Source organism: Brassica napus, chromosome C3, assembly GCF_020379485.1.
Source record: "Brassica napus cultivar Da-Ae chromosome C3, Da-Ae, whole genome shotgun sequence".
Classification (NCBI taxonomy): domain Eukaryota; kingdom Viridiplantae; phylum Streptophyta; class Magnoliopsida; order Brassicales; family Brassicaceae; genus Brassica; species Brassica napus.
The window spans coordinates 1,157,586-1,220,734 of NC_063446.1; the positions used below are offsets into that span (position 1 = coordinate 1,157,586).

At 37.4% G+C, this 63,149-nt stretch overlaps 10 protein-coding genes and 1 non-coding gene across 16 annotated transcripts; 4 read left to right on the plus strand and 7 right to left on the minus strand.

Annotated features, from left to right (window-relative positions):
* The first annotated feature begins 15,584 nt into the window (after positions 1-15,584).
* Positions 15,585-18,586, plus strand: LOC106382974 (jasmonate-induced oxygenase 2-like). The gene is made up of 3 exons (XM_013823074.3): positions 15,585-16,397; positions 16,748-17,078; positions 18,260-18,586. Exons 1-3 carry the CDS (start codon positions 15,859-15,861, stop codon positions 18,506-18,508), a joined length of 1,119 nt encoding a protein of 372 aa, XP_013678528.2. The 5' UTR covers positions 15,585-15,858; the 3' UTR covers positions 18,509-18,586.
* Positions 18,587-20,387: 1,801 nt separating this feature from the next.
* LOC106383166 (PHD finger protein ALFIN-LIKE 7-like) lies at positions 20,388-22,272 on the minus strand. Its single transcript, XM_022698073.2, has 4 exons — positions 21,948-22,272; positions 21,806-21,838; positions 21,481-21,706; positions 20,388-21,377 (listed from the first exon to the last, which is right to left on the minus strand). Exons 1-4 carry the CDS (start codon positions 22,117-22,119, stop codon positions 21,263-21,265), a joined length of 546 nt encoding a protein of 181 aa, XP_022553794.1. The 5' UTR covers positions 22,120-22,272; the 3' UTR covers positions 20,388-21,262.
* Positions 22,273-22,411: 139 nt separating this feature from the next.
* On the minus strand, positions 22,412-24,320 carry LOC106382973 (signal recognition particle receptor subunit beta-like). The gene is made up of 7 exons (XM_013823073.2): positions 24,236-24,320; positions 23,902-24,049; positions 23,550-23,632; positions 23,333-23,419; positions 23,117-23,265; positions 22,897-23,028; positions 22,412-22,800 (listed from the first exon to the last, which is right to left on the minus strand). Exons 2-7 carry the CDS (start codon positions 24,014-24,016, stop codon positions 22,611-22,613), a joined length of 756 nt encoding a protein of 251 aa, XP_013678527.1. The 5' UTR covers positions 24,017-24,049; positions 24,236-24,320; the 3' UTR covers positions 22,412-22,610.
* Positions 24,321-24,904: 584 nt separating this feature from the next.
* Positions 24,905-28,051, minus strand: LOC106386485 (cytochrome P450 90A1-like). 2 transcript variants are annotated; one of them, XM_022698524.2, is made up of 8 exons: positions 27,453-28,051; positions 26,997-27,146; positions 26,661-26,909; positions 25,828-25,914; positions 25,667-25,745; positions 25,429-25,547; positions 25,214-25,344; positions 24,905-25,110 (listed from the first exon to the last, which is right to left on the minus strand). In XM_022698524.2, exons 1-8 carry the CDS (start codon positions 27,978-27,980, stop codon positions 25,002-25,004), a joined length of 1,452 nt encoding a protein of 483 aa, XP_022554245.1. In that variant the 5' UTR covers positions 27,981-28,051; the 3' UTR covers positions 24,905-25,001. The 2 variants fall into 2 exon arrangements, with proteins under 2 accessions (XP_022554245.1, XP_013681777.1); XM_013826323.3 differs by having other exon boundaries at positions 25,441-25,547; positions 27,453-28,012.
* A 1,153-nt stretch (positions 28,052-29,204) lies between these two features.
* On the minus strand, positions 29,205-32,153 carry LOC106382970 (anthranilate synthase alpha subunit 1, chloroplastic). 2 transcript variants are annotated; one of them, XM_013823071.3, is made up of 8 exons: positions 31,868-32,153; positions 31,353-31,537; positions 31,082-31,277; positions 30,746-30,897; positions 30,545-30,660; positions 30,207-30,453; positions 29,835-30,125; positions 29,205-29,764 (listed from the first exon to the last, which is right to left on the minus strand). In XM_013823071.3, the coding sequence occupies exons 1-8, from the start codon at positions 32,052-32,054 to the stop codon at positions 29,354-29,356; spliced, it is 1,785 nt and encodes a 594-aa protein (XP_013678525.1). In that variant the 5' UTR covers positions 32,055-32,153; the 3' UTR covers positions 29,205-29,353. The 2 variants fall into 2 exon arrangements, with proteins under 2 accessions (XP_013678525.1, XP_013678524.1); XM_013823070.3 differs by having other exon boundaries at positions 29,835-30,453.
* A 478-nt stretch (positions 32,154-32,631) lies between these two features.
* On the minus strand, positions 32,632-35,497 carry LOC106382969 (probable zinc metalloprotease EGY2, chloroplastic). Its single transcript, XM_048751811.1, has 12 exons — positions 35,204-35,497; positions 35,068-35,131; positions 34,853-34,993; positions 34,616-34,666; positions 34,434-34,544; positions 34,263-34,337; positions 34,078-34,183; positions 33,897-33,990; positions 33,663-33,816; positions 33,348-33,555; positions 33,104-33,264; positions 32,632-33,017 (listed from the first exon to the last, which is right to left on the minus strand). Exons 1-12 carry the CDS (start codon positions 35,368-35,370, stop codon positions 32,763-32,765), a joined length of 1,587 nt encoding a protein of 528 aa, XP_048607768.1. The 5' UTR covers positions 35,371-35,497; the 3' UTR covers positions 32,632-32,762.
* A 464-nt stretch (positions 35,498-35,961) lies between these two features.
* LOC125584037 (syntaxin-31-like) lies at positions 35,962-38,297 on the minus strand. The gene is made up of 6 exons (XM_048751812.1): positions 37,917-38,297; positions 37,064-37,314; positions 36,711-36,856; positions 36,586-36,630; positions 36,314-36,511; positions 35,962-36,233 (listed from the first exon to the last, which is right to left on the minus strand). The coding sequence occupies exons 1-6, from the start codon at positions 38,140-38,142 to the stop codon at positions 36,074-36,076; spliced, it is 1,026 nt and encodes a 341-aa protein (XP_048607769.1). The 5' UTR covers positions 38,143-38,297; the 3' UTR covers positions 35,962-36,073.
* A 392-nt stretch (positions 38,298-38,689) lies between these two features.
* LOC106382967 (26S proteasome non-ATPase regulatory subunit 7 homolog A) lies at positions 38,690-41,252 on the plus strand. Its single transcript, XM_013823067.3, has 10 exons — positions 38,690-39,021; positions 39,264-39,356; positions 39,444-39,525; positions 39,698-39,794; positions 39,887-39,962; positions 40,059-40,117; positions 40,294-40,416; positions 40,506-40,563; positions 40,658-40,743; positions 40,861-41,252. Exons 1-10 carry the CDS (start codon positions 38,835-38,837, stop codon positions 40,924-40,926), a joined length of 927 nt encoding a protein of 308 aa, XP_013678521.2. The 5' UTR covers positions 38,690-38,834; the 3' UTR covers positions 40,927-41,252.
* A 196-nt stretch (positions 41,253-41,448) lies between these two features.
* TRNAR-CCU lies at positions 41,449-41,521 on the plus strand. Its single transcript has one exon. It is a non-coding gene; the product is annotated as a tRNA-Arg (tRNA).
* Positions 41,522-43,321: 1,800 nt separating this feature from the next.
* Positions 43,322-45,594, minus strand: LOC106382966 (probable sugar phosphate/phosphate translocator At5g05820). Its single transcript, XM_013823066.3, has 4 exons — positions 45,052-45,594; positions 44,332-44,435; positions 44,031-44,259; positions 43,322-43,893 (listed from the first exon to the last, which is right to left on the minus strand). Exons 1-4 carry the CDS (start codon positions 45,490-45,492, stop codon positions 43,747-43,749), a joined length of 921 nt encoding a protein of 306 aa, XP_013678520.1. The 5' UTR covers positions 45,493-45,594; the 3' UTR covers positions 43,322-43,746.
* Positions 45,595-46,312: 718 nt separating this feature from the next.
* LOC106382964 (UDP-glycosyltransferase 76C4) lies at positions 46,313-57,523 on the plus strand. 4 transcript variants are annotated; one of them, XM_048751813.1, is made up of 5 exons: positions 46,313-47,887; positions 47,984-48,219; positions 48,432-48,489; positions 54,758-55,254; positions 55,910-57,523. In XM_048751813.1, the coding sequence occupies exons 4-5, from the start codon at positions 54,774-54,776 to the stop codon at positions 56,800-56,802; spliced, it is 1,374 nt and encodes a 457-aa protein (XP_048607770.1). In that variant the 5' UTR covers positions 46,313-47,887; positions 47,984-48,219; positions 48,432-48,489; positions 54,758-54,773; the 3' UTR covers positions 56,803-57,523. The 4 variants fall into 4 exon arrangements, 3 of the variants coding, with proteins under 3 accessions (XP_048607770.1, XP_048607771.1, XP_022554247.1); XM_048751814.1 differs by lacking the exon at positions 47,984-48,219 and having other exon boundaries at positions 46,314-47,887; XR_007321047.1 differs by lacking the exons at positions 54,758-55,254; positions 55,910-57,523 and adding an exon at positions 49,159-49,405 and having other exon boundaries at positions 46,321-47,887.
* The last annotated feature ends 5,626 nt before the right edge of the window (positions 57,524-63,149 follow it).

Below are 63,149 nucleotides of genomic sequence, written 5' to 3' on the forward strand. Positions count from 1 at the left end.
GTACGATTCAAGTCCACATGCAAGCAATTGTGTGCTCTTTTAAATGACAAGAGATTCATCTACAAACATTTGGATCTCTCCCGGGAAGGACTCATCCGAGTCCATGATCGTAAGTCGTGTCAATTCATCAATCTTGAGACCGTATCCCTTTCAAGTCTACAAGGTCCATCTTATATTTATTCAATGACTCATTGCGACGGATTATTGCTATGTGAATTTAAATCCGATGATAAAGATAGAAAGTTTGCAGTTTGGAATCCGTTTTTGAGTCGAGTCAAGTGGATCAAACCCTTGAGTTCTTACAGCGAGTATTGGGATATATGCGGTTTTGGATACGACAATGTATCCCGAGACAACTACAAGATCTTGAGGTTTTGTAAAATGTCAGGATGTGAAGAGGTTGAGATATATGATTTCAAAACTCAACTCTGGAGAAGTGTTGATTACTCTTGTGCGTATTATTGGTGTCCATCGTGTGACAAAGCTGTGTCTATGGATGGAAACATGTATTGGTTTTCTGATAGAAAAAATACTAATAAATCCATACCTGACTTCTTCATCCAGTGTTTTGATTTCTCCAAAGAGATATTCGAAGAAACATGCTGTCTTCCTTTTGTAAATCGTGATGATGATTGGCTTTTATCAGGTTCCAGAGGAGATAGTCTTTCTTTGTTATCAAAAGATAAATATGGGAAGATTCAGTTGTGGGTAACAAACAATCTGACTGATGAGATTGCCTCGTGGAGCAAGTATTTTAATGTGACTCCCCCATATCTCACGATAATATTCCATGGGTATTTCAATACGACGCTCTTCATCCGCAAGACCAATAGGATCATGTTATGGTCAAGGAAGAAGATGTCCAAAATAAAGATATATACGTCAACGTTTACGAAATAGGTGAGGGTGTGGTCGAGAAACAAGTTGAGACAGGACGACATCGACGGTGTGATCAGGCTTCCTTTCGTAGTCGTTGCTGTGTTTTTGTTCCAAGTTTGGTTCCGGTTCCAGAGTAAGAGGACGCTTCTGAGGGTTGCCCGATCTTTCATGCATGTTGTTAACTTATTATGTTCATCTAATTCTATCAGACACACTTCCTTTGGTGGTGTTACTTTCATTGAATAGTAAACCTTAAAACAAAGCTGGAAATATTGTAGTCTCTGATTTCTTTTTAACTTTAAATTAGCGAAGTAAAAAAAAACTAATACAAAATATGAAACTGGAGCCATGTTTGGTTCTTGTTAAATCATTTAATTATGTTATGTCCATATGAGGTTGCGATCATACTTAACACATAAGTGACGTATCTATTACTCTTGAAAGATCCATCTCATCGGCATATAGTCATATACTTATAACAAAAATGAAGTATCTATTTACTCTTTGCATGATTCATCTTCAAAATTATTTTTCTGTATTTTGGTAACTTAAACTACTAGAGTTTTCTACTTGAAGTTAAAAAAATTCGGTTCACATAGATTCTCTGTTTTCTCTTATAGTAATCTCATGGTTAGATTATCATCAGAATAATGAAACAAAACGGAAAGTGCGAACTCGTCGAGTATTTATACCAGAGACTCAACCAATGAGATAAAATACAAATTAATAAACAATAATCACATATTTAAGTAAATAGACACTTCCAAAGAAAAAAGGAAAAACCCTAAGATTTTGGTTTTCCACAATAAATAGGATGACGACATAAAGGACAAGAGCTTTTGCTCCAAATCCACTGGAAAAGACAAACTTTATGAAACACATTGGAACAATCATGTAACTCTATAGATTCCTCGTCCACGTCGGACAGATCCTCAAAGCAGATACTACATTCCTTGACCGGTTCATTAATCGACTTGGGGATACTAGTTCTCCAGCCTTTACTTTCTTCCATCAAGTGCAACTCGCATCTTCCGCATTAGCTTTGAGCTCAAATGTTCTGTAACGACCCGACCGTCCACAGCTAATGGGCCACCCACGCCCGCTCTCTCGGTCTGTGGGCCTATTCCGTTTCAGCGATCGGTCCGTTAATTTTTCTAAAGGCTCGAAATCATTGTTTACTGAATCTGCAATCACCATCCGACTTTTTCCCGTGCTTTGGCCTCACTCGCACGCTATCGTGGATCTCAAGGGTTCTATGGTTTGTTTAGGGTTCTATGGTTTGTTTATATAGCGTTGTTTAGGTTCTCTAGCTAGCGTCTCATCTAAGCAAGTTAATTTCATTTCTCCTTTTTCTTATCGGAGAGATTAACAACGTCCAGAAAAATGGAACTAGATAAATTGGATACAAGGGAATCCCGAAACAGATAATGCTTGCCATCACGGTTTGGTGGATCAGCAATTATTAGGCCCATTAAGAAAAGGAAAACTTAAGGCACAAAATGAAAAGGGGAGGAAGATCGGCGGAGAGACGGTCGTACGGCCGAAGAGATGAGAGAGTGGCGGTAAAGGGGAGGCAACTATCAACTTTTGGATTAGGTATAAGTATAACTGAACCGAATCTGATTATTGAATTTCTTTTTGGTTTTTCTCAAACCGGAGAAGATACTATTTATTAGGTTTCTCTTTCTACTAATTCTACATTTACGAAAACTATCTGATAAATTTTAATTGCTCTTTTTATTTAAAAATTCATATTAATATATTAAGGAACATAATATGACAAAATGTAAGTACATAAGATGATTTGATTAAGTTCATTTAATAACAGATTTCCGGATAATGTATAATTTGTTTTAATCATATAATATTGTTGTTCCGTCCACTTTTGGAGTTATGTTTCGTGTTGCCTCTTGATAAGCACTAGACTACTAGTATTTTGAATTTTAATCAACGAATTGCAAGTTGGGAAAACAAACAAACAAACAATTTTAATACATGTTTTTTAATTAACAATACATGTTATTGTTGTTTTTTTGTTATAAAATATCAAAGTGTGAACGCTTTGTTATTCGAGGGCACATGATAAGACTTGCGAATGCAACATTTACCGACATCTCTAGCAACACGGCGGTTCGTTACATCAAAGTGAGCCTATCTCTACCACAACTTGTCTCCCTCTATTTTAAGCACGTGATAAATGTGATTGTATCTCAAACGTACCAAACTATTCAGTTTCCGCTATCTTTTAAAATGTATATGTAGAAGTTGACGAACAGCTAAACAACACCAAATCTTTTTTGGAAAATTATATTTAATTGTAAACTCATTCGTTCGTTGTTGTTAGGCGCAAACTCATCTCTTTAACCTTCTTTTAGGCTTGCAACCTCATCTTTTTCACATAACATAACTCTCTTTTGGCTTCTCCTTCGACCTTATTTGTTTAGTTATGCTTTATACTTTTTCGGTTCCGTTCATGATAAATCAATCAATATCTAACTATGGAGTATTTAAAATTAATAGTAATTTTGGTGCTGTACCACTTTAATCATTCTACCACTTTCGAAATAATTTTTTTTATTGAGCAACGTTATAAAATTTCTAAAATGTTTCTCTACCATTGAAAAACTTGTTCGATGTGGCGGACTTGTGTGCAAGGGTTAGAGAGTACGGAATACGGATTAAACAGCAACATTCCTAAATGTTAATTTAAGTCTCACGATGAATTATGATTGTTCTGATGAATAACTTTTCATATAAATGAGGCACATATGTATGCACTCAACCATCTCCAACCCTACTTCAATTTTCACTTTTCTGTTTCATTCTAAAGTGAAATTTGCTTCAATCTTATTTTATTTTTTACTTAAAAATGAAGCAGTAAACAGTATTGCTTCAGATTTGAAGATCTACTGTGCATATCTTCAATTTTTTAAGATGAACTTTTATATTGTGAACTGGTCCTTAAATTTTACTTATTCTTATATTTTGCCAAAATAAATTATATACGTTAATATTATCCAATCAATTTCAAAATTTTGATTATTATTTTCATCTAATCAGATGTTTATATCGAAGATCATATGAACATTCATTTTTACGAACTTTCAACTGGATTAAAAAGAATCAAAAATAAATAATCTCATCTTTTACTTCTAAACACTTTTGTTAATCACTTATATAAAAAATATATATATGTGCTTTTTTACAAACTATGATATTTTATGTTTGTTTATTCATGTTATGTTATAAATTTATTATATGATAATGTTTAATGTATATTAAATAATAATTGTGTTGGATACAAAATAGTTAGGTAAAATTAATAAATATGAAAAAGTATAAGGATTGATTAGTAATTAATGATAAAGTAGAGATGAAATATATTTGGAATATTTCAAAAAAGAAATGAAGCAAACCATTAGAATAACTGTTCTTTCATTTTTTACTTCATTCCGAAGAAAATTTTCGAAGATAAAAATGAATCCAATTCTAATGCTCTCAATTTACCACATTTCGAAAGGTTTAACATTTTTATATGATGTAGCATGAATGTCGGGGAGTGAACAAAATACACATCTTCCGACCAATAGCGAATGACAGATGAGACATAATAAGGTTAACCAACCTATCCGACCCCGTCAACATGTGATAAAATCTCAAAGCTCCATACAATATAAAATCTCAAAGCTCCATTCAACTGGGTGGCATTAGAAGTTAAGTTCCCCGATGGGTATGTTTCGAATCTCTCTAGATGTGTTGAAAAGGGTCAAAAGTTCCCCGGGATGAAGAGTCATGATTGTCATGTATTTATGCAACGACTACTGCCCTTTGCATTTGCGGAGCTACTTCCAACAAATGTACATGAAGCACTTGCAGATACGTAGTGTATTATATCACAATAATTTACAAAATAATATATGACTAACAATGTGTTTAATTTTTTTTGAATATAAAAGGCATTGGAGCATTTTTCAGGGATCTGAGCACACGCACTCTTAAAGAAGAAGTTGTGGAACAGCTTCAGGAGAACATTCCCATCTTATTGTGCAACTTGGAGAAGATATTTCCTCCCGGATTTTTTGACGTCATGGAGCATCTAGCTGTCCACCTCCCATATGAGGCATTGCTTCGTGGACCTGTACATTACGGATGGATGTATCAGTATGAGCGAGCCATGAAATATTTGAAGGGAAAAGCAAAGAACCTCGCCAAAGTTGAAGGTTCTATAATTGCTGGAAGTTTGACGGAAGAAGTTTCTCACTTCACATCGTACTACTTTGCGTCAAAAGTACGTACACGGAGAAGAGCTCCAAGAAGATATGATGATGGTGGTGTTGCGCCAACATATGCAGTTGCTGGTGTTCCAGACATCTTTAGCCAGATTGGGCGACTCGGTGGGAAGTCTAAAGAGGTTTGGTGGTCGAGTGAAGAAGACGCTCATAGTGCACACACCTATATTCTACTCAATTGCGAAGATCCATTGATGTGTTATTTTGAAAGGTAACATATATTGACACTTCGAAACACATATAAGTATAATTAATTGTATAATTGCGAGAGATTCATTCCTATAAAATGTGATTTTACAGCCTATTTGTTTCTCAAGTCGAAGAAACATTTCCTGGTATATCCACAAGTGACGTAGACAAAAGGAAAGATCAACACTTCATTAAGTGGTTGCGGAATCAGGTATTAACTAAAACGTTTTTTTCATACATTATCTGTATTTCATTAACATTCTCTTTATTTTTGCAGGTTGATTATGACGACGACGATGCAGATTATCCTAAGTGGTTACACGAAGTAATTCAATCTCCACTTGTAAAGGTCACCACATCACAGATGTATTTCACACGAGGCTATACTTTTCATACATATGACTATGGTAGACAGCGGGCGACCAGTAACTATGGAATATGTGTGAAAGGGGAAACAGATTTCTACGGGATCTTGACGGAGATTATTGAAGTCGAATTTCCAGGGATACTGAAGCTGAAATGCGTCCTCTTCAAATGTGAATGGTTCGACCCCGTCATCAACAGAGGTGTTCGGTCTAACAAATTCGGTGTAGTTGATGTCAACGGTGGACGAAGGTACAACGGTTGATTATGACGACGACGATGCAGATTATCCTAAGTGGTTACACGAAGTAATTCAATCTCCACTTGTAAAGGTCACCACATCACAGATGTATTTCACACGAAGATACAACGGTTGATTATGACGACGACGATGCAGATTATCCTAAGTGGTTACACGAAGTAATTCAATCTCCACTTGTAAAGGTCACCACATCACAGATGTATTTCACACGAGGCTATACTTTTCATACATATGACTATGGTAGACAGCGGGCGACCAATAACTATGGAATATGTGTGAAAGGGGAAACAAATTTCTACGGGATCTTGACGGAGATTATTGAAGTCGAATTTCCAGGGATACTGAAGCTGAAATGCGTCCTCTTCAAATGTGAATGGTTCGACCCCGTCATCAACAGAGGTGTTCGGTCTAACAAATTCGGTGTAGTTGATGTCAACGGTGGACGAAGGTACAACAAATTCGAGCCTTTCATGAGTTCATCTTAGCTTCACAAGCAGACCAAGTTAGCTTCCTTCCATACCCTCAGATGAGAGATTCAGGTATAAATTGGTTAGCAGTGATCAAAGTTACACCTCGAGGACGAATCATCAGTGGAGAAGAACCACCATTGCAAGAAGAACAGATAAATGAAGTTGAGGAACCTGAACAAGAAATTGATGACATCCTTCTCATTGATCCGCATAATCACGAGTACGAAGATCTTACGATGATGCCACAGACGAAGCTGTTGAAGACGAGTTTAATGAAAATGATGATGTTTCTAGTGATGACGAGAATGTCGATGTATCCGATTGATGTATTTGTTTTATGAATAAGATGAGGGAGTTTGTTTTATGAATAAAATAATGTGGGGTTTGTTTTATGAATAAGGTAATGCCGGGAGTTTGTTTTATGAATAAGCAAATGTGGGAATTGTGGTTTAGAATGGAAATAAAGATGGGGTTTGGAGTATATGAAGTAGAAAATAAGGAATATGGGGTTTGGGGTTTCGGATTCAAGGGATTTAAATATAACACTCGTTAATTCCACGTAACAAAAAATCGTCGTAAAGGACTCGTAGGTCAACGAGGAAATAACGAGGAAATATAAAAATACAAAACGCGGGACTCGTTAATTCCACGTAGGACAAAATCGTCGTAAATACCACGTACGATGAATTCATCGTAAAAACCACGTAGGATGAAATCGTCGTAAATACAACGTAAGACAACGAGGAAATAACGACGAAACCTAAAAATAAAGATGGGGTTTGGAATATATGAAGTAGAAAATAAGGAATATGGGGTTTGGGGGTTTGGGGTTTGAGGTTTCGGGTTTCGGGTTTGGGGTTTGGGGTTTCGGGTTTCGGGTTTCGGGTTTAGGGGTTCGGGGTTTGGGGTTTGGGGTTCGGGGTTTAGGGATTCAGAGTTTTGGGTTTCGGGTTTAGGGGTTCGGGTTTCGGGTTTTAGATTTCGGGTTTCGGGTTTCGGGTTTGGGGTTTCGAGTTTGGGGTTTCGGGTTAAGGGGTTCGGGGTTTCGGGTTTTGGATTTCGGGTTTCGGGTTTCGTGTTTCGGGTTTGGGGTTCTAGGGATTTAACCATAACACTCGTTAAAAATAACGACGAAACTTAAAATTAAATATAGGGTTTGAAATATATGAAGTAGAAAATTAAAGATGGGGGTTTGGGTTTCGGGTTTCGGGTTTGGGCTTTCGGGTTTCGGGTTTGGGGGTTGGGGTTTGGGGTTTCGGGTATGAGGTTTCGGGTTTCGGGTTTCGGGGTTGGGGTTTTGGGTTTCGGGTTTGGTTAATTCCACGTAGGATGAAATCGTCGTAAATACCACGTAAGCATAAATCGTCGTAAAGACCACGTAACCAGAAATCGTCGTAAAGACCACGTAAAAAGATTTAAACATAAAACACGTTAATTCCACGTAAGCATAAATCGTCGTAAATACCTCGTAGTGTAAAAACTAGAAAAAAGGGAAAAGGATCAAAATACCAGAATAACATGTGGCAAGGCTTCCAGCAATTATAATACGTAAGTCTCTCCCACATGAATTCTAATATCTTATCATTTTCCTATTTTTTTCAAATATTTATAATTTGAATATGATTTTGCTGAGGAATGTGATTTCAGATAGGTGTGTGATTTGGGAGTTTATGTGTGGTTTGAGAATGAGAGTTGTGGGTATATTTATAGGAAAGCAAGCCTCGTTAATTCCACGTAGGCAAAATCGTCGTTAATACCTCGTAAACAAAAACACGGGCATTTGTGATTCCTCGCAATTTTCTCGTTAAAAAAAACACGGGCCTATGTAACTGCTCGCTATTTCGTCGTAAACTTACGACGAATTTGCGACGATATGTAATCTTATATATACACCCGAGCGCTCACTCTTTCTTTCCTCTCTACTTCCTCTCTACTTCCTCTCCATTTCGTAGCAATGGTAAGCCTCTCTGATTCCTCTCTAATATGGTTAGTTTAGGATAGATTAGGTGGTTAGTATAGGGAATTTAGATAGGTTTGCGGATTTTATGTTATTTAGTGTTGATTCGGTGGATAATGTTGGGAAATATATTGTTGATGTTAATTTTAAAAATTTCATTTTTTCTCAGTTTCGAAAAGGAAGACTTACTGCCCATTACAGAAAGATCTTCGGTGAGCCGGGTAGTCGTTTAGACCCGGCCTCTTCTTCCGCTCCCAGTTCTTCGGGCCAGGAGACTATCCCCGAGACTCAGTACACTCAGAGAGTCTCTGGGTCTACTTCTTCTAGTGCACCATCGGCTCCTCATGTGCCTCCTCCGATGTCTCCTCCTGTGCCTCCTCCGATGGCACCTCCGATGGTCGCCGATATTCATCCTGATTTGATGGTGCCTCTGAGTGCTCCTTACTCGCAGTACACTGTAGAGGACATTCTCAGTCTGCCAGGCAGAGAAGGTTTACCAGTCATCGACCCAGACCGACCGGACGGAACATTGTGGTATGTTGCATTAATTTTTTTTTAATTCATTTAAATTTCTTTTATAACATTAAAAAATAATTTATATTTTAAATTTGTATTTTCCAGGTGGGGGGTTGACGGATGTCTTGCATCGGACGTAACCGACACGATCAAGGGTTACTTCTCCATGACACATCCAAACTGGAGTAAGACGCCTCACTACGTCAGAAAGACGTGGTTCAAAATTTACGCTGTAAGTTTCTATTAATTAATTATATATTTTTTAATTTTTTCATGATTTATATATATACTTTCTAAAAAACTAATTGTTAATTTATTTTTTCCAACAGCAAAAATATAATTGGGCCTTGGGGATCACTGAGAGGGTGAAGAAGAAGTTTAACGCGAAAGCGAAAGTTCGCTTGTTGGACACGGTCTCCAACTGGAAGGGTGACTGGATCGTGAAGGGGTATGAGCGTGGCAAACCCGCTGAGCTCACCACGGATGTGTGGGATGGCCTCATCCGTTATTGGCGCCTTCCTGATTCCATTAGAATCGCCCAGTCTTGCTCTAACTCCCGTAACACGGTCGATGAGCACGGGAACGGGCCGATGCTTCACACTACGGGCCAAAAACCCCACGCCGGTGTCCGTTTGGAAATGGTAGTTAAATATTTTATTAAATAATTTTTTTAATACATATATTAATTTATTCTAACTTTCTTAACTGTTTTTTAGGCCAAAGAGACGGGACATCTCCCGTCTCTTATGGAACTTTACGAGAGGACCCACAAGAACAAGGCGGGCGTATTTGTAGATGGCAAGTCCGAGCAAATCTACAACGACGTAGTTGCTAGGGTTGAAAACCGCCAGACTCAGCTGACCCAGCAGTCTACCGACGGAGTACCCGTCACCTTATCCACACTTGAAGTGGATAAGATTTACGAGGAGGTAAATTTTCAAAAAAATTAATTTTTAATTATTCATTTAATTTAACTTTAAATTTTTACTTACAATATTTATTTTTTGTTTTTAAGGTTGTCCCTAAAAAAAAGGGACGGACGTTGGGTATTGGTTCCGTCAACGATGTTCCGAGAGCGACATCGTCTTATGGTCAGCGACAGGATGATGAAGTCACGGAGCTGCGTAGAGAGTCCGCTCAGCTGCGTAACGAGTTGACCGCGACAAAATCTCGTATGGGTGGAGTCGAGGGCTTCTTGGACGTTATTGCGGCCACAAATCCGGAATGGGAGTCCATGTTGAGGAACATGCGACAACAACATCCCATTCAAGGCGAGTCATCCGACGTACATAACGAGGCGGATGTTACGAGGAGGAGTGATGAATTCTACCGGGCGATGAACGACCCTTAGTTTTTTTTTTGGTTGTTGTATTATATAAATTCAAAACTTATTTATATATAAAATATTTTCATATTGATTTATTTTTATTTTGAATTTTAATTTATTATTAAATTAAATAATTTTAATTATTTTTTAATTATATTTTTAAATTCTGTAAAATAATAAAAACGAAGTAAATTCGTAGCCAATGTACGACCTCTTTACGTGGAAACCTTACGAGGAAATGACGAGAAACATTTAACGAGTATTTTACGAGGAATCATTTACGAGGAAATAACGAGGAAAAGTTTACGACCATTTTACGAGGAAATCATTTCGTGGTTGTTACGTGTATTTTGTGAGGAAACTCTTTCAAGATATTTACGTGTAGGTTACGAGGAACTATTTTCGAGGTATTTACGAGGAATTATAGCGACGTCCTTACGTGGAATATTGACGTGGTCTTTACGACGAATCGTCCTACTTCGTCTTTACGACGAAATATATTCCTCGCTAAGTTAAGACGAATTAGCGAGGAAATATGTGTTACGACAGACGTGTAACGAGCAAACGCGTTTCCTCCCTAATTCGTCGTAAAGCCTCTTTTACGACGAATTAGCGAGGAAAACCGTCCTCGTTAAGATTATGTTTTCTTGTAGTGATTGGTTCCACCTACGGAAGACATGAACATCTTGAGTAATAGATGGGTGCACACAGTGAAGCTGAACCCTGATGGTGCTGTCAAGAAGCTTCGTTCTAGACTGGTAGCAAAAGGATGTGCACAATAAGAGGGCTTGGATTACCTGGAGACATTCAGTCCGGTGGTGTGCACTGCAACTATATGGTTAATGCTGAATATTGCTACAACCAAAGCCTGGACAATCAAACAATTAGACGTTTCTAGTGCATTTCTTCATGGAGAACTGCAAGAGCCAGTGTATATGAAGCAACCAACAGGGTTTGTAGATCCTGAGAAACCAGATTATGTGTGTAAACTCACCAAAGCGTTATATGGTCTCAAGCAGGCGCCAAGAGCGTGGTTTGATACCTTCAGTAACTATCTGCTTGACTTTGATTTTGTGTGCAGCACGTCTGATCCATCTCTATTTACTTACAATCTACATGACAGATTCATGGTGCTTCTACTCTATGTCGATGATATTCTTCTCACGGGTAGTGAAGAGAGTCTTCTTGAAGAGTTGGTGAAATCTTTGTCTAATCGTTTCTCTATGAAAGACATGGGAAGACCTTCATATTTTTTGGGCATAGAGATGGAGACGCACTCAGAGGGTCAGTATCTGCATCAACAAGCCTATGTAAACGAGATACTCCATGCGGCATCAATGACTGACTGTAATCCAATGCCTACTCCTCTGCCTCAGCGTTGTTGAAGCGAATACTCAGATACTTGAAGGGAACACTGAGGTATGACCTGCACATCAAGAAGAATGACAATATGACACTCATGGCGTATTGTGACAGTGACTATGGAGGCTGTCAGGAGACGAAGAGATTCACTACAGGTTTTTGTACAATACTAGGATCCAATCTTGTCTCTTGGTCAGCCAAAAGACAGTACTCGGTGTCTCGTTCATCCACGGAGGCTGAATATAGAGCCTTGGCAGAAACAGCTCAGGAAGTGACTTGGATATCTCAACTGTTGCGTGATCTAAACATCTCTCAAGACTCTGCCACGTTGATGCTTTGTGATAACCTCTCGGCTGTTTATCTTACCACGAACTCTGCTCTGCATAAGAAATCGAAGCACTTTGATCGAGACTGGCATTATATAAGAGAACAAGTGGCTCCGGGCTTGATTGAAACACAACATATTCCAGCTGAGCTTCAGATAGCAGACATCTTTACCAAAGCGTTACCGAGAAAAACGTTTATAAGCTTGAGAAGCAAACATGGCATTGAAGAAATTCCCACGCAAAGTTTGAGTGGGGATGTTAGTGTAAAGGCCCAGAAGGCCCAGCACATTACGAATGAGGAAGTTCATCTTCATCAACGATCATCTTCATTACGAATGGTTTTGTCGTCTTGTAGAACAGAGGAGCTCGGTATGGTCTCAACACAGCTGCGCCTTATCCACAACTCCTTTGCTCCTCTCTTAACGTCTAGTGTTAGCTAGCACGTACCTTTATCTTTACAGCTGTTAGTCTTTGTATCTAGATCCTTCTTGAGTCTTTTATATTGACTCGGATCTCTTTCTTTGAAGGTTAACGAAAGTAAAGCATTATCAGAAAACCCTAAAGCTTAGTAACATTTGCAAATAAAACTTGTTTAAGCTGTGAAAGTTTTTATCTCAAAGGAAACGAAACTTTAGGTTTGATCTCGAGTCGACTAGGTATAATGCTATTTTACAATATTGGTTACAAAGTTGGTTTGGTCTAATATTAATCACTTTAACTAAACTGAAGAGCGATCGTCAAAACCTAAAACCCATGTAGTTATGGATCGAATTTTAAATTTAGCATGGAGTCATGGACTGGACTAAAAACCATGTATCTGTGAAGTTTCTTAAAGAGGATATATCATCCAAGAATTCTACAAGACTTTTATTCAGCGTTTTATCTTTTAAAAGCATTACATCATTGATGACATCATCCTACATATAGATTAATAGCGCACGTGGTATTATATTAAACAATATAAGTTTTTTCAATAATATTAGTTTTCTAATATTTTTTTTATTTTTTTCATCAGTTTTCTAAGATAAATTTCTTAAATAGTTTTTTTTTTAGTTATCTGTTCTCTAAATAGTCCATAAAATTCTAAATGTTTAAAATAAGTTTTATCGAAGGGATAAAAGATAATTTTACGTATTTATAATCTTAGTTAATTATTTATTAAATATATAAAAAATAAATATTAAACATTTGTAAATAATAAAATCAAAAATATTTTCAAAATTTTTCCCTGAATTCATGATGTGTAAACAGACTTCTTGAATGTAACTTGAATAAATATTTAAGAAGTTCTTTCTAAATGTGTATGACATATTTTTGTATAAATTAATACTCGATAAATTAATGATTTCTATAAATTAATAAATTTTACCGGTCCCAACGTGGATCGGCTTAAAATTTGACATAAATAGATAAAATAATAACAAAATATTTTTTAGAAAATTCTATGTAAATATATGGGCCATTAAAATTAAAAATTAAAAATTTATATGTATACATATTTTATATAAGTAAGAACCTATTATTATATTTTTTTTGTTTTATATTCACAATATAATTATCTTTACATTTTTTTAACACTTAATATATTTTTGATGAGATTTAGTAATATTATATCTAAAACCACATTTAATTCCATACAATATATATTATATACACCAAATAATATAATCTAATTAGTATAAATGTCAAAATTATAAAAAGAATAATTAATGTTTATACACTAAAATCAAATACTTTTCTTATCTTACAATAAATATATTTTAAAATAAAAAAAATCTAAATAAAGAAACTTTTATAAATTAATATCTCTATAAATTAATAAATTTCAAAGTCCCAACATTATAATTTATAGAGGTTCTACAGTATATATGCATATTTAATAGAATATTAGTTAATATATAATATATTGAATGTCTTCCGAAAACTTTGGGTGCAATCATACCAGCACTAATGCACCATATCCCATCAGAATAGTTCTGCAGTTAAATTTATTTCAAAAAAAAAAATGTCTTCCGAAAATTTTAGGAAGATGTTATATACATTAAAAAATATCTAACTGAATATGCATATAATTCAAATTTAGTGAATATATATTCATGAAAATCTTTAATATTTAAGAATTTATTTTAAATGCACATTTATGAAAAACAATTCTAAATCTTATGAAGATATTATACATATGTATCAATATATTTCTTAATTTAGGAAGATATTATACTTATTCAAGAAAGTTTTCTTAAACTCAAATTTAGAAAGATATCATATACTATAGTTAATACATATTCATATACTATAGAAAGATATCAAATTTAGAAAGATATCATATAATTCAAGTTTAGTAAATTTATATTCATGAAAATCTTCTATATTTAAGAATGTATTTTAAATACACATTTATGAAAAATTCTAAATCTTATGAATATATTTCTTACTTTAGGAAGATATTATACTTATTCAAGAAATTTTTTTTAAACTCAAATTTTGAAAGATATCATATACATTAAGGATATACATTAAGGAAAGATATCATACACATTTTAAAAGTTTTTGCATCTACAGTGGAAAGGCATAAAGTATCTAAATACTTATAATAATTGTTAGAAAAGGAAAACAATTCACATTAGAATTTGTAATCTAATATTTTGTATCAGTCACATCTGAAATTTAGATACGATATAACGTAGGTCAATGACAAATAAGACAAACAATAAACAATTGTATTTTATCAAGAGAAAAAAACACAAATTATTGTACGAATTATAGATAATGAGATTTGTTTATGGCTCTTAAATCATGATTGATGACAGAACTGGTTAGATATATACTGTAAACTTTAGAAAACTTTAGTTTCTATCGACCATCCCCGTAATTCTTGATTGAGAAATTCCAGATAGTTTTTTTTTAAGCTTTTGTCACAAAAATAACATTTGTTGAAGAAAATAACCAAAATAAATTTTATTAAAGGGTAAAAATGTATTTTACCCTAGAATGAACTAATATATACTTAAGGTTTAAAGTTAAGGGTGAAGTTTTATGGATAGAGTTTCAAATTTTAAAAAGTAAAAAATAAATATAAAAATTTTCAAAATAAAATAAGCTATTTTGACAATTTTTTCTTTCTTGAAAAGTATTTTTGTAACGAAAACTTAAAATAAGCTATTTGAGAGAATTGATCTTCTCCATTTTATGTCCATCCCCATTTCTTTATCACAAAGATAATTATCATTTCTATAAAATAACCATATCACACACATTAAAAATATATCTATATTATATATTATACAATTAAAAATATCAAATTTTTTAAAATATCTATTAGAAATTTATTCATTAAAAATAAATATATTACATATTAATTTTTATAATAATTTTAAATAGCATATTCATACTGCTCTATCAATCATTCTATTAAACAGTTTAGCAAAAGCATACAGCTCCTGAAGCATACTGCTACTGCTAATGCTAGTGCTTTACCAATCAAGGCCTTAGTCTTTTTTTTTTTTATAACCGAATGTCCTAACCCCACCGAAGTAGTCCAGACTAGATCGAATCGACCAAGAACCAGCGAACTGGTCACCATTGTCAACATTAATTTAGTCATCTAATAAAGGTAAATATATTTACAAAAAGATTGCCATAAACTGAAAGTAATTCATAGTTTCACTTGTCGACATGATATATTTTTGTCCTTGTGTTCCAAAAAAATAATAATAATAATTTTAACACGTTTCATGAATAAAGAAAGAGAGATTGCTTTCATCTTCTTGAGCCGATTTCTGGATTCTCCTCCACCACAATTTACCTTCTTATAAACTCCTTCCACCGATCATTTTTTATTATTTATTTATCACAAATCCTCTTCTCTCTAAAACTTCTCACATAGAGTAAGAGCAATATCAATACATAAAAACAAAGAATATGACCAAGAACAAGAAGGAAGTGAATATCGAGACAAGGAAAGGGTCCACGATGGATGAGTGGCCTGAGCCAATCGTAAGAGTCCAGTCCTTAGCCGAGAGCAACCTCTCCTCTCTCCCCGACCGCTACATCAAACCAGCATCTCAACGTCCCACCACGATAGAGGAGGCTCCTGCCGCGACCAACATACCAATCATTGACCTTGAAGGACTCTTCTTGGAAGACGGGTCGCCAGACGAGGCCATCATGACTCAGATATCGGAGGCTTGCCGTGAGTGGGGATTCTTCCAGGTGTTGAACCATGGTGTGAGGCCAGAGCTGATGGACGCGGCTAGGGAGAATTGGAGAGAGTTTTTCCACTTGCCGGTTAATGAGAAGGAGACTCATAGAAACTCACCAAAAACCTATGAAGGATATGGAAGCAGACTAGGAGTTGAGAAAGGAGCCATTCTTGACTGGAGTGATTATTACTTTCTCCATCTTCTTCCTCCTCATTTGAAAGACTTCAACAAGTGGCCTTCTTTTCCTCCCACCATTAGGTCATCCTCTCTTCTTTAATATTTTTCTTATAACCTTATTATGAATTTTCTTAATTTTTGTACTTCTTACTTTTACTTTTTTGAGAGTCTAGAAAGAAGACCCATTTTACCAAAAAGTAGATTGTTTTTTCTTAACCGTTAAAATGTAGGGAACAAACGGTACGAACTTGGGAAATAGTATTTTCATTTTATTGGGGAGTGTGAAGAGAATCTCTTTGTTTACCATAGAATGTTGTACTAATAAGTTTCGTTGGAATCACCAAAAGAAAAAAAATATAAACAAAAACAAAAAGTACAATTTTGGAACTTGATTCATAGATTTTTAATTATTTTATATTTTTTTTAAATAGAGAAGTGATCGATGAGTATGGCAAGGAAGTAGTGAACCTATGCGGAAGAATCATGAAGGTTTTATCGTTAAACTTAGGATTAAAGGAGGAAAAGTTTCAAGATGCTTTTGGAGGTGAAAACATAGGAGCGTGTTTGAGAGTTAATTATTATCCAAAATGCCCTCGACCAGAGCTGGCTCTAGGTCTCTCTTCCCACTCCGATCCTGGCGGTATGACCATTCTGTTACCGGACGATCAAGTCTTCGGTCTTCAAGTCCGTAAAAATGACATGTGGATCACCGTCAAGCCTCATCCTCATGCGTTCATCGTTAATATCGGTGATCAAATTCAGGTAATTAATTAATTTTCTTTTCAGAATTTATATCAATTTATTTTTAAAACGTATATAAATGTTTTAAATGATGAAATATTCGAAATTATTAATATATAGAGACAATTTCCATATCTGTTTTTCATTCATCTACTATATATTCGAATTATTCATAACCAAAAAACTACAAAAAATGCTAACTAAGTAAAAAAAATTCACTACATGTTTCTTTATGAATCCCGAATAACTAATATTTGAATGGAATAAAATACGATAGTTATACAATATAAAAAGAAAAAAATAGGAAATAAAGTAAAATTAGTTAAAATAGTAGATAAATCACATACTATTACTGAATATCCTACAAACTGTAATTACATGTTTATACACTAAATATTTTTAAAGAAACAGATTATTCTCCTTGTTTTTTTTTGACAAAAAAAATCTAAGCTATTAATAAAAGGACAAATGCCGAATTAGTTATTTGACAACGAACGAAGAATATATCTAAGCTATAGTTCCACGTTTTAGACATGTTTAAAATGCAAGTATGATAAACAGTAACTACTTGGTGCCAAAATACCTTTTTGGATATTCAAAAGAAAATATCATTATAATTATTATGTCAATTCCAACAACAGAAATTACGTCCTTTTATATCTATGTCAACCTGTTTCTGTATAAAACGACAGTTTCACAAATAAAGTAATCCTCAATTATAATTGTTTCGAAAAAATTGGATGGGGGTGTCCCTGTTTTGATACGAAACAACAGCACATCCATAATCCTTCACTGCGCACATGTGTTGTTTGGCCTTTGCCCATGTTGCATTCAATGTATAACTAAACCGGCAACTTTTCAAAAGATTCTTTTAATCTTATATTCTAAACCGGCCACTTTTAATCTAATTTTCTAAACTGTTATGAATCTTAGACCATGTTTATCCCTACAAAATTCATTTGAGTTTTTTAGGTTTTTTTTGTCTAAAAAAAATTAAAAAGCAAACCAATCGCGGACCGCCACGAGTCAGTGGAGCCTGCGAACAGTGTAAGAAACTCACTAAAATCGGTTCTTAATTAGTAGTTTTTGTAACCGATCGTTAAGAGTTTTGTGGAAGCTTACGCACTAAGAACTTCATTAAGGACCCCGGATAAACATTCTCTTAGAATTATAACTTATGTGTGTGCCATGATAAAATGCAGATACTAAGCAACTCGGCATACAAGAGTGTGGAGCATAGAGTGATAGTGAACTCGGAGAAAGAGAGAGTTTCGCTTGCTTTCTTCTACAATCCTAAAAGCGATATACCAATCCAACCATTACAAGAACTTGTATCCACTCATAATCCTCCTTTATATCCTCCAATGACCTTTGATCAATATAGACTCTTTATCAGAACTCAAGGTCCACAAGGCAAATCTCATGTTGAATCTCATGTTTCTCCTCGTTAATTGTTTTCTCTTCCTATAAAGAAAATTAAATGTTTTGGTTTGTTTCATGATTTATATCTGACTTGTATGTGTACAATCTTTCAGGATCTGATTTACCTAGTAAATAAATATTGAATAAGATATATTGTTATACAATAATATTTTAGTATCTAATATTTTGCAAGCAAATGTTCAAGGAACATAGTTTCACAAAACTAATATCTATCATTATCTTTCGCACCTTGTTTAATTTTTTAATCTGTCGCCATGTTTGAAAAACCTGACTGATAGTGACCAGAGTACAATTAATTAGCGTATTATAAAGAGAAAATGTATAAATATTGAATATTAACGTCACATGATAATATTTAAATAGTGCTTAATCAACTAAGTTTCACAAAACTATTCAGAGTAAAACTATGCACACAAACATTAACAATATATACAATCTATTAATAAAAGACTAAAGCCGATATATACATTATCCATAAGTAAGTGAGATGAGCGTGATATCATATCATTTGCACTTTGTCAATGATGAGGAATCATATACTACAAATATATTTCTATCTAATTAAATATTATTCAATTATAAAACCCTGAGAGATTCGATATTACTGCATTTGTAAATTGAGGATTAGTGGTGAATAAGAAGATTGAGTGGATAATAATCTAAAAACAAAAAGCAGGTATACACAGGATATCACATATATAAATAATCTTATATATTAAAACAAAAGTCACAACTTTGATGCATGTGTGATTTTTTTAAAAATAGACCTAATGAACTTATTTCTAAAAAGTCATGTTACATTTAATTTATAATCTTATTATTTAAATTTTGGGTCTAGCAGAAATTTTTATCGGGCTATCAATAATTGGATTTAAATAATAGATGATTCATTGGATTTATAGATAGTATAAATTAAATAGATATAATTTAATGTTGTAATACTATACATTCCATATGTTAATTATTTAAATATTATCGATGTTAACTTTTAAAATTATAAAGATTTTATTTTAAATAAAAAAAATCATATTATCTAACAATGATTAATTTTTACTACCTTAAACCAATGAAAACAAATTTTAAACTATATAGTTTATTTTAAACATTAAATAAAAAATAAATGTTTAATTATTTACTCGATAATATAAATCAATGAAGGAAAAAATTTAATTTTTAAAAACATTTCTAAATTTGTGAAATGTTACAATATCTTTGAATATGACAATAAAACAATATTTTATTAATCTTTATATATATAGTTACGATTTTAATAATGAAATAATAATCCGAAAATATATATATAGAAGAAGATACAAATACATGTGAAAGTTTGAAATAATCTATTCAATGAAAAAATATACCATAAACTTATTATGTTTTAAAAATTGATAAACACATATATATTATAATATATACTAATTTATAATTGAAAACAAAATATTTATAAAAAAATAAATAAAAATAAAAATTCGCGAGGTTGCACGGAACGAGATGTAGTATCGTATTAAATGAGAATCATAAGCATGTGCGTTATTCAAGTGGGTGGGTAGGCACCACAAAGTGTCGACCTGGTCTTGAAATAGCATATAATCTTATCCAGGAAAGTGATACTATATAATAATATACTATAGTTGTTCAAAAAAAAAATACTATAGAAAATGCAAGTTGCATTTTAATTCACACTATAGAAGGTTGCGTCTCTCTAATGAATTGGATGAGTGAACATGTTCTTATAAAAAAGATTTGAATTGATCATAGTGGATACAAATATAGTCTTCACGCTTCAAAATGAATGTGGATACAGTATAGTCTTCACGTAGGGCATATACAATTGCAGAAGGAACATCAAAATGAATAATTACCATGAGATTTGTGAAGATTAGTGCATAAGATAAAATTTTTTTTAATAAACTTACCATGATATTACACATTTAAAGGATGAGAGTAGAGTCAATACATATACAAACATTTTACCAAAAAAAACATATACAAACACATTTGCTAATGGATGCAATCATTGATTATAATGATAATCAACTGGTCACGAGTCTATGCGTCATTGTTGAATGTTCAAACATGAATATACCAAAAACAAGCAAAGAAACATTACATACTTCTCATTGCTACTGAGCCGAGCGCCAAAGTAGGAAGAAACATAGAGAAGCCAACAATCACTGTGGACAGCAACTAAAGAGAGCCAATCTTGACGCTGCATACCATATTTGAAGATCTCTTCCACGGTGTTAGGGTTAGAGGACTCAGTAGCAGCCATAGATGTAGAAGGAAACGAAGAAAGGGTACAGAAGTAGGAGTCAGTGAGATTTGAGAGGTAGATCAGTGGTGTTAAATATTGGATTTGAGGTCAGTATCAGTGGTCTTCAAAACCCGATGCGTGCGGTGCGTCAGGACATGAAGAGATGTAAGAAGAAGGAGAAGAAGAACAGTAACAGCTTTTTCTTTCTCTCTGGTCTTTGAGTTTAATAGGCCATTTATTACGCCTACTTTGCATGGGCCTGGCCCATTATTATCTGAAGCTTGCATTGCAGCGTAGCTTAAAGCTTATTCAACGCTTCTGGTTAAAGATTTTTTTACTTCTCAATGAACCTTGATTTTTTTGAAACAAACTCTATTGTTGAGGATTCAAGTATATACTCAGTTGAAATGTTTCGATATATGAGTTCTTGAAACAGCTAATATGTACATAAAACCTTGTTGTTCAATACCTAAACCATGTGAAGAGCTCTCTCTCTTCCTCTATCTATCTAGTTTTCTAGATTTGCTTGCTGGATCCTTGATTGGATTAACTGTCCTGGATAGTATTCCTTCACTTTTTCAGCAAGAGTTGGGAGATCATTAATCCTCTCGAATAGACTGTCCCTGATCATTGAATAGATAGCATACAATATAAGTTCATAGACACAGCAGCGTTATACTTCAAGTAAAGCAAGAAACCATATGTTAAAAGGATAATAATATTTACCTGTCATCACGGCTAAGGCCAACACTGAAGAAGAAAGCAAGAGAGAGCAACCAAGAATCACAGTGCTCAGCCACCAACGTCACCCAATCAATAGCCCTCATACGATCTCTGGCTAAGTTGATTCCAACCGCTGGCTCGGGAAGATTAGGAGGAAGCACCATGCATGCTTCTTGCACGTCCCATGTCCCATCCGGGTATCCGTATAAAGACAGATCCTCCTTATAACCTTAAATCCCACCGAAAATGCAACGCATATAAGTTCAACACAAGTACAAGTTAACATGATAACAGAGAGGAACTGATGAATGTATAGAGTTTATGTTACCCGGATCGCATAAATTGTATAAAGTTCCAACATCTGGTAAGCACAGGCAAGAAGAAGAAAGATTAAAGAAAGAAAGAAAAAGGTTACGTAAAAAGGCATAAGATCTAGGGTTTAGGAGAAATAAGAAGTTCAGTTTGTTTACCTGTACCGAAAGCTCGAAGCAAGCCGACGCGACGTAATCTATAATTTATGAAGATATGCTCGACGGTTCTTGGGATGTAGTCATCGCTTATCAGTGGGGAAGAAGATGGTAGACGACGGTGCATGTCCCCGTTTTGTGCGGAAGAAGAAGAAGGAACTACACGGCGGAACATGTCGTCGTTTTGATGGGGAAGACGAGGAAGAAGAAGATACAGTATGCTTGAGAATACGTATGATCAAAGGTGTTGGAGAGTTGATGGAGGTCTGCATCAATTTCTTTCAAACCCCAATGCGTACGGAGAGAGATCGTCTGTGTTGTTAAGTAGGAGAGTGTTTAACAACCGAAGTTATATGCCTTGCGTTAGACGCAATATCTTTATTGGGCCTCTTGGACTTGTAGCCATCATGGGTCGGCCCATCTAAATCAATATATTAATTTTTGAATAATTTCCAAAAATTGTGTGATGGATCATAACATCAATTTATGGATGTCATTTATTCTCTTCTTTTGTCCTAAAAGTCCTTAGACTACTTTTCGAAAGATCTCTGACAACAACTCATATACAAAAAAAAGATCTCTAAACTCCAATCACAGTCACAGACAAAGTGCATAAGAATCCTATGATAAAGGATTAAATCTACGGATGTAGAAGCTGGCTCTCACTCAGGGCTTAATGTGTTCTCGAATGAAGTCTTGGATCTGAACAGTTTCTCCATTGAGTCCAGATGCTTCAGCGGCAGTGACTTTATTACAGCAATGGGAGAAAGAGAACACTTCTCCTTCGATCCCAATGGTGTAGTCGTTGGCTATATCAGCTGTAGATACTGCACTCCTCGAAGCCCTCAGTTTCTCACTGACGGCAAGAAAAGAAATAAAGATAATTAAGAAATGATGACTACTGGCTTTACGAGAGGATATTGGGTTGTTAATAAAATTTAAAAATCGTTACATTTCTTTCTCCATCTGCTTCCTGATGAACTCCTTGGTGTGTGCGGTGAGTTTATCTGTCTTATTACAGCAAAGGAGGACTGGTACCTTCTTCTTGACAACGTTGGCATTCGTCAGAATGTCGTATAGGTACCTATCAAACCATTGCAATGCCTAATGTGTTAAGATTGTGTGTATCTGTGTGAGAGAACAAAAAAAAAAAAAAGAGTTTTTGAAGTTACTCTGAAGCTGCACGACAGTTTGGGAGGAACTCCAAGGCGTCTACTACAAAGACAATGGCTGCAGCTTGGGGCAAGAACTCTTCTAGCTTAGGTCGAAGCCGAGAGTGCCCAGGAACATCAACAAGATGCACAGGCTTGATTTTTCCTTTCTGTCACGCAGAGAGGTAATGTGTTAATACATGCATTAAAATCAAGGCTAAAGGTAAGAAGCCTCACCTTAGCGTTTTCGGAGTGAAGAACGAAAGTGCCTTCATTCGGTTCCATTGATGTAACAGTGCCCTGATGCGATGATCCATCTCGGAGCTGCCAATCAAACATTTATCATCTTAAACAATCACCTAGTCATTCAAGCTGACAAAAATAAACTACATTGCTCGTAACTTCATACACAAAAATGCATATGAAGATATGAACCAGAAGCCAAAATACTCACTTGATAGAAAAGCACAGTCTTTCCACTTCCACCGAGCCCGGAAAGGAGCACAGTGTTGGATTTGGTACGCCTGACCAAGCGAACTGCATAAGGCAAACAAAAGATTCAACGTTTAGTCGTTTACTAATGTAACAATCAAAGTGAAATATTGCATAACCCCTCAGAAAATACAATTGACAGTTTTAATCAAACACACAAACAAATTAATACTCTGGCTTAGTCACAAATCTAAAATTGTAGCTCGAGACACTTAACATATCAAAGAAAAACTATCGAAGACGTTTAGGAGAGATGTTGCGTAACTATCGAAACTAAGCAAAGGCAAATAATGTGAGGGTCTGCTGCTACATACTTGATAAGAGGAGCAAAATGGTTGTAAACAAGAGAACACCAACGGCCGCATAGAGCTGATCTTGAGGTATCTTCTGAAGATACTCAATGCCTTGATTCGACCACTGCTCCGCCATGATTTTCAGATCTTCCAAATTCTCCACTTCAACCTAATTCCAGAGATAATGTTCAAATCACCCCCAACACTTATCCCCCAAGTTACTAACATTTGATTTCTCAGCTTCAACCGGATCTCGAAAATTCAAATATAGATTCCAAATCAAATTTCTACAGATGAGAGCTACACCAGTATTACAGAGAAAGTAAATGGTTAGATGGAGGAGATAGAAACGCACCGGCTAGAGAGGCGGAAGAATTAATGCCACAACGATCACTGTGGGAGAGATGGATGACGACGGTGGGAAGCGGATGATTATAGGGTCCAGATTCTTATGAAGAATTTAAATGGGCTGAGAAAAAGCCCAGCCCGTTAAGTTAACATGACGTGTCTATAAAATAAGTTGAGAACTTTCCCGCACGACGTCGTTTCAAGCTAACTTAAATTGGAAGTTTGGAACTAGGCTTGGGGATAATATCCGTATCTCGATATTCAAACCGAAAGCGAACCAAAAAATCTGATTCATACTCGGTGCGAAATTTAAAAAAAATATACAATGGATTTTTGTAGGATGTTTCGAAACATGTTCGAACCTGAAAAAAAAACTTTTAGACATAAAATGTTATTAACCGAACTTGAATGGATAAACAGAAAAAAATCCTATATAGTATCTGAAGGAACCGATCTGAATGTTCAAATTAGTATACAATAGAAATATTTGAAACATAAATATGTAATTCAAACATTCGGTTTCATGTTTATTTTGATATAATATCTAATGATAATTATAGATATTTAAAATTTAAATAAATAGTTTAATTAGTACCCATAATGAGCGAAAAGAAAGATGGAGGGATGTGAAGCAGAAGAGATTAAAGCAAACATTAAGGTAAACAAAAGTCTTTGTAAAGTAATGGTAACTTTTATTTTTCAGCTCTAGATCTATTTATGAGCATAAAAGAAAGAAAGTTAAATAAAATCTTCTGATCTCTTCTTCTTTTTCATTAAGTAGCTGATAAGCCACCATCACGTCGCTTCACGATGATCGGATACCGTTTCTGTGTCCTTGTAGTTGGAAAGAAAACCATCTTGTCTTGTTCTTCATGAACCCAACTGCTCGAAAATTAACAAAACAAAACCAAATCATTCTTCTTTTAGCATTTGGATAATGAAAAGCAGGCTATTAATTATTTTGTATCTCAAGGTATTTATTTACCTGAAGCTTGTCACTAGGTGGTGAAGGAAAACAGAGATTGCAACCCTAGCTAGCTCGTAACCAGGACATATCCTTGGTCCTCCACCAAACGGTGTGAACACTTTAGAAGGGCTTGTTGTTACCGAGTTGCTCTGTTCATCAAAATCAAGAGAGCAAAGATAAGCTCTAAATCAAGATAAGCTCTAAATCAAGATCAAGAAATGCCAATGGCTTACAAAAATATAAACCTGCCATCTCCAAGGGTTGAAAGTGCGAGCGTCGTTGAAGTTGTTTGGGTCTAAATGAACTCCTCTAAACGATAAGAACACCTTCCACCCTTTTGGAATCTTATAACCTGTTTTTTTTTTTCATGTAAGAACGTTTTGGCATTTTGTATACAGAACTGACTCATTTTCATTTCACAATTTTTTTTTGCTAGGGTTTTTCATTTCAAAGTTAGTATATATTTTTTACCATTGATCTCAACATCCGTCATTGCCCGCCTGAAAACACCGCCGATGACGTTAGCTACTCTCAGAGTCTCGTTAACCACCTGAATCATAATAATTTTTGCAAGAGATTAGTGAGAAAGGATCATAAGACAAGAGGTAATAAAATCTTGTAAGAACACTCACACATTGTGTGAATGTCATTGACTTGTAATCACTCCATTCAAGACTCTCAGAATCGCTCTTCATTGCCCTAAACTTTTCATGCTCTTCCTGTTTAATTTCAACCAAGCCAATACCAACTCAACCAATAATAAAAGAACAAAAAGGTTAAAGCAAAATTATAATTAGGTGTTCTTTGGTTTATAGTACCACGCACTAAATCTAGTGAACATTAAACCATCCTTAGAGTTAGAGACAAAACTAATGACATAGACAAATAATAATTAAAATGCTAAATTAATAAAATGCATTTCTACCCTAAAACCCAAACAAAGCAGCATAGTTGATAAAAGTGATAAGTGATAACACATCGGCAGCTCGATCTGGTCCTAAAATTATATCGGTTTGCATGCATGCAGTAGAGGATCGAATCTTAACTTTTTTAAATATCCTTTTTTTTTTTGTAAAAGAGCTTTAAATATCTTTTCAAAAACACGAACAAACATGCATGACATTGACACATATATATGTAGGGTGTAACTGGTAACAACTAAAAGGAATATATGGAATGATAGGAATTATAATTTCTGGAATTTAATGGAATGGAATCAGCATTCCACTTATTCCAAAACGTTTTTGATTTGGAATGATTTTTCAAATGATAGTTATTTTTTTTTCTGGAATGTTATGGAATGAAATAGAATACATATTCCATTTTTTAGTTGTAACTGGTGAATTTTTTTGGAATGCACATGAATCAAGCATTCTGAAAATTTTTATTCCAAAAAACTGCATTCCAGTTGCAGCCGTAAAGACACTCTTTGCGAAATGGGGGGATTACTAAACATAGAAAATACCTTGAGTTGAGCAAGAGCTAGAGGAGTTTCGGTAAGAAACTTAACGGCGAGACACATGATCGTAGGCGTTGTTTCATAAGCATCGACGAGTATAGCCACAAAAAAGTCAACAATCTCTTCATTGGAAAAGCCATCATCCGCCGCTATCAACGCCGCGAGCATATCTGTTTTTCTCTCGGCTCCTTCTTCCCTTTCCTCCCTCCTCTCCATAATCACCGCCGTCAACGCCTCCGCCACCTTCCTCCGCGCCTTAAGAAAAATACAAATATAGATATTAGAATAGTCCAAAGCAATTAAATAAAAAGAAGAGTAATTAAACTAATTAGTCAAAAATACTTTGATAGCTTTGCGGTAAGTGGTGGAGAGGAGAGGGTGAGAAAGAGAGAAGAACCCTTCGATAACAAGATGATATTCTTTCCTTAAATTCTCACTCCACTCCCCTGGATCAAAGCTCGTGAGCTGCTTCACTGCTACGTCAAACGTCATCTGCATTATCATCAACCATAATACAACATACATCATCCATGCAAATTAGCAAAAAATAGTGATATATATATATATATATATATATATATCACCTATGGCTGGTTTTGGACACAAACGGTTGAATATTCACTTTGATTCCAAATTTTTTTGGTAAAATGGTAAAATATGTTTTTTTAAATTTATTATACATAGGTAGCATGGTCCTTAATTATATTGTCGGATTTTTTTTCAAATAAAAAAAAAGTCAAAAATGCTTATATTCATTCGATCCTATCATCCATGCATGCCTTTTATTTAATGTGTTACCTTTTTGGATTCTTCCATGAGGAGAACACGAGAGGACCAAGAACCGAGATTAAACCGGACTAACCGGTCAATATCAACCATGAGATGGTCTTTCATGGCTGAAGCATTAGCGAAGCTCATGGTGAAAGAGTGCATACGTTTATGCAAAGAACCTTCCATACGAATCAAAGAGTGTTTCCCCATAAGATTACTTATAGAATCTGGATAAGAGCACTCGAAGAGCTTCCCCTCGTTCTGGAGAACGAACCGGTTCGTTTCCGCATCAGCAGAGAAAACCGTCGGTTCACCGAATAGATGCGTCGTGAAAACCGAACCGTACCGGGCCACTCTCTCGTCGATGAAAGGCTCAGGATCCTCTGTCTTGTAAGCTTTGATCAGCTGTAGAGTCTCGCCTATGAGAGGAAAGCCGACACTTCCTGGAGGAAGTCCCATCCGACGGTAACGGGTGCGGCGAAAGAGGAGGAGGAAAGCGGCTGCGAGGGAGGAGATGAGGAGGGCGAGGGCGGTGAAGGAGAAGGAGAAGGCCATGATGATGATGAGATGATGATGATAGAGAGGAAAGGATAGATGGAGTATATATGGAGATGGGAGAGTGGGCACGCTGGGGGTTTCTGCATGAGTAAGGACCTTTCATCATTATACTCTTTTTTTGGTCAGTTCATCATTATACTCTTTTGCATTTTTCTTCATTATTTTTCTCTAAAATTTGATAGCATTTAATATTTCATTAATTTATGAATTGTTAACTAAGAAATAAGTATTCTTTTTTTAGAATTTGTTTTTTTTTCCTATATATCATTGTTATATTGCTTGGTGTTTATCTATGAAATTTTAAATGTTCCAAGATATATATTCAAGGTATTATCTAAAAATATCATAAATATATTATTTTTCTGTATATATTAATTAACTTTTATGTAAATATATCGACTTTTATGCATGTAAGACACTGACTAAAGTAGATATACATTTAAGATCTAAAAATATCTTATATTATTAGCTTTTCTGAATATATTAGATTTTGTGCAAATATAATAATAATTTATGATATTTTAGCGATGTATTTACATGATTATTCACATGTATTTGTGACTGTATACCATTTACTAACAAAAAACAATTCATATATTTCTAATATCTACGAAACATAGAAGATACTCCTTCGGTTCCCGAAAAAAAGATTTTATAGAGTATTCATACATATTCAAAATATAATAAATATTTACAATTAAATGTATTGTTTATTTTATTGTACATTTTCTAATAACTATCCACAAATAATATTTAATCAATTTAAATATTTTCAATTAATATTTTTTAAAAGTATACAAATTATCAATATTAACTAGTAAAAATACTTTAAAATTCTAGAAAATCTATTATTTTGAAACAAAAAAAATAATTCTAGAAAATTACTTTTTGGAAGAGAGCAAGTACAAAACTAGAGATGTGGAGGAAATAATATATCAGAAAGTGGAAAATCTGGCTCCATTTATTACAGTTTCAACTTTTACACTGTGGTTTAGACTTTAGATGATATTTTGGAACCCAAACATGAAACAAAATGTGTACCGCATCATAATAGTGTGTAAATCACTTTAATCCTTGTTTATATTTCTGGTTAGTTTGTTTTGCATTGGCTGTAGAGCTTAAACATACAAATTGTTCTTGTTTACTTAATAACTTCAAGCTCTAATCCTGCTCTTAGTAACCAGATTGTATATCCCAAGTTAAGAACAACGAGTCCGAAACATCAGAAAATATAGCACACATTTTATTACATCACGTGCTGCTTGCCACAATCTGTGTAGTTTATTGTGAAAAAAATCTACAATTGTCTTCGTGTTTAGAAAAAGCTTGTTCTGCCTGAAACTGTTATACAGATGATTCGAAGATCGAACTCACTTTTTAACAAATGCGGACTCAGCCAAGTCGATGGCTCGGGCAAGACCAGCAGCTTTGTTCTGGCACTCGCGGTGCTCGTCTTCCGGGTCACTGTCAGCTACCACACCTGCTCCAGCTTGAAGATAAGCCACCCATTCCCGGCGTTTGTTAGCATCTTTGTAGGAGTACATTGTATTATACTGACTTGCTGTCGGGAAAACTATTGTCCTAAGGGATAAAGCAATGTCCATGTCGCCAGTGAACGAGACTCCACCAAAACCGCCACTGTATGGTCCTCGCCGTGTAGGCTCGAGCTCGTCGATTAGCTCCATGGCTTTCACCTTCGGTGCGCCGCTAACTGTGCCCACTGGTAGAGCCGCACGTAGTGTGTCCCAGCAAGATAAATCATCTTGCAACTCTCCTGTCACCTGCATTAAACTTAAAATGATCAGGAACAGTTAATCTGAGACAATATTTTTATTTGATCCAAACACTTACGGTGGAGCTTATATGCATAACATGGGAGTAACGTTCGATGTTCATAAGTTTCTCAACTTTCACCGAACCGTATTTGGCAACTTTCCCAACGTCGTTGCGACCGAGATCGACCAACATGATGTGCTCAGCACATTGCTTCTCGTTCTCTAGCAGCTCCTTCTCTAATCTCTTATCTTCCACCTCTGTTTTTCCTCTCCTGCTGGTTCCTGCTAATGGCCGATTCACTATCTTGTTCTGCTTTACTTTGGTTAGAATCTCTGGACTTGATGCTACCAAAATACATCCTCTAGCCTGAAGGTTAAAAGCATCAATTGTTATCCACCGCAAGGACAAATATATAGTTGTATAAGAACAGTTATCTCCGTTACCAACCTGCAAGTAACCCATATACGGACTTGGATTCACAACTCTTAGAGCTCTGTAGACCTCAAAGGGGTCTGCAAACGTTCTCCTTTCAAAACGCTGACTCAACACAATCTGGAATATGTCTCCTGCAAGTATATGTTCTTTAGCATTGACCACAGCCTCCTTGTACTCTTCGCGTGTCACGTTTGAGTTTTCCAAAGCTGGTCCAAATTGTCGCGTCTGAAGATTCACGTTACCTGCAGCCAGCTTTGGCCTGTTGAGATTCACAAAGAACCAAAAAAAAACAACGTTCAGAATAGTAACAAAAAAGCTCACAGAGGAGATCAAGACAAAGAGATACTTACGGCGCAATATCGTGTAACTTGGATACCAAATTCTCCAAATGCTGCAGTCCATTACTGTATGCCGACTCATAGGGAATGTTCGCATCTAGTCTGATCCAGTGGATAACATATGCTTTCTGTAAAAATGGAACCAACCTCTAATTACCAAACTTGGAGATTCAACAGTTAACCAAACAACATGAATAGTACGAAAACTATTACCTTCTCCACGTGATCAAATACAACTACATCGTCATATAGACCAAGATGCATGTCTGGCAAGTTCCTATCATCCTCAGGGGCCTTTGAAAATGGAAGCTTCCTTTTTTCGACGTAGCGAACTGTGTCGTACGAGAAAAAACCAACCCAGCCACCTATAATGATACAGAAGTCTTATTAAGAAAAAGAGAGGAAACTAAAGTCCTTAGTTCTTCTTTGCTAAAAATGTAAAAGACCTAGTATGAGAGGATGGGGGTTCGAATCTCATATCAAAAACATCTACAAGTGATAGATTCTAGCAAGTGAATAGTTACAAATAATCAAAGACGGATTCCTTACCACAAAAGGCATCTGGAAGGTCCTGAACTAGTTGAGGATCAGGGTTCCATGACTCAGAGATTTTCCTCGGTATCTCCATTGGATCCTCAACGTATTCCTCAGTCAAGCTTCCACTTTTGTGATCCATTACAATAACTTTATCCTCCTTTGCCACGATCTCCATCGCAGGCTGAGCCCCAACAACGCTATAACGACCCTATTGTGATCAAAGAAACAATTAGGAACTAAAAAAAAGATACAAAGATAAAGACAAATAAAGATTGTTTCTTACAACGCTGGACATCTGAGAGCCAGGCTCAACGGACTCAAAAAGAAAGCTAGGAGCTTCACGATCATCTTCTTTTACCAAACAACGGTAAGCAAGAACAGGAGTGAGCTGATCCGAGAAAATGCAGCGGAAAATTGGTACAAGGTTCGTGCTCTTAGAACCATCTGCGTGCTTCTTTGTATCACTTACTGCAAATAACAAATCGAGAACATATTACAACACTATCAAAAATCAGATTCCGGTTCAATGCCAAAACCGAACTAACCGAAAAAACCAAATTAACCGAACCGAATAAACCTAAACCGCTTGCCTAATTCCGATTCCGATTGAGCATATATCTATCAAAAAACCAGATTCCGATATCAAATTTTCCGGTTCAATGCCAAAACCAAAATAACTGAACCGAATAAGCCTAAACCGCATGCCTAACCAGAAATACAGATTCGAAATGACCTGAAGAAATCCACACAATCCAAAACCCCATAGAAAAATTAACAAATCGAAGAGCACTGATTCACCTATCGAAGCTTCCGAAGATACAGAGACGCATTTGATTGAACGGAGAGAAGGCGCGTAAGCCGAGCTTCTACCGGAGTATCCAGAAACCGTCACGGAAGAAGCGAGTCCGCGAGAAACCGCAGAGGGGACGAGGCGGCGAGAGAAGCTCAGAGGCTTCACCTTCGCCACGTTCATCGAGGAAGACATTCGTAACGGATGAGAAAAAAAGCGGTGGTCACGGGCTCCGGCGGCCCAAATGTTGAAGAGATTTGAAGAAGGAAGATTCTGAGAAGAGTGGCGAATAACATAAAAGAGGATATGTCATATTTATAAAGCATGACCATGTGACTAATTACGTAGTTTACTATAATACCCCTCACCTGTATTTTCTTACACCAAGTCACGTGCGTACACTCTCTTCTTGGTAAAGGGTAGTACTGTACAAAGAAGTGAAGTGGATGACTGGCAGGCTTATAAATTTGGGCCCACTGGACCCGCTGCTCTCAACGTATAATTTATTAACCGAATGGTTTTCATTCCTAAACCAGATAGTGATATCAATGTTGGTTGGTTAAGTCAATTGTATAATATTATTATTATCAATGTAGAAACTTTGACATTTTCTTGAATTAACAATAGTGTTTAAAACTGGAAGGCTGCTTTAGCTGCTACCAACCAAAATCAAATACATCCACATTAAAACCATGTTCCTTTGTTCACTTCTATTATTCTACCTTCTTCTATTATTATACGTACCTAATCACATTTGGTACTCTACTATCCATAAATAATGTTGGTCCATTTTCTTTTTTCAACCATTCAAAGTCTCTTTCAAATATAAATGTTATGTAACTTAGAGACCAAAACTAAAAGTTATAGCTATTGCTCTTTGTTTGTATAATGATGAGTCCCATTTCACAAGCCAATCATCATGGCGTCTTCGCCGGTGAAAGGAAACGGGTAAGGCAAACACACAAGCAAGGAGAGGAAGAGAACCAAGATTCCTAGATAGACAAACTTCTCTTCAGGCTCAGTGATTTCCTCAGCCAGCGGCGCTATTGGTCCACGCTGCAGGAAGAATATCAGCACCACCCAGTAGAATGCCACGTCACTGAACAACGCAGATAGACCCAGAAGCGCTAAGGAGACACTCGTGAGCCGTGCTGAGGCCTGAATAAACCATTTGGAACCAAGAGTTTTAAGTATTTTTCTTTTTTTTTTTAAATGGGAATGTTCAAGTTTGGGTCTGAAGTTACCTTTCTACCCCAAATGGAGAAAGTGATTTTACCACCATCAAGCTCTCCTGCAGGGATGCTGTTAATGCCATTGATGAAAAGTCCAGCCCATGCCCATATCACAAGTGGGTTCAAAGATATCGATGTTCCTTCCTTTAGTACATCACCGAGTAATAGCTTTGCTATAAAAAGGATAAAAGCAAAAAATGCTTAAACATATTAGTACTCTTGACATTATCATAATAGATTAACAGCTAAAGCTTACCAATACCACCAACAAGAAAGGATTCGTGAAACACTGAAGAGTTAACTACAACGCCAATGCCGTCACTTGGAGGCACGACCAACCCAACAAGAAACAGAACAAAGCCCAGAGAAAAGCCAGCCAAAGGCCCTGCAGCTGCAACCTTCAAAAGATCTTCTCGTTTGGGCACGATGTTTTTGATTCTCGTTATAGCACCGAAAGAACCTATCTGCCAATCTAAAACATGTTCATCAAATGTCTACAAAACCAAAATTTCCAGATAAAAAGGGAGGTTTCCCTTTTGCTTTTTAAAGAGAAACATTGCATCTTCTTCACCTGCCAACTTGGAACGAAGAACGGAACACCGAGCTTTATCCCTAGGTTGTTTGCAACTAAAACGTGTCCCAGTTCATGCACTCCAAGGACGAGAGCGGTGACGAGAGCTCCTGGCAAGCCATCTTTCAGCAGCTCAAGGTTGTCAAATGCTGATCTGCAATGGATGGGAAGAAAAGTTTTATTCAATTTGATGATTTGGAATCATAGAAAACATGGTTTTAAGATGTTTCTTACAGTAAGTCGGATTGCAAGGCGGGAACATTACGGAGAAACAATGTAAACAACGCCACCAATCCGAAAGAACCAGCAGCAAACCATTCAGGAACAGCTGCATTTGTATGTAGTGCCCAACTAAAAGTTTAATAATCTGAGGAGATCCTTACAAGTGAGGAACCGTATATAGTTCTAAGATTACCTGTTGTCTCAGGTTCCAAGGACCTTCTAGGAACAACAACAGCCACAGGTTTATCATCCTCTGGATTGGAAAGGAGGAAAAGCTTGTACTGGTCACCAAATTTATTCTGCAGATTGATGAGCAAAATATTTTACTATTAATCTTTGCCACCACATGTGCTTGTCCTAAAGAAGCAGAGTTGCTACCTCCAATCTTGTCTTTATCTTCTCGTAGCTTTTAGCAGGCTGGCCTCTTAGATTTCCTTTGAACAACACCCCACCCTACCAACAACATTGAAGAGAAATTTTCACAACCTCGCTTGTATGATAATATAACCTTAAGAAAATAAACTGATGAGTTTTCTCAGTGGCTCTCACCTCGTATGGTTCTTGGCTTGTAACAAAGAAGGTGTCAAACCCAAATACTTGGTCCTTGAGGATATCAATCGTTTCTTTGGGGAGTCTCATGGAATCATCCAGTTGTAACGGCTGTTCACAAAAACTTTTTATGAATAGATAAATAAAAAACATTTGTAAATAACATTGTTGGTAATACTTACATTCACACCAGGAAGAGGAGAGCCAGTGCTAACTTCTAATTTATCACCGTCCTATGACAAAATACAGCAAAGTATAATACATTCAGAAACAAAACCAAGAAACTTTATGGTTGAAGTAATATAAGCCAAATAGAGCAATTTAGATTCAATTCCTCTGAAGCTACTAGTTAGTAAACAACACTGCTTAGTTATACAATTGAAGCTTCAGTTATGTCATTTGATGCATAAAAACAATACCTGAGAGCTGAATTGAACTTTGTTTTCCTCATTACTGCCTACGGCTTCATCCACAACAGTTGCCTCTGGAACCAACTCAGTAGGAGGAGTCTGTGAAGGAGGTTCATCTGCTAACGCCTCTTTGTCTTCTCCTCCACTTTCCTGCAAACATGGAAGATCAAAAACAGAATCCATAGACCTTAGTAGAAGTAGCATAGATGCTATTAAGCAAATACCTCATCGTTATTGCCATCTGGTTCCGTTTGTGTATCCGTCACTCTACAAAAAGTCTCTCTCTTTCTGCAAACTCCAAAGCTCAAAGCCATCAGATAAACAGATTATTAAAAAAATAAAAAATCGAAAAAATGAAACCTTTGAACTCGGAAGAGCTTCAGCTCCTTCTTCCTTCGATAGCTATCTCTCTGCCCAAAACCTAAACTCGAAGTAGCTACCAATGGCTGAAACTGAAGACTGCAACGTGAGCTGCAGCATTGCGACAAGACGCCGTAATTGCCGCGAAAGCTAGCCGCGAGATTCATATCCTACGAAAAGTCTAGACCTTTAGGTTCTCCGATCAAAACCCAGGTGTCATTAGGACGTAAAGAAGATTTTGTGTTTTTCTTTTGTCTTCCAACAGTTTAACGATCGTGGCTCTTATCGCTGGAGAACAGAGCATCTTTCATTTATCCACTGGAGGAGCTCTTCCCAAGAATAACGCTTTGTAGTTTTTCACCAATTTGAACGACATGAAGTACCTTTCTTAATATTGCAAACGACACGCGTGTGTGTCGCCAAACAGAGGAGCGCCATGCTGTTTTCTTAGTTTTTTTTGTAGTTTTTCAAGATATGACCGACATGTAGTCCCCTTCTTAATATCTGAAACGACACGCGTGTGTTTTGCCTAACAGAGGAGCGCCATGCCGTTTTCTTGACTTTGACCGACATCAATTCCCCTTCTTAATACTGAAAACGTCACGTGTGTTTTAGTAATTTAACCGGCACGACGTTCTCATGTCGATATAAAAAACGTCACGCATGTTCTCACGCAGTCCTTTTGAAAATATAACTTGAATTTTTACTACATCAAACGTTTCCTGGTCAAAAACCAGACTGAATCTTGTAAGAAGAAAAATTCAAACTCTTTTGAGCTCTTGAAGCTTGCAAACTTAACATGTGTATAGATGTAACCTTTCGCTTTGGTTTTGATGCAACAAGATCAAAAAATATATAAAGGTAACTGTTTCAAGCCACAAAGAAGAGGAAAACAATGAGGAACAATATGATAACAGCGAAGATCTTGATCATGAGCCATCGATTAGACGAAATTCTAGTGAGATGCTGCAGAAGAGCGCTGCGTGCTCCCTCTACGTTAACTAACGATTCATCCATATTGTCATCGATTCTGTTCCACAAAACCCCACAGGTGTTAAAACTAAAGCCTTCCATGAAACTCTCTATATGGTGAGGTTAACGTTAAAGAACCTGATAGCTAGCTCTCCCTGTTGAGTGACCATCGTAGCTAAATGCGTGAATATTCCACTGAGCTCAGTTATCGTTGATTCCACACTGTGAAGCGCAACAGCTCGGTTTTGGCTATAATTCTCCTGCCTTGGTACTGTTTGCTGTAACATAGACATCTCCATTTGCTGCGATGGTGCATTCTCAATAGCAGATCTGCGTCTGTTTTTGGCATAATCACATGTTTATATACATGATTTGACCTTAACTGACAACTAATGAAAATTAGGACATACCTAAGCTGGCTACCTGAAGGAGCTCCACTATTAACTGGCGGCAAACTGGTCGGTTTGCAGAAGACCAAACCTAATTAGATGAGAGCAACTGTTTACTTAGGAGATAGTTTTAGAACAAAACTCACAGTGGCTGTTGTTGTAAACTCCCGGAAGGAGTTGATGAACTTGACCAAGGAGGAGGCTCAGGTACAGCTTTTGCATGATTCTGATTATCTACTGCTGCATTTTTTGCAGAAAAGAGTTGTTTCCTGTTTTCATGAGCCTTCATGTTCTGCAGGAAGACAACATTCACAGTTAGATACAAACAGTGTTCTAAAAATCGGTCCGCCTAGTCAGCAAATCGGACATGAGCATAAAAAATTGGCTTAGGCGCCTAGCCTAAACAATAATCCTCTATAAGACGCCTAACCACGGTCTAACGATTTTTAGAACATTGGATACAAATAAAATAGGAAGTCGATAAATCTACAAATCCAACCTCTGATCTCGCAGTTAGAACGTCTTGAAACTGCTTTGTAGCTCCCATGAGCCTTGTTTTCAAGTCATCACAAACAGCTGTGTAGTGACCGACTTTGTCATGCGAATAGCTCCCGTCAGCGATCTCCATGTTCTGAAGGGTCTGCAGATCAGAGAGAGCCATGTTCAGACCCGTGATATCGTTCCTGATCAACACGGTCAGCTCCTGTATCTCCAAAGTCCGGTCATTGAAAATCGACGATTCTTTTGCCACTGCGATAATAACCAGACAATGTCAGAAGAAGTAAAGCTAACTTCAATTGCAATCATTGCAAGTTTCATTTCATTACATGACAGATGTCGGAAACTATGTCTGAATCTCGTTAGAATCCAAACATCCTAACGCCTAATTACACTGCGATTTATCAACAGTTTCAACTGCAATCACTACAATGTCTCTAGAGTCATTGCAAGTTTCATTCATTCCAAGACAGCTGTCGGAAAGTATGTCTCAATCTAGTTAGAATCCAAGCATCCTAAAGCCTAATTACTCTGCGATTCATCAGCAGTTTCAATTGCAATCACTACAATGTTTCTAGAATCATTGCAAGTTCCATTCATTACAAGACAGCTGTCGGAAACTATGTCTGAAATCTGAATCTCGTTAGAATCCAAACATCCTAAAGCCTAATTCCACCGCGATTCGTCAACAGTTTCAACTACAATCACTACAATGTATGTGGAGGCACTGCAAGTTTCATTCATTACAAAATAGCTGTCGGAAACTATGTCTGAATCTCGTTAGAATGCAAACATCCTAAAGACTGATTCCACTATTCAAAGAATGGGAAGATGAATCTGATACTGAAACGTACATTTAGAGAGCCTAGCGGTTTTCTGAGACGTTTCGTGGATACGCAAACCGATCTGAGAAGCCTTCTTGTTGAACTCGGATCTCGAAGATCCAGGCGGCGAAGACCGTTTGGAGGATGTCGGATCACTTTCGGCTTGATGGACGGACGGAATCGCCGCTCCGATCTTCTTCAACGTTTGGGAGAGTGAATGAAACTCCGCCGTGCGATCTCTGAACGTTGATCCCATCGTTAATTGGATTCAGGATCACCGGCCAAAGCTCCTGATGATGAGTTTCCTCAGATGGTAAGCTCCATTTCCCGGAGAAAGAGACACTAAAACAGAAAAAAGGTAACTAAAGAAAAACTGCGTGTCGTTTTCTTGTTCTAACATGGAACGACTTGTTGTTGAACCGTGTCGCGTTTTTATATAGAAAGGTGTGGTGTTTAAGAAACGTAGGAAAATTGCCCAATCTATCTTCGGCCCAGAGCCCAATATCAGAGAACACAAAATACCTTGATTAGTGTTTAACATTGGCCATGGATGTGTCTGTAAGGTTTATTTAAAATCGCATGCAAGGAGAATATATTTATAACACATGATTACAACCTATATGTCCCGGTCGTAACTCGCAAATATTATAGCGAATTAAATCTTCTTTTTTTCATATGAACCTGAAAATCTCTGCGATGATTGGCCATAACTGTGTGCTAAAGCCCATTAGTATTATAAAAAGCCCATTATTTGATTACAAGTCCGGCCCAGAAAAGATAAATAAAGAAGACTTCAGGATAGAGCTAAGTAGTTTCAAAGGGGTTTGTTTTCCTGGAGAAGAAGCAAACTTGAAGCTCCGTCTTGAAAAAAAAAAAAAACAAATCGGAACTTCACATCTTCCCCGGAGAAAATCGAATTTTACTAGTAGCGAGGCTGATTCTCCGAGCATGGATGTGATAAAGACGCAGCAGATATCAGCAAGGACGATCGAGAAAGTGGTCGTTCACCCACTCGTCTTGCTTAGCATCGTCGACCATTACAACCGCGTCGCTAAGGACTCGCGCAAGCGCGTCGTCGGCGTTCTTCTCGGAAGCAGCTCCCGTGGCGTCGTTGACGTCACCAACAGCTACGCAGGTTCGCCCTTCCTTCATCTCCCCCCTAATCTTCGATCTCACTGCCTAGTGTTCTCAGATCTCAGATTCTCTTTGAGCTGTTTCGTTCGTATTAGGGTTACAGCAATTTAGGGTTAAAGGAAAAAGATAAAACTTTAGGTTGATTCATTTGAGGTTTAGCTGTAATTGAGCTTGCACTGTCGCTAGGAACGTAGATGTTGCTTGCTTATGACTTGTTTGACGTTTGGTATATTGATTTTGTAGTTCCCTTTGAGGAGGATGACAAAGACCCGAGTATATGGTTTCTTGATCATAACTACCATGAGTCAATGTTCCACATGTTCAAGAGAATCAACGGTACTTCTTCTCAGTAACCTGAAGCTTAGACTGTAAATGACGATGATCGCAGCCATTTTTTTAACGGAAAGTTATTTCCTTTTGCAGCCAAGGAGCATGTTGTAGGTTGGTACAGCACGGGGCCTAAACTTCGAGAGAATGATTTGGACGTTCACGCGCTCTTCAATGGGTTAGTTTCCAGCTCAATCATTTAGATTTATTGGCTGTATTGACATGAGAGGTGATGGATTGAGGATAGGCTGGTCCATTTTAAGTTATGGCAGAGCATGGTTATGTCCTCCTTACATCTTCCTGTTTCAGTTCTAATTAGAAAATGTTTCGTTTTGCTTCTGGTGATGCAGCTATGTTCCAAATCCAGTGCTTGTCATTATCGATGTACAGCCTAAAGAGCTTGGGATTCCCACAAAAGCTTATTATGCAGTGGAAGAGGTCAAGGAGGTAAGATACATATGTTTCTTAATCTCTTACGTTTTGTATAGTTGTATCCTTATATCTAATCCGCTTGATTACATACTCCATTGTCTCTTCAGAACGCTACTCAGAAAAGCCAGAAAGTCTTCGTCCATGTGTCTACAGAAATAGCTGCTCATGAAGTGGAGGAGATCGGTATGTCCAATATGTTTACAAGTCTGGTGTACTTTTTATTGTATTTAAGGAAAAGGTCTGCTGAAACATACCTGTTTTATTCTCGTTTTCTAATAGGTGTGGAACATTTGCTCAGAGATGTGAAAGACACAACTATCAGTACCCTGGCGACTGAGGTTTGTGTCTTAGACTCTTTGCAAAAACTTGAACGTTTCATTATCATCCCTTTAAATGTCTGCTGAAGTCATGATTGTTGCCTTTGCTGTTTACTATTTTGATGTTCTTGCTAAGTTATTATTATATGAAAATAATAGTTACCACTTGAGGACTGAAATAATGTATTTTGCTCCAGGTTACTGCCAAACTTACTGCTTTGAAGGGGCTTGATGCTCGTCTTCGGGAGATCCGCAGTTACCTTGACCTTGTAATTGAAGGAAAGCTCCCTCTAAATCATGAGATTCTATACCATCTGCAGGTTAATGTATATTTTAGTGGTCTGATTGACATTTTCCAAGTCTATTGCTCATTGTAATCTAATGAAATAGTCCGCTTAATAATCTGCAGGACGTTTTCAACTTGCTTCCAAACCTGAATGTGAACGAGTTGGTGAAGGCCTTCTCAGGTAAGTTTCTCCGGTCAATTTTATTATCTTTGTGCTCTGCTTTCTTGAATCATTGGATCCCATTAGTCTTACTGCGATTTATTATTATGAGCAGTGAAAACAAATGACATGATGCTCGTTATCTATCTATCGTCCCTCATCCGAAGTGTAATTGCGCTCCACAACTTGATCAACAACAAGGTTAGATCATAAATCTTCCACTCTCTTATGTTCTTAGCCAGAAGAGGAAACCAGCTAATTAAACTTGGTCTTTGCATTTCTGTTTGTGAACGTATTCGTTGGGATGTTATGTTTCAGTTACTGAACAAGGAACATGAAAAAGCAGAGGACTCAAAGCCCGTGGCCATACCCGCCACTAGCTAAACCGCGCTGATCAGATGTGATTTACTTAGTCATCATTGTCTCTACGATGAAGGCGGCTGTTGAGTGTTGTCTCTCCCAAAAGAAAGTGACAAGCCGGGTGGTACGAGTTTAGTTTGATATCTGGTCTCTTTCTGAGTGTTGATTTTTCTCTGTTGTTTGGATTCAGAACGTGTTATCAAGGAGTCTTTTTCACTTTATCTTTCAAGATGGTTAGGTGATACAAAGTTTAAACGCTAATGCGTCGAAATCTCCACAAAGGGTCATTGTGGTTAACATTGAAAGTATTAAGATAGTTTGACACAGCGTGTGTTTAATTTTATGCTCTACTCAATCTTGTGGTTAACTTAGTTTACACGCTTAATGGACATGGCTTAATATTACGTAATATTCGTGAAATATCGTAAGCCGCCGATGGCCATAGAAACGAAAACCTGATTAGAAAAAGAGTTTATGACAGACAGTAAGAAGATGACGAATACTAAAAAGATATCTATTAGTATAAGGCATTATGTAACAACCAAAGCGCCTGTAGCTCAGTGGATAGAGCGTCTGTTTCCTAAGCAGAAGGCCGTAGGTTCGACCCCTACCTGGCGCGTTACGAAAATAACATTTTTTTATTCCCACTAGAAGAAATCACCATTAATTTTTATTGGCTATAGAATTTCAAGAACTATATGGAATCTCTCCTAAGGTCAATAGAATTTCAAGAACTATATGGAATATTTTTAACTTCTTCTATTGAAAAAAATATGGCTTTCAAGTTTTAAAAAGAACACATGCCCCCAAGTACATATGCCTTACTTAATGACCTGAGTTTCATGCATGTGGTAAGCCATGATGTTTAACAGTTCAAGAACTACCATTAATTTTTTTATTCCCACTAGAAGAAATCACCATTAATTTTTATTGGCTATAGAATTTCAAGAACTATATGGAATCTCTCCTAAGGTCAATAGAATTTCAAGAACTATATGGAATATTTTTAACTTCTTCTATTGAAAAAATATGGCTTTCAAGTTTTAAAAAGAACACATGCCCCCAAGTACATATGCCTTACTTAATGACCTGAGTTTCATGCATGTGGTAAGCCATGATGTTTAACAGTTCTAGAGTGAAAGATCTACACATTTTGGTCAAAGATCCAACAGCTTGATAATGATAATGGCTGCCGTTACCAGAAAAAGAGACCAAGCGAGTGATTTGACCATACAAAGACAAGACTGGTTCCCTCATTAGTAAAAAAAATAAAATAGAACTCTCTCTTGTCTTAAAGTAAAACGTCATGTAAGGGGTCTCTCTCTTCTTCTAGAGAGAGAGTTCTCTCTCGTTTTCTCTTCCTCTCTTATCTATTAAAAAATCTTTCAGACAGGGTAGAGATTGTTTGAGAGTGAGAGAGTTCTTCCTTTTTGTTCTCCGGCTTCGGTTCATCCGACCGGTCTCCGATTCCGGCGTTCTCGTCTTCTCCTTCGACGGTAGACGGCTGGCTGTTGTCTCTGGGTTGCGGTGGCTTCCTCAGTTCCGCTTCGCCGGCTTTTGTCTCCGCGTCATGCCTCTTTGGTGTCGACGGCGGCTTTCACCGGGGTTATCCCGGCTTCGTTTGACCGGCATTTCTGCTCTTCTCCTTTGCAATCGATTCTCCTTCCTCGGTTTCGATGTTCGATGGTTGAGGAATGATTGAAGGCGATTTATTCTATTGGAAACGTGAGTTTGTGTTTGACTCGATCTAGCGTAAAGATGGATCTGTTCGAGCATCTTTCGTTTATCTCGGTTTGTTTGATCTTTTCTTCTTCAAGCTTTTTGTTTCAATCGGTTCGACTCTCGTTGGTTTGAGTTCGTTGTCTCTCGATTGGAACTTCATCAAAGAAGAAATATCCTTTGGCTCGTGAGGTTGTCGGTAGATCTTACGCTCTTGTCTATAGTGGTGGTTTTGGTGCACCTTCAATTTCTGTCTTCGTTTCCGATGAGGCTCTTTGTTCGGGATCCTGTTTCGGTGTGTTTCCGGTGGATCTGCCGATTAGACTTTCGCCGGAATCGTTCTTCTGGCTGAAGTTCGGTGGTGACTCGCATGGTAGGCACGTGTCTCCGTCACGCCATAAGCTTACGCGTGGAGTTTGAGTCGGCCACGCTTTTCCCTAGGGCTTTCTTTTGTTGGGCCGTTTGGGCCTCCTGTTTATTTTACCTTTTCTTGCCCGGTTGGGCCTTTGTTTTGTGACTTGGGCTTTTAATAAAGTTGGAATCTTTCCAGTGAAAAAAAAAAAAACTCTCTCGTCTCCCGTCTCGTTTAGCTCTTTCTTCTGCAACAGTTATTACTTCCAATTCTGATTCTCAGCTCTCTGTCAATATAGCTAGTACATCTCTGTGTTGTTAACAAACCAGTGATCCTGTGTACAACATATTGAATTCTCAAAGAATAACATTATATATAAATAGTCAATCGTTGTAAATGTTGACAACACGAAACTAAAATGTGAAAGAATCGAAGAAACAAAAGCTAATTCAACGTTTACTATTACAACAAAACAACATACTATGAAAAAAGGCCAGAGAATCCAAGGATGAGAAAAGGTTACTTGTTAACAAGAAAGTCTTCTAAATGCTTGCCTTTTGGTACTCATCTTTGTGTTGCTTTTCCTTCTCCTGTTTCTGCTCAAGAACTATACATGCTTTTGGCCCAGCTTTTCATCAAGACAAGAGGAGCCAAGGATGTGTCCTGTATAAGAGTTCTGTAACAGCAAAAGAGACTACTTGCCTGTGGAAAAAATATAAACACATATATATATAAGGAGGAAAAGATGAAGAAGATGAATCTTGAATGTATTCTCATTTGCTCCGTTTCTTGGCTTCGCTGTAGAAGATAACTCCACAGACGGTGAGGGCATAACCAAGCATTCCAGTCACTGACACCGGATTCTTGAATATTAGAATAGAGATCACAACGGCTACTGCTCCTTTCGCGTTTCCTAGCACCTATCACAGATCAAATCCACCTCAACATCCAAGACAGTTATAAGCTTTACTTGGACTGACTCTGTTCCAACCACAATCCAATACCATCTTTTTCTAGCTATTAAACAAGAATGCCATTAAGAATTGTAATGTTTTACCTGCAGAGTCAGGGCGCTAGTGTGTTTCGTGACTAAGAAATTAGTCAAGTTCACGAGATAGGCAAGCGCTGAATTGAACAGAAGATACCAAATGATTCTAAAATCATCTCTTGCTAGTGCAATTGTAATGCCGACAACGTTTTTCTCCATGATGAGAGCAGCAGGCAGAAGGAACACGACAGCTATTGGAGCCATGTAGAGAAGAAGATTCATGGAGTTCAGCTTTTCCCTTCAACACAATTTAAAAATCTCTTTCAGCAACACTCTTTTAACATATTCAAACAACGAGGCCATGTCTTACCCTTCAGAAGAAAGCAAAATGCCTTGAAGCACTGATTTGAGTGCTCTCGAAGCTGTTGCTGCGATGCACATAATGAATCCAAAGAGGTGAAAGCTTGGCTCACCCTGAAGACAACAAGACATTCAGAAACATCAAACTGACAATTAAACACAGCTCTAATGTAGTAAGGAAGATCACAGAGGAAGCAAACACGACACACAGAGAAAAAAGAGCAACTATCTCAGCTAATCAAAACACTTAAAAGTTCATACGACGAACGTGATGATAGACAACACACACATATAATTCAGAGAAGCCGAACACAGAACAATACCAAAACTTTTAAAAATGCAGTTTTAGCAATGCCTGAGCTTGTTCCAAAGATAAGAGCTGGTAACAGTGTCCAGATAAGAGCTAAACCAACCATATTGAATCAGATCATAATATCTGCATTGCTTGTTCCAAAAACGATAACTTTCATGTCAAGAAGATTTAGCTAGTAGATCTACTACATTTCACAAAAAAAAAAACAATTCAAAACTGTAACATTCCCTCTTAACTCATGCCTTATTGCTTCACATCTATACCATCTCCCTAACTAAAGCATCACACTTTCATCATCCATAACAACGCATTATCATCAATACATTCAAATAATATCAGAACAAACCCAAATATCAAAAACGCATACTTTAAAGATTCAAACTTTAAAGAGAGCTGAGGAAAGTGAAAGAGACTAACCCCACTAGCAATAACAACACCAGCCACCACAGGCACAAGAGCCAAGTAAGTCAACCAAGCCTCCCTCTTCATCGTCATCAACCACGCAAACACCGCCGTGAAAAACGGCGTCGTAGCCCCAATCGCCTGAGTGAACGAAACGGGGAGAAACCTCAGGGAGACGTTCCCGAACACCACCGACACGCAGAAGACGAGGCTCAGAGCCGAGATCTTGGCGAACTGGACCCGGGATCGAACCGTCTGCATCGGAACGATCTTCAGCCACGCGACGGCGGCGTAGCTGAGGAGCGAGCAGGCAGTCATGTGGCACATGGTGAGGAAGATCGGGTACTTGAACCCGTAGTTGCTGAGGAGGTACTTGTTCAGCAGCAGCACTCCGATGTTCGCTGTGTACCATGACGTCACCAGCCCGATTGTGAAAACGCGGCCGTTCGTCGCCATCTTCTTCTTACTCTCTAAAGGAGAGAGCTTTTGTGTCGAGATGTGTATCGGAAAAGTTGGAGCCTTTGGTTAGAAAAACGGAAAAACTATCTTTTAAATGTTAATTTATTTGTTTTGTTGCATTAGCAGAGATTCTAAAAGATCTTAAGGTTTGAATGGTAACCAAGGGAACGAAGAGGAACACTGCATTCTTTAATATTCCTCAAAAATGTTACCATTTGTGAGGAATATTTTTTACTCTTCATTCCTTCTCATTCTCTTTTTTGTAGAGAATTATAATGCAAATTTGTTCCTTGTTAATTTTGATAAGGAACCCTTGTTCCTCGTCGTTCCCAAAATTTTATTCCTATTCATTTTTTTCCTAATCATTCCTAATGTTCCTTGATGGTTACCAGTCACAATTCTTTTCAAAAAAAAATGTATCAATTTCACATTTTTATGTCGATTAAAAAATAACTAATAAATAATTTTTGAGATAAATAAATTATTTAGAACATTAATGCATTTTTAATTTATATCAAACTTGAAGTAAATATAATTTGTATTAAATTTTAAAATGATATTCTTTATATAACTGAGATAAATGTTAAAATGATATTTTTTTTTTTTTGCAAAATAGAAGGAGTATTATAATGTATTAACAATTGCTATTATATATACATTACATAATGATTATATAATGTAACAATCGAATAGTTGATCTAAAACTTTTAATCCCAAAAAGATAATATTTTATTTTATTTTATTTATTGTTCACACAAGCATATAATCTTTGTGTGAATATTATAGCAATACATTTTTTTAATAACACATTTTTATATTAATTTGACCATTTAAAAAACATAGGTGGGGGCTTTCGCATACATCGATGAAGACCATCTGCCTCTGCTATCCATGTGCAGTTGAGACAGAATCCGGAAGCTTTAGCTTCTTCATAAATTGTGGATCTGCCTATGTTTATGTTCTCACGACTAAATCCACAGTGAAAGAGTGTATCTTTAAAAATAGCAACACCGAAACTCCAGTGATATAACTCACCTTTTTTTAAGAAACTATATCATCATCTCGAGATAAACAATGAACGCCAAGAAGATAGTCGTTGTTATTCTGAATCATGCGACTCTAGCGTTCACTTTCAGGTATATCTGGTTGCAAAGCTTTAGAACTGGTTATAGGTACCACAATCATGAAGATAGTAAACACTAAGCATAGAGTAGATCTGAGTTTTTTTTTGTAGATGAGTTCATCATGATGATTTGTTAGTGTACATACTCTTCTCATGAGCTCATAATTTATATATGTTACGAAGTGCTAAATTCTAGCAAAAATAATTCAGATTTAGCTTATTTTGAACAAATTAGTCAAAGTCATTAAAAGTATATGTGAGCACTATTAGGAAATAATATATATTTTCTAGAATATTATATATATATATATGAATCTCTGAGATAAGACTAAATATTACATTTCTATGTAAGAGGTTCATTATTTATGGAATAAATACATAAATTTCATTTTTTTCATTTCTATTTTCAAAAATTTTATCATTTTTATTAAAATAGTTTTCTGCTGGCTAATAATATATATATATATATATACGAAACTCTGAGATAAGACTAAATATTACATTTCTACATAAGAGGTTCATTATTTATGGAATAAATACACAAATTTTATTTTTTTCATTTCTATTCACAACAATTTTATCATTTTTTATTAAAATGGTTTTCTGCTAGCTAATTATGATTTCCAATTTTTTTATCTTTTTAATTTGTTAATTACAAGCTTGTCATCCTTTCTATATTTTAATAAATGTATTTTCGGAGTAGGCAAGAACAATCCATATATATAAAAAAGTGTGGATAGTTTGTTCTGCAATCAATCAAGGTACTATGTTGAATGTTTAGACAAAATAATGTATAATATATAAAAATGCCCAACTTTGATCATGTTGAAACCTTCCGAAAAAGAATAAAAAAAAATAAAAAAATCATGAGGACTTTGTCAGTTGTGCCCAAATGAACAAATATCACACTTATTGATAGTGGAACAATTGAACATATGTTTGAAAAGGGTGAACGTTTACAAATATATAATCTTCACTATTAAATTACCAGAAACTCAATATTGTTTTGAAGGTGTAGTAACATTGTAATGACCCACCACTCCCACCATCTCCACTTCTTTCTCCAACCCCACCACTTCCACCTTCTTTTCCACCATCTCCACCTTCTTACCCACCATCTCCATCTTCTTTAAAGCTTGAGAAAGAGAGAGAGAGAGGGAAAGAGAGAGAGAAGAAGGAGAAGAAGGAAGAAAGCTCACCTGAGCTCGTCGCCGGAGAAACCGTGCGCCGTGACCACGTTCAGCTTGCCACCACCGATAAACACCCTAGGTAATCGCCGGAAACCGCATTCCTTAAGCTCAGTTTCGTTTCTGTTTAGTAAATCGCCCATAACTTCCTAACCGTGATGAATCTCGTGAATCCAAGACTACCATCGTGTTCCTCTCGTCGAGACGAATCCGTAGCCACCAAAAACGCCTCAATCGGAGTCCGGACGAAGCCGCACGCGCCTCCGGAAGTTTTGCCTCTGCGCGCGCGTGAGGTACACGCGCCGCCGCCGGAAAACGTCGCCACCGCCAGACCACCGTCCCCCGCCGCCGGAATATCCGCCGTCGTCGCCGGTAACTCGCCGGTGACTCGGTCAACTCGTCCGAGTCAACTCAGTGAGTCAACTCGGTTGACTCGGTTAAACGATCGGTTAGCCGGTTTAAATTGATTTCGGTTCGGTTAGGGTAAACCGGTCGGTTAAGACAAATTGATTTCTGGTCAAGGGTTGACCGGATTGACCTTTGACCAACGAGTTGACTTTTCCGTAAATACCCGTTTTAAAACCGTTCGAAAGGCGTTCTGACTCGAAATTTCGATCTGATTTCAGATTTGGAGTCCATTTGAGCAGCTGGAGGTCATATATACCGCTTCTCTTCATTGCTAAGGTGAGGGCTATTTCGTTAAATCCCGAGCTAGTTTAGTACTACCATTATGGAAAGTTTAGTTTCGAAACATGATCCGTCTTTGTGAATCGAGTCTATTTGAGAGTCTTGCTTGTTCATTATTGATATTGATTGTTAACTGGAATTAGGATAATAGAGGATTCAACGATTGTGTGAAATGATTGATGCTAAGAACTGCTATATATATGTATATACATAGTTATGAGTAGGGATTATGTGATGAGGGCGTGAGTTCAGAGATGTCTGAGCTTCGACGCTACGGTGTGGTATGGGCGTGAGTTCAGAGACGTTTGAGCTTCGACGCTACTGTTTGGGGCGTGGTGCAGAGACGTTTGCATTCGACGCTACGATGGGCGGGGGTACAGAGACAGACTGTACTAGCGACGCTTCGAGTATATGTATATATCCTTATGAGGAGATGCGTGGTGCAGAGAGTAGCTATGTATTATAAGCGCATGAGTTGTAACGGCTAGTCCTCTAGCCGAATATTGATTGTTATGTGTGGTGTAATAGGCACCGTGTTTGTTTCATGCTAGAGCTAGGCCTACATTTTAGTAGTGCTATGAACTCAGTCTGTGGTTTGCGGTTTAGCATCTCATACCTCGCTGGGCAACTCCCCTGTTGCTCACCCCTCCTTCTTCCCCCTTTCAGGTGAGACCGACGAGCAGGAGTGATTATCGGACCGGTGCTATTGGGCTTTTGGGCTTCTATCGTTTTTACCGCTTTTATCTTTATCGGGCCTTTAGGCCTTTGGACTTTTATCGTTTATGTTATTCCTATTTCAGACTTTCGGTTTATGTCGTATTTTATATTTCGGATGTTATCGATGTTGGGCTTTTAGGCCTTTTGGTATCGTATTGACTTTTATATTATGATATGATGAATTATTATTATTTGAGTTGTATTATTATTTTATTTCCACTTTTATCAATTTATTATATTTCGAAAGTGGCGGGTGCCACATTTTGGTATCAGAGCTATTTACTTATCGTAACATTTTATTATGTAAATCGGGGTGTCACAAACATATTTTATGTTAAACATTTAGTTACAATGAAATAAAAGCTACATATTGTAAGTGATGTAAGTTATCAAGTGTCTTTAGCTTTAGTTTATATTTACAAGCATAAACTCATCAATCATATTTTATGTAGTTTTTAAAGTTGAAATAAAAAATGATTTGTTTATTTGTTTATCGTTTAATTTTTACGGTTACATTAAAAATCTCACAGAGTAAATTTTACAATAAATTTCAGTAGCTACAATCTAACCAATCGTCTACGTAATCGACATTTTTATTAAACCTATTTCTATTTTCTTTTCTTTTTAAATAAGATTGGATTTAATATGCAAACAACACGTAATTAGGTTAATTTCTTTATTTAAAATAGATATATAGCATGCACAATGGTAGAGCATTTCAAATGGAGTCCCTATTGGTGGGCTGTTTTTGGTTTGAATGTGTCATACGGTCTACAGCTATGTTCCCCTGGATTATACTATCGTGTAATCTCCGGCAAAACTACAAACAATTTTTTTAAAAAATTGAGCGGAAAACAATAAAACACGTTAATGTCAATATATTTTATATAACTAGATCTACTCAAATTGATAAAATATTGATAGGGAAAACGGATCTGCTATTAAAAGTCAAATTCTCTCTGGCTCTTTTCCCGATGAAGAGTGTTTGGAATGTCCCCGGCAAAGCTTCCGCCCTGAACCCTCCGCCGCTCACCTCCAGTGAGCCCTCACCCCCGCTTCCCGTTCCCCCTGACCCTCCCGACCCTGACTCTCCTTTATCACCCCACCAATTCCCTCCTCTCTCAACTGGTTCAAAACCATTATCTTCTAAGAAAACTGGTTTTAAATTCCTGAAAAATTCTTCTATTGTTGTTGCAAATCTGCTTCAACCTGTTACTACTGAAGGTACCTCAGTTCAAGGAGTATCTGAAAACCAAAAAACTGTTGTCAAAGCTTCAAATACCATCACTTTTGAACCCCACACTCTCAGATCTACTGTTCCAGCTACAGTCCAAACCCTCCCACAAGAAAACAACCCCCAAACTTTCAGAATCAACCCACCTAAATCCCCTTCTCCCATAAACACCAACAAAGCCTCAACTCCATTAGTTCACCTGCAGGAAAGTTCCTCAAACCCTGCTCCCTCCAGTAACCACGATTATTCCCCCCCCCACTCCCCCGACTGTTTCAACTCAAGCCCCACCCACCGCCGACCCTATTCTCATCTCCCCTACTGACCACACTCTCCCATCTACAAAAAATGCTCCAGCACCTGTTCATGTACCTTCACTTGTGGAGAGATTCAGAGCTGCTGAAGATAAAACCTTGAGAAGACTAGCTCCAGTAACCATTTCTCCGTCAGGTAGACCAAGAATCTTGATTCTGGATTCAGTCTTCAAAGCAGGAGCTGAAATCCACAAAGATTTCATCATTTGTTACTTCAACGGCAAAACTCCTCCTTTCAACCAAATTCAAAGTGTGTTTAACCACATGTGGGGAAAGGGACAGAGGCTGGAAATCAATAATAAACCTCTCAACCGTACTACTCTTGTGAGAATCCCAAGTGAATATCTCCGCAAGAAAATTCTCGAAAAAAACATTTGGTATGTTGGGTACTCTATGTTCCACACCGCTCAGTGGTCGTCGGAACACTCCTCTGCTACACCCCCTTTGAAAGCTATTAAAATATGGGCCCACCTCACTGGTGTTCCTCTCGATCTCATATACAATGCGGGGTTGAGCTTGGTAGTAGGTCTCGTGGGAGAACCCAAAGAGACAGATGATTTTACGAAAAATATGGTTAGCTTGACTGTTTCTCATGTCAAGGTAGAAGTTGACCTCACAAAGCCTCTTCCTTCCGTTGTTGAATTTGAAAGAGAAAGCGGAGAAGTAGTGGAAGTTTCGGTGCACTATCCGTGGGTACCACCAACTTGCACTCATTGTCACGAACTGGGTCACATAATCCGAAACTATCTCCAGTACACTCCCCCTCCTTCAACTGATCCTCCCATAACGGCTAAGTCCCAAGGAAAGAAGCCCTCAAGCTCTTCCACACCAGTCTCCAAGTCTACTCGTCAAATTTTTTTAAAAAAAACAGTGGCATCTCAAGCCTCTGATCTTATCATCACCTCAGAACCTGGAGCGCTTCAGTCTGATGAGATGATGATTGATAAAACTGCTCTCAAACCCCTGTCTGATATCGCTGGCCACAAAATCCTCGATGCACCTGCTGATCTTTGCCTCTCTCCTGATCCCATCCCCCGGCCTTCCCTTAAACGTTCTCGTTCATCCCCAACTCTTTCCCCCCCTCTCTCTTCCAATCCCAATCCTTTTTTGCTTCCCCCTCTTCATCCATCCTCTGCCACAGCTCTCCTTTTATAATATATCTCCCCTCACACTAAACCTCCCCTCACCACAAAAGCCCTTATGCCACAAAAAATCCATTCTCTTCTCTTTCACCAGCCATCGATCCTCCAAAAACTGTCCTCTCGCCAACGAAGCAACTAAATATTACTTCTTTTTTACCCGGGAATCCATCTCTGATGGTGGAGACCCTCCCTCTTTTCCCATGTGTATCAAACTCTTTTTTTGGAACGTCTGCGGCCTAAATGACCCGGATAAGCATCGGCCTTTTATTTCTTGGCTTTTTACCCATAAACCTCTTTTTTGGTGCAATTTAGAAACTCATATAAAAGAAACTTCCTTACCCTCCCTTATGTCCAAACTTTGCAATGGCTGGAACTTCAGCTCTAATCATGCCTCTGATGCTGATGGTAGGATTATCTTGATATGGAGAAACCCTCTTACTGTCCAAGTAATCCGGCAGAGCCGCCAGACCATAACCTGCCTCCTATCCATCCCGTCCAAAGAACCTATCTACTATACTGCACTGTATGCCTCGAATCTCAGTGCAGAAAGAAATGACCTATGGGCAGAGCTGTTACATCTTCACGATACTCTGGATCTCGAGAACAAGAAACTGGATGATTGTGGGTGACTTCAATCAGATAATGTACCCCACAAAACACTCCTCCTCTGCAGTTGTTGTTCCCGATAACATAATGTATTAGTTCCAAGACTGCTTGCTCCAATGTGGAATGTTTGATTTGCGCTACAATGGTCCGTCTCACTCCTGGACAAACAAGCAGCCATCAAATCCTAGGAAAAAAATTGGATCGCTTCCTAACCAACTACAAAACCATCTCATCCTATCCCCATGCCTATTCCCTCTTCCTTCCCAACTTATTCTCTGATCATTGTCCATGCCTTGTTGACCTAGCCTATACCCTCCCAACTGCTGAAACCAAACCCTATAAATTCCAAAATTACCTAACTAAACACCCAAACTTTCTGGAGATTGTTCATGACGCCTGGGTTCAGGCTGGAAGCATTTGCTCGACACTTTCTCAACTATGTTGGAAACTAAAACTTATAAAGGGAGACTTAAAAAGACTAAACAGAGATAATTTTTCACATATTCAAGAGAGAGTGAGTGATTCTTACCGTTTGTTACAACTTGTGCAGGTTCAAGCTCTAAATACTCCATCAACCTTGACCTTCCAAGAAGAGAGAGATCTTCATGAGAAGTGGATCTTCCTGCGAAAAATAGAAGAGAGCTATTTTAGACAGAAGTCTCGCAAAAACTGGCTCAACGAAGGAGATTTCAACACTACCTTCTTCCACCGGATGTGTCAAGTCAGAGCAAGTTACAATGCCATTAGATCCTTTCTCTCAAACGCTGGGGTGATGGTCACGGACCCAATAGAGATGAGCATGCTTGCGGTGGAACACTTTAAATCAATTTTGAGACCTCCAAACTACTCTCCCCCGTCGCTGTACTCCTCATTCAACTGGTTTGATGAGTTAATTAGGTTTCACTGCAGCCTGCAACAATGCCAAAAATGCTACCACTCCCGAAGGCAGAGGAAATAAAAAGCATGTTCTTCAGATTAAATCCAAACAAAGCCCCAGGACCTGATGGACTAATCTCTGGCTTCTTTAAAGCAGCATGGGAAACTCTTGGAGAATAAGTGGTCTCTTGCATTACTCAGTTCTTCTCTTCAGCTTTCCTACCAGCCACTACTAACTCAACAATTCTTATGCTGGTCCCTAAATTCTCGGGAGCAAAAAAGATCTCTGATTTTTGCCCCATCTCTTGTCTAAATACGGTCTACAAGGTGATATCCAGACTTCTGGTTGCAAGACTAAAGCCAATTATACAAGATGTCATCCTTCCATGTCAAACAAACTTCGTAAAGGACCGCCTGCTGGTTGAAAATACAGTATTAGCAAGTGAATTGGTACATGGGTATCACAAGAATAAAGGGCCGAAGAGAATCACCATCAAGGTGGACATTGCCAAAGCCTTTGATATGCTATCTTGGGAGTTCCTTTTCTCTTGCTTGGACAGTATGCAGATTCCACACCACTTTCTCTCTCAGCTAAAGGCCTGCATATGTACAACAAGCTTTATGGTTTGATATAATGGTACTGTCAATGGCTATTTCAAAGGAAGAAGAGGGCTTAGGCAGGGTGACCCTCTCTCTCCCTATCTATCTGTTATTGCTATGAACTGTCTCTCCTTTATGCTCAAAAAAAGCGGCAACACAATTCAACCTACTGGCTTGGCAATCCAACTCTACTGGTTATGGAATGAGCGCAACTCTAGGCTGCACACTAACTCTTTCAGGTCCATTGATTCTCTTTTCCGTATAATCGATCGCCAAATCAGAAACAGGATCCAGAGTTTCAGATCATCCAATCCAAAGCTTGCCTCCTCTATGTTACAATCATGGTTTCGTCATGCGTGATTGATCCTCCTCTCTCCACTTCTCCATCAACGTAATCTCCGTCGCTTAATACTCTCCCGTCGCTTGATTCTTCAACTTGGCCAGTCAAATGGGCTTAGGGTTCTTGGGCCTTCTTATTGGGTTCTACTATAGGAAGTTTCTCAACTATGAGCTTTTGTACTAATGGGTATTGTTGATGATTAAGGTCTGTGGGTCTGTAAACATTTTTATTTCTTTTGCTCTTTAAATTTGAAAGCCAATTTAAAAAATAAAAAGAAAACGGATCTGCTCTTTGTTTATTAGCACATCGAGAAGAACAGAGTTTTGACTCCACGTGACGAAAATTATATTTCTTTTGTCACGTTGACTTCTTATCCGAGTTATATTAAAAACAGCATACACTGAAATAATCAAGACATATGCATTTGGATTGAAAACAGCAGGAGAAAGCTTTCAATGGAGAAGAGTAATGGCCAGCGAGTGATTCTGTTTCCACTTCCATTGCAAGGCTGCATCAACCCCATGCTTCAGCTTGCAATGATCCTCCACTCAAGAGGTTTCTCCATCACTGTGATCCACACGCGCTTCAATCCCCCAAAACCTTCAAGCCACCCTCTCTTCACCTTCTTACAGATCCCAGATGGCTTGTCTGAAGCTGAGACAAGAACTCACGATGTCACACTTCTCCTAACGCGTCTCAACCGAAGCTGTAAGTCTCCGTTTCGTGACTGTTTGACTAAACTGTTGCAATCTGAAACAGCGGAAGGGAAACAGAGGATTAGCTGTTTGATCCATGATGCTCAATGGATCTTCACACAATCACTCGCTCATAGTTTGAATCTCCCGAGATTGGTCCTCAATACCTATAAAGTCTCTTTCTTTCATGGCCATTTCGTTCTTCCTCACCTCCGCCGCCAAAGATTACCTCCATTGCAAGGTATTGTTTAGCTGTCATTCCAACCAGTATGGTTACAATGTTTTGTCCTATATACAGTAAAAATAATGGTAGGACTATGATAATTTATCAATTTATAAAGTTATTAATTTAAATATTATATTTTAAAAATATATTTTTATTTAAAAATGAAAGAATATTTTATTCACGATATATGTATCGGTTAAACTTTTTAAATTTGAATTTCGTCTGTTTTTATTATAGCATACAGTTCATTTTTATATATTTTTCACTAAAATGAAGAAAAAACTAGAGATGAAGTTTTTTTGGACAAAAAAATTTAGAGAGGAAGTTTATTTGAAGAAAATAAACAATGAAATGTGTTATGTATGTTTATATAAAGTAATTATTAATTTTATGATTTTAATAAGATTATATACTTATCTAAGACTTTTCTAAATATAAATATCTTAATATTTTAGCGAATTATGTTATATTTTAGATTGGTCTAATTTGGATCCGGATAAATTTAAATTGTATTTATCAAATATTAATTTATAGAGTTTTTACCCTAGTTGACTTTTATCGTCCGATCTTTTCTACAAAATACCTAAAAATAACGGTTTTTGCTAGCCATATATATTTGAAAAACATTATATGTCCATTACTCACATATGGATTAAAATCAATATTACAGGTCCCATCACAAATTCAGAACAAGATGATCCAGTAGAGGAGTTTCCACCGCTTCGAAAGAAAGATCTTTCACAGATTCTCGATGAAGAAACAGAGCTCTTAGACTCGTACTCAGATAAGATCTTGGAAACGACAAAGACGTCTTCTGGTCTTATATTCGTGTCATCTTGTGAGGAGTTGGATCAAGACTCACTCAGCCAAGCACGTCAAGATTTCAAAGTCCCTATCTATGCAATAGGACCTTCTCATAACTACTTTCCAGGCTCGTCTAGTAGCTTGTTCACACCGGACAGCACTTGCATCCAGTGGCTTGACAAACAAGAAGACAGATCCGTGATCTACGTGAGTTTCGGTAGCTTAGCGAACATGAGCCGTTCAGAGTTAATTGAGATTGCTTGGGGTCTAAGCAACAGCGACCAACCCTTCTTGTTGGTCGTTAGGGTTGGTTCAGTCAAAGACGCAGAATGGATCGAGACGATCCCTGAAGAACTTATGGAGAGGATTAAGGAGAAGGGGAAGATAGTGAAATGGGCGCCGCAACAAGAGGTTCTAAAGCATAGAGCCGTTGGAGGATTCTTGACACACAATGGTTGGAACTCGACTGTTGAGAGTGTTTGTGAAGGTGTCCCTATGATTTGTTTGCCTTTTGTGTGGGATCAGTTGCTGAATGCAAGATTCGTTAGTGATGTGTGGATGGTGGGGATTCATCTAGAGGGTCGGATTGAGAGGAATGTGATTGAAAGAGCGGTAAGGAGATTGTTGTTGGAGCCAGAAGGAGAAGTGATACGAGGGAGGATGAAGCTTCTTATGGAGAAAGTAAGAAGATCTGTTAAACAAAACGGTTCGGCATATCGATCTTTAGAACAGTTGGTTGATCGTCTATCATCTTTCTAGCTATATGTTCGTATGTTGATTTCTTCGTCATTTTTTGTTTTGTTTTGCAAGTAATAATTTGTCTGTGTTTGGCATTGCTAGAAGAAAATAAGCCATAATAACAAGACTAATATGTTCCCATGGGGAAAATTTCCTTTTATATCTTTTATTTATACTTGTTTCTTTGTGTTTTGGCTTGTTGATATATAATAGTGTTCGTTGAAATATTTAAAAGAATTGATTTGGTTAATTATGTCTATAATAGAAAAATGCATATCTTACAAAAATTCCTAAGCTAAACGTACTTGAATTTATATAGTGGAAAGATAGGTGATATATTAGAAAATGATTTGCGTTTATCGTGAAAGTGAAGGTGAAACACGGAAAAATCACGTGGAGATTGTAAAAGAACACTATTGCACGGACCGTTGGATGTAGGGTAAGAACCACGGACCGAAATATTTTGGGTTAAACATAAAAATTGTTTTGTCTAATCGTGCGTTGAACACTCCAACGACAGAGCATATGATAATGCAGATTTGACATCAAAGCAGATATGTCCTATTATGTTTGCAATTTATACAAATATTAAAAAATAATGGAGCAAGTGGCTTCCCACCTCAGTTAGACCACCTCCATCCATTAGGATTCCTAATGGGTACTTAAAATTAAATTAGTGTATAATGTAGTGATTTAAAAGGTTAAGTACCTCTATTAATCTAATTAATTTTTTCATCCTCCATAGAACCTCATTGGGGTACTTAAAACTAATTTTTTTTTTAAAGTTGAATGATTTGAAAGAAAATGATACATAAAATTTTTATTAAAAATGAAATAAAAGCATATTAAAAATACAAATACAAATCGTAAACGAGAAAAACAGATTAGTTGAAATCTTGATTTGTTCCAAATTTTTGCCTATTGCCGAGATTTGAAGGCATATCTGTAGAAAACGAGAAATCCACTTCTGAACTTCGGTTTGAATCCGAATTTTTGAAAACTGAAACATCGAACTGAGTGTATCCATCCCGTTCGTCTTCTACGATCATATTATGTAGAATGATACATGCTCTCATTATCTTTCCAATTTTTATTTTATCCCACAAAAGAGCTGGATTTTTGACTATGTGATGTTAGGAGTTTTCAAGGCTCCTAAGACAAATGTTGTAGTATAAATGATTGTCGAACCAATTCTAAGGGATTTCAAACACTGAGAATGCAAGTACTTACTTAATCTAAGTGTAACCGATGATTTAAAGAGTTTTCTAAACTAATGATTAATACTAATGCAGTTTCAGAATAATAAAAACGGTAAATGAGTTGACTTTCTTAACTAAGGAAAATGAGAACTCATGGGCATAGGAATTAGACCTTGGGTGATCAAGTTTCGAACTAAGGATGGCAGACGAACAATCAAACTATCAACCTTAAGCTTAGACACGATCCTAAACAAACTCTATGTCTAGATGAATGTTCATTTACTAACACATTTCAAACAACAAATGTCTTTGGTTGAATAATATGAAAGCAATCATTACTAACAAGTCTATTGGCTATCATAACACCTTTAACAACAAATGTCTTTGGTAAAGTATGCTAAAAGCTTAGGAAAGTTGTCTCAGACATTTCATCAAACACCTTGTGGGTGAGAAATGCCTAAAGATCAACTTTTGAGAGGCCAACTCAGAAGATGCATTATGAATACTCTACTAGCAAGGTATTGGAATGATCTACACTAAAACATCCTAGCTCTAACCTAATCACCCTTAATCTTCCTAACCCATGAATTCAAATGGTGATTACTCACTACTCTTCATGATTCCTCTTAAACCCATTTTGGATTTCAGATTAATCATACAGAGGGATACAACAAACACAAAATTGCAATAACTAGATGAACAAAGATGATTCAAGAGATGAACTTTCCAAAGGTTTTTCTTAGAACCAAAGATAATCTGTCTGGTGGCTGCTAAAGGTACTTAAAACATAGGTTTTCAAAAGTAAAAAACGTGCATAATGAAATGACCAAAAGGCCCTTGAGTAGAAATGAATTCGAGCAAACAGAAGGCGCGCAGCGACCTCCAGTGGTCGCTCTGAGAGGTCGCTCCAGTCTTCGGGAGCAATCTGGAGGGGTCGCTGCGAGACGTCGCTCTGGGTCGCTCTTCGCGAGCGATCTGGAGGGGTCGCTGCGAGACGTCGCTCTGGGTCGCTCTTCGCGAGCGACCTCGCTGTGTCGCTCCGGTCACGTCGCTCGGAGTCGCTCTTCGCGAGCGACCTCGATGTGTCGCTCCGGTCACGTCGCTCTTCGCGAGCGACCTCGCTGTGTCGCTCCGGTCACGTCGCTCCGGGTCGCTATTCGCGAGCGACCTCGCTGTGTCGCTCCGGTCACGTCGCTCCGGTCACGTCGCTCCGAGCGATGGAGACGCGAGTGACATCGGGGTGTCGCTCTGGCCAAGTCGCTCTGAAAGGGTGTCACAGCGACTTCACGGTGTCGCTCCGGTGAGGTCGCTCCCATGCACTGCTCGTCCAATGATCACCTTTATCACCTCTTTTGAGCTCCAAATGCACCCAAATGTCTCCAAGAACTCCATGTGGTACTCCAATACCTGATAAGGACTCATGTATGCAAAATACAATCTAAACATGGTTAAATCCTAGTCTATATGATCAAAATGCACATGGGTGAATGGATAAGACAATGGAAATATGCAAGATATCACTATGGCAAATCGAGCTTGCAAGACCCCAAAAGCTCGCTCGACATCTTTACGTACAGCTTCTTGATGTGTAGCGAATAAAGATGCTTTTGGACCTTGCGGAAGTGGAATAGATTGGACAAAAGTAGTCCATTTTGGATAAATACCATCTGTGAGATAGTAAGCCAATCGGTACTCGTGTCCGTTGACAGTGTAGTTAACTTTCGGAGCTCGACCTTGTAATATATCATCAAAAACTGGTGATCATTCAAGAACATTGATATCGTTTAATGTACTTGGAGGTCCGAAAAACGCGGGCCATATCCAGAGGTCTGGTGAAGCTACAACCTCTACAACAATTGTTGGCTTTCCTGATCCACATGTATATTGTCCTTTTCATGCGGTCGGACAATTCTTCCACTCTCAATGCATACAATCAATGCTTCCTATCATCCCGAGAAATCCGCGTAGCTCTCCAATATCGAGTAGTCGTTGAAGATCTTCTGGAGTGGGTCTTCTTAGATACTCATCTCCAAATAAATTTATGATTCCTTGAACAAAATGTTCTAAGCATAAATGCGCGGTAGTCTCACCAAGTCGGAGGTATTCGTCGACCGCATCAGCTGGGCAACCATATGCCATCATACGAATTGCTGCCGTTGCCTTTTGTAACGGAGAGAGACCGAACCTTCCAGTAGCATCTCTTCTCTGTTGAAAGTATGAGATTTCAGCGGATAGTCGATTAACGATACGCATGAACAACGACTTGTTCATTCTAAAACGGCGTCGAAACATGTGAGAAGGATACGTTGCATCTTCACTAAAATAGTCGTTCCATAACTTTATGTGCCCTTGTTCTCGTTGTCTTTCAATGTAAGCCCGTTTCTTTTTTGATCTTGATGCTTCTTGACGATTTTCAGCCCGAGTGAGGAGATTATCGAATTGTTGATCGAAAATTTGATCAAACTTTTCATCCATAAAGTCGTAAAAATTATTTGAAGAAGAAGCATCCATTTAGAAATGTAAATTTGAATTTAGAAATGCCAAAGAAATTTTGAAATGGTAAGACAACAGGAGAAATGGTAAAAGATTTTGGAGACAAATGGAATACACTTGTTCTTAGAAACAAACAGAAATGATATGTTTGAAAGAATGAGACACTTGTTTTTACAAACCCAAACGAGAGACTTGGATAAGAGAAATGATATGTTTACCACTGGTTTTTACGACACACACTTATAGAAAACATACAGACTCACAACTTATAGAAAACAATTTATTAAAAAATAGTGACAGCTAGTTGTTTATGTCTTGGCTTATTGTGTCACAAGTTGTCTTCGGTCTTGGTTCCTTCTGTCACAAGAAGTTGTTAAGTCTTTGCTTTATTCTCCACCTGCAATAGACACAAGCAAAACGTGGTGAGTCCCAACTAACAAAGCCACGCAAAAACAAGTCTCAATTTATGAAAAATAGAGACATAACAAGCAAAACCATAAACATCCATTAACCATAAATCATAGAGAGACAATAAAGCATACAAACTCGACTCGAACATCCAAACATCCAAATGCAATTAAGTTAAAGACTTAAGACATAAACAACATACAGACTTGCAACTTAAGACTCAAGCTAACAGATCAGTAATAAGCTTATTTTTTAATTGCATTTCGAGTTCACTTAATGGCTCAGACTTGACAACTAGGCTCTCAAGCAATTTTTGTTTGTTAAGAGTTGCCTTCAAAGCAAAATCTTTCTGCCTAATCTCCCAAAAGCTTTGAAAATTTATCTTCTCCTTCTCTTCCGCTTCCAAAGTCGCTTGCTTCCTCACTGGCTTCTATCATTTTGCCTTTGCTGCTTTAACACCTTCTGGCCGAGCCATTGCTTCATCCTCTCTGTGGCTTACATGCACTGAGGTTGATGACTGGTCATCCAACTTCCTTCTTTTTGACTGAACTTTATCCTTGGTAGCAGACGATGCAATCCATTTCTGATCATAGCGTAGCTCTAACCAGGCATGCTCTAGTGTGAACTTGGCCTTGTGATCATTGAAGAAAATCATGTGAGCCAACTTCAAAACGTCATCCTCGTTCTGTCCACTCGATCTCTGCTTCATTGCCGCTTCATAACACCCAACAAACTTACACACGCCCTCATTAATCTTAATCCATCTCGCTTTATAGTGGGTTGGCTCTCTCTTTTGCGCGCCATCCAGCTTTGGACTCGCAGCAAAATAAGCAGCAATGCGTTTCCAAAACGCAACTGCTTTCTGCTCATTTCCAACCACTGGGTCTTTCGAGGTGTTCAGCCAAGCACTTATCAGCACCCCATCTTCTGTTGGTGACAATTTTCTTCTCTCTTTACGGTCAGACAAGATCTCTGCATCTTCGTTGCCATCTTCGGCCCATTGTGAACCGAACATAAAGGCATCCGACGCAGAGACTTCAACAGTTGGCTCACAAGGGACAGTCTGATAAGGGTTTTGAGTGATTGGTTGTTGACTGTTTAACAGGTTTTGAAAGCTACAATGTTGAGTATAAGGGTCCATAATGGCTTTGGAGAAGGAAAGTAGATGGAATTTTTTAATAGCTTTCGCGGATGCTTTATATGTGTTGTAAATGTTGAAGTTTTAAAGGGACGTTTTTAAGTTGTTGAAGTTTTAATGTTGTTGTTGTTAATGTTTTTTAGTATATCTATACCTAAAACTAAAACAACCACGCAAACAACACACTTCAAAACTAAATACCATTTAATTCCCAACCACTTACTGACAACCATCAAAGCTAACAACCATTTAATTCTCGGGTTCCATTTACTAACAACCACCTATATCTAACAACCAATAAAAGTTTTGAAGTAATTTACCTCTTCTCAACTGTGAAATGAAAAACAGAAGCTTTGATGTGATTCTTCAGATACCTTTCTTCCAAGCACATCCTCAACCCTTGCACAACCAACAAACCAAGTTTAATTAAAACTTTGTTTTCTGTAATGAGATGAACGAAAACAACAACAGAAAACTAAAAAAGCTTCATCTGATCATGTGAACTACAGAGCCTTAACCAATTTTATTAAGACAAAAGAAGTCAGAACTTAAGCATATCGATTCCACAAACAGTCAATCCCACCATCGCTAATTAATACAAAACAGAGGAAATATTAAGCATATCAGATCCAGAAACAATCATTTCATATATTCAACAGTCGAACAAAACTCTATTAGTAATCTAACAGATTTCACCGTCCTCAATATTATGAAACAATCATAAAAATCTAAAAAATTAATTTTACAAAAGACAAGGGATGGGAGATAAACCAAAATCGAGACAACAGTAACATAAATATCAAATCAAACGGATGATTTCTTACCGACAAAGAGACCGAGACGAGATTCCAGACGAGGTGCGAGACAGAGACGACGAGGTTCGACAGAGAGACGATGAGGTTCGATAGAGAGACGACGAGGTTCGGGACAGAGACGAGACTCGGGAGAGAGACGACGAGATTTGATTCAGAGACGCCGAGATTTTTGAGAGAGAGACGAGCTTGCTTCGAGAGAGAGACGACGAGGCTCGACAGAGATACGACGAGGCTCGACAGAGAGACGACGAGGCTCGGGACAGAGACGACGAGGCCCCAGATAGACTACGAGGTTCGCTTCAGAGTCGCCGAGAT

What these genes read in the sequence shown, in the direction of transcription:
- LOC106382974 (XM_013823074.3), top strand. Translation starts at nt 15,859, where the DNA reads ATGACCAAGAACAAGAAGGAAGTGAATATCGAGACAAGGAAAGGGTCC. An exon ending in TCTTTTCCTCCCACCATTAG is followed by an intron (nt 16,398 to 16,747) that starts GTCATCCTCTCT and finishes TTTTTTAAATAG; the next exon opens with AGAAGTGATCGATGAGTATG. An exon ending in ATATCGGTGATCAAATTCAG is followed by an intron (nt 17,079 to 18,259) that starts GTAATTAATTAA and finishes GATAAAATGCAG; the next exon opens with ATACTAAGCAACTCGGCATA.
- LOC106383166 (XM_022698073.2), bottom strand. Translation starts at nt 22,119, where the DNA reads ATGTTCCGCCGTGTAGTTCCTTCTTCTTCTTCCGCACAAAACGGGGAC. An exon ending in GCTTCGAGCTTTCGGTACAG is followed by an intron (nt 21,839 to 21,947) that starts GTAAACAAACTG and finishes TGTGCTTACCAG; the next exon opens with ATGTTGGAACTTTATACAAT. An exon ending in GGCCTTAGCCGTGATGACAG is followed by an intron (nt 21,378 to 21,480) that starts GTAAATATTATT and finishes TTCAATGATCAG; the next exon opens with GGACAGTCTATTCGAGAGGA.
- LOC106382973 (XM_013823073.2), bottom strand. Translation starts at nt 24,016, where the DNA reads ATGGCGGAGCAGTGGTCGAATCAAGGCATTGAGTATCTTCAGAAGATA. An exon ending in AGACTGTGCTTTTCTATCAA is followed by an intron (nt 23,420 to 23,549) that starts GTGAGTATTTTG and finishes TTTGATTGGCAG; the next exon opens with CTCCGAGATGGATCATCGCA. An exon ending in TTCACTCCGAAAACGCTAAG is followed by an intron (nt 23,266 to 23,332) that starts GTGAGGCTTCTT and finishes TCTGCGTGACAG; the next exon opens with AAAGGAAAAATCAAGCCTGT.
- LOC106386485 (XM_022698524.2), bottom strand. Translation starts at nt 27,980, where the DNA reads ATGGCCTTCTCCTTCTCCTTCACCGCCCTCGCCCTCCTCATCTCCTCC. An exon ending in TCATGGAAGAATCCAAAAAG is followed by an intron (nt 27,147 to 27,452) that starts GTAACACATTAA and finishes ATGATAATGCAG; the next exon opens with ATGACGTTTGACGTAGCAGT. An exon ending in GATGGCAGGTTTATATTTTT is followed by an intron (nt 25,345 to 25,428) that starts GTAAGCCATTGG and finishes TTTGATGAACAG; the next exon opens with AGCAACTCGGTAACAACAAG.
- LOC106382970 (XM_013823070.3), bottom strand. Translation starts at nt 32,054, where the DNA reads ATGTCTTCCTCGATGAACGTGGCGAAGGTGAAGCCTCTGAGCTTCTCT. An exon ending in ATCTTCGGAAGCTTCGATAG is followed by an intron (nt 31,538 to 31,867) that starts GTGAATCAGTGC and finishes TGTTATTTGCAG; the next exon opens with TAAGTGATACAAAGAAGCAC. An exon ending in GCTCTCAGATGTCCAGCGTT is followed by an intron (nt 31,278 to 31,352) that starts GTAAGAAACAAT and finishes TGATCACAATAG; the next exon opens with GGTCGTTATAGCGTTGTTGG.
- LOC106382969 (XM_048751811.1), bottom strand. Translation starts at nt 35,370, where the DNA reads ATGAATCTCGCGGCTAGCTTTCGCGGCAATTACGGCGTCTTGTCGCAA. An exon ending in CTTTCTTGTTGGTGGTATTG is followed by an intron (nt 33,265 to 33,347) that starts GTAAGCTTTAGC and finishes TCCTTTTTATAG; the next exon opens with CAAAGCTATTACTCGGTGAT. An exon ending in TCTCCATTTGGGGTAGAAAG is followed by an intron (nt 33,018 to 33,103) that starts GTAACTTCAGAC and finishes TGGTTTATTCAG; the next exon opens with GCCTCAGCACGGCTCACGAG.
- LOC125584037 (XM_048751812.1), bottom strand. Translation starts at nt 38,142, where the DNA reads ATGGGATCAACGTTCAGAGATCGCACGGCGGAGTTTCATTCACTCTCC. An exon ending in TTCTAACTGCGAGATCAGAG is followed by an intron (nt 36,857 to 37,063) that starts GTTGGATTTGTA and finishes GTCTTCCTGCAG; the next exon opens with AACATGAAGGCTCATGAAAA. An exon ending in CCTTCAGGTAGCCAGCTTAG is followed by an intron (nt 36,512 to 36,585) that starts GTATGTCCTAAT and finishes TGCCAAAAACAG; the next exon opens with ACGCAGATCTGCTATTGAGA.
- LOC106382967 (XM_013823067.3), top strand. Translation starts at nt 38,835, where the DNA reads ATGGATGTGATAAAGACGCAGCAGATATCAGCAAGGACGATCGAGAAA. An exon ending in TCATGAAGTGGAGGAGATCG is followed by an intron (nt 39,963 to 40,058) that starts GTATGTCCAATA and finishes GTTTTCTAATAG; the next exon opens with GTGTGGAACATTTGCTCAGA. An exon ending in AGATTCTATACCATCTGCAG is followed by an intron (nt 40,417 to 40,505) that starts GTTAATGTATAT and finishes AATAATCTGCAG; the next exon opens with GACGTTTTCAACTTGCTTCC.
- LOC106382966 (XM_013823066.3), bottom strand. Translation starts at nt 45,492, where the DNA reads ATGGCGACGAACGGCCGCGTTTTCACAATCGGGCTGGTGACGTCATGG. An exon ending in ATTTTGCTTTCTTCTGAAGG is followed by an intron (nt 44,260 to 44,331) that starts GTAAGACATGGC and finishes ATTGTGTTGAAG; the next exon opens with GGAAAAGCTGAACTCCATGA. An exon ending in CTAGCGCCCTGACTCTGCAG is followed by an intron (nt 43,894 to 44,030) that starts GTAAAACATTAC and finishes GATCTGTGATAG; the next exon opens with GTGCTAGGAAACGCGAAAGG.
- LOC106382964 (XM_048751813.1), top strand. Translation starts at nt 54,774, where the DNA reads ATGGAGAAGAGTAATGGCCAGCGAGTGATTCTGTTTCCACTTCCATTG. An exon ending in AAGATTACCTCCATTGCAAG is followed by an intron (nt 55,255 to 55,909) that starts GTATTGTTTAGC and finishes TCAATATTACAG; the next exon opens with GTCCCATCACAAATTCAGAA.